Consider the following 72,089-nt stretch of genomic DNA (forward strand, 5'->3'; position numbering starts at 1 on the left):
CCTCCCAGTTACCAAGCACACGTTTGAGAGAAGACAACTTATCCTTAATCCACGCTTGTCAGATACTTTCTATCATAATCAAAATCGACTTTTCTCCAATTTAGAAACTCCAACCGAGGACCAGCCCTATCCTTCTCCTTAATTATCTTGAGACTAGTAGAATTAAGGTCATTAGATTGAAATTTTATCCCGACACAAACCTCTGACATCTGTCCTATGCTATTCCCGAATACGACATGATGTATCATACACTCTCGAGTTGGGATCTATCTGTATTAATTACGAAACCATTCCTGAATACAATTGAGAAACTCTATTCCATCCAGATTTCTACAGTATTGGACTCCCAGTCAATGTGGAGAGTTATTACAGCATTATGTTTCATGCAAGAGTGTGCGAACTCTTTCCATTTTTTCCCAATTTTTTTCCTTCAAATCCTGTTGAGTATTGGATGATCCCTTTCGTATTTTTCAGTTTCACACATATGGCCTCAGTAGAGGAGCTCTGCAGTCTATGCTGTATGGCATGTTCCAAGAATAGTAATGCCACCCCTTCTCCTTTAATCTCTCCCGCTCCATCACGTCTGTCATTCCATTCCTCACTTTGTATGTGGGCTTACAAAGAGCTTTCCCCTACTATTTGCTCCGGTACTTTGGTTCCTATAACCGTTTTCTTCTGTAAACGCCCCTGTACAGGATTAGCAATCCCTCCTTCTCCGATATTAGTCTCCCTTCAGTTCTGGTAATACCGCTCCATCTGTACAAGACCCACCTTCTCTGGAAGACAGCCCAATGTCCATAAATTTGAAGCCCTCCCCCTGCACTATTTCTTTGTTCAAGTGTTAAACTGTACTATCTGAACTCTGTTTGCAGGACCTTGTCACCTTTCCTACCCATGTCATTGGGACCGACATGGATCAAGATACCTGGCTGCTCACCATCCCACTTAAGAATACTATGGCTCCGACCCGAGCCGTTCCTTACCTTGGCATCCGGAAAGCAACGGACAATCTGGGCATCTTGATTCCGTCTACAGCACCTCCTTTCTGTTTTACTAACTGTTAAAACCCCTGTTAATGGAGCTTGTCTCTTCTTTACCTTCCGAGTTATAGAGGGAGACTCAATGCCAGAGACTCGAACACGGTGGCAAGGCCAATCCTCCCAAATGTATACAATTCGCATATACCGAATTGAAAACATTTATAGAGCAGAACAGTTATAGGGTTATGCACCAGTAACTCAATATCCCCTCTCTCCTTTTTGATGGCCAGCCACTTTCTTGCGCGCAAGTTGGGTCTAAACTACTCCCGGTATCGCCTGTTAATCAATCCTTCAGTTTACCGAATAAAGCTGCAGGTAGATGCACCTCTTGCTGGTGTAGTCGTCCGGGAAGCTGGAGTTCACCATACCTTCCCATATTCCTCAAAATGCGCATTTAACTCTCTGCTTGCGTTCCCATTTTTTTCTAATTGTCCTTTTCATAATTTTATATGTTTCTATAAGATATCCTCTGATTCTTCTGAAGTCCAGCCAGTACAGTCCCAGGCGACTCAATCTCACTTCATAATCTAACCCTGTCCTCTCTGGAATCTACCTGGAGAAAACCTTCTGCACCGCTTCTAAAGCCAGTATATCCTTTCGTAAGTAAGGAGACCAGTTCTGCATGCAGTACTCCGGGTGCGGCCTCACCAGTACCCTGTACAGTTGCAACATGACCTCCTTGCTCTTAAATTCAATCCCTCTAGCAATGAAAGCCAACATTCCATTCGCCTTCTTGATAGCCTCCTGCACCGCCAGACCAAACTTTTGTGATTCATGCACAAGCTCTCCCAGCTCCCTCTGCACAGCTCAAAAGCCTCATCAATCTGGTCCTCCGTATTCAGCAGCGTTTTATGGTATGATCTTCTAGATCGTTTGTCAGATTCTGAGTTGAGTTCCAGAACAATTTCAGGCAGCAGAACCCTACACAGCTACGCCTCCGGAGCCCAGGCGGCCAAGGAGAGGTTTTTCAACGCCCTAGAGCGCGATCCCCGGTAAAAATCAACTTTTGCACCTACTGTGGAGTTGCCGACCATCAACGTATCTAACCTCACTACGTCCAGGGAACGGTGCCACGAGGCAGAGCAGAGTGTCTTCTATCTGCTAACCTCTCCTGGCATCTCTTTTTATCATTATATCCCGCCTCTCTTTCTCTGCATCCTTAGCGCTCTCAGCAGTCAGTATGCATTTCTGAGCATATCTCTCACCCATTTCTACATCACTACCATTGCGGGACGTCCATCACTCATGATCTATGCACCGGAGCGACATAGAACACCGCGACTCCGCCTTTCTCCTCCAGAACGACTCACTGCTCTCAGCTTGAATTAGCTCTGGCTCTCCACTCGGGACTCTCACTTCAGCTGGTCATCCGAATTACTGCTGAGTTGGGGATCTACCTGCCACACCACCATCCTACAACTGGAGTTGAGCTTACGCAGTAAATCGGTGGAGACCTTCGATCTTACCAATCGCCCACAGCATTTTGCCGCCTCACAGACTACAAAGATTCGCGACCGACGTCTTTCCACGCACCATCACTCTCTGACAAAATGTCTGTTCTCCGTCTCCCCTCCCAAGACGCAAGCCATGAGTGTCTACATTGCTGAAAAGCTACAGCATGGTTTCATTCCACCACCACAGTACCCAACTGATGCAGGATTCTTCTTTGTTTAAAAAAAATGTGGGAGTTGTCGACACTGTAGTGATTACCATGGTCTCAACAATGCCCCCTTAAGAATCGCTACAGTCTCCCGCGATAGGTGGCGCATTGGAAGCATTCGGGTGGGCCTAGAACTTTACTAAAATAGATCTATGGTGTCCGGATAACATGATACGCTTCCGCCAGTGGGATCAGTGGAACACCCATCGGTCACTCCGAATACACATGCATGAAGGTTTGACCGTTTTCCAATGCTTCAGTAACGAGATTCTTTGAGACATACTTCACAGGTATGGTTCGTTCACCTCGATATTAGCATCTTCTTTAAGGTCCCCTAAGACCATGTCTGTCACGGTGGTTCAGTCTCCTCGAAAACCAACTCTGCTGCAAGTTTCAAAACTGCCCGTTCCACGCTCCAGTTATTTCCTTCCTGGATTACGCCATTTCACCCCAAGCAGAATCATGGACCCAGAGAAAGGGCGTGGCACCGCCGCGAAAATGCTTCCTCAAACAGCTACAGTGCCTTTTGGGTATCACCAAATTCTTCCGACGATTTATCCAAAACTACAGGCAAATCGCCGCTACTCACTTCTCTCCAACCGTCAACCTCCTACGGATAATTTAGTCTGCTGCCACGGACCACGTTTTCGATGAGTTCAACAAAAGGCTTTCGCCAACGTTTCTATTTTCCTTCATCGGAATCCCTCCCGATATTTTGTGGTAGGGTTGGTCCCATCTGACTCGAGCTCCGGGGCGATCTTTTCCCAGGATGGACCGGACGGGAAGACATACGCTTGGGTATTCCTCTCGGCAAGTTCAACTCTACACAACTAGAGCAGGAGCAGGAGACGTTATATAGGCCTTGGAGGCATGGAAATACTGGATGATGGGAAGTGTTGAGCCCTTCCTGATCTATACTGACCTCAAGCACATCACATCAATTCAACAGACCCGCCAACTCAACATACCTGAGGTTCGTTGGGATCTTCACTGCGACAAATCAACTTCAGGATCTCTTCCCGACCGGGCTCCAAGTACGAACTTCCAACAACAGCTGATTCGGCGGACCTGATGTTTTGAATTCTTTCCACTCCCCAAAAACGTACTTTAGGTTAATTTGTTATCGTATATTGCCCTGTGATTAGGCTAGTATTAAATAGGTGCGTTGCAGGACGGCACATTTCATAGGGCTGGAATGGCCTTCTCTGCGCTGTATCAATAAATAAATAATAAAACATAGAAATATAGAATCATAGAAAACCTACAGCACAATACAGGCCCTTCGGCCCACAAAGCTGTGCCGAACATGTCCCTAGCTTAGAACTACCTAGTCCTAGGCTTTACCCATAGCCCTCTATTTCTCTAAGCTCAATGTAGCCATCCAGGAGTCTATCATTTCCGCCTCCACCACCGCCGCCAGCAGCCCATTTCACGCACTCAGCACTCTCTGCGTAAAAAAAAACTTACCCCTGCTATCTCCTCTGTACCTATTTCCAGGCACCTTAAAAGTATACCCTCTCGTGCAAGCCATTTCAGCCCGGAGGAAAAGTCTCTGACTATCCACACGATCAATATCTCTCATTATCTTCAACACATCTATCAGGTCACCTCTTATCCTTTGTCGCTCCAAGGAGAAAAGGACGAGTTCACTCAACCTGTTCTCATAAGGCATGCTCCCCAATCCAGGCAACATCCCTGTTAATCTGCTCTGCACCCTTTCTATGGTTCCACGTCCTTCCTGCAGTGAGGCGATCAGAACTGAGTACAGTACTTCAATGGGGTCTGACCAGGGTCCTATATAGCTGCAACGTTACCTCTCGGCTCTTAAACTCAGTCCCACGATTGATGAAGGCCAATGCGCCGTATGCCTTCTTAACCACAAAGTCAACCTACGTAGCTGCTTTGAGTGTCCTATGGACTCGGACCCCATGATCCCTCTGATCCTCTACACTGCCAGGAGTCTTAATATTAACGCTATATTCTGCCATCATATTTGACCTACCAAAATGAACCACTTTATACTTATCCGGGTTGAACTCCATCTGCCACTTCTCAGCGCGGGTTTGCATCCTATCAATGTCCCTTTGTAACCTCTGACAGCCGTAAAAAAGGATCGATGTAGATTTCAAACTGGATCAAGAATCGGATCACAAAACAAATAATTGACGGAATCACGAGTAGTGTTGCAATTGAACACAAAACCTCAGTTCAGGTGCTTCTTAAATGTTTTGGGCTTGGCGCCGAAAACATGATGGCCAATTAGTAGGACTCTCCTGAATTTTTAAAGTGGCTAGCCAGTTATGCCTACTCCTGACAGTTAGTGCTTCTAAACGTCGTAACAGGACCCCGTCCCCTATGGCCAACTCCTTATGGCCCCGGTTGCTTGGAGAGTTGATTGTAGTCATGGATGCACCCGGATCCAACATAACTCTTTCAGGCAGCAATCACCTCTCCTCAGGTCCGACACCCTCCCAGGCCACGAGATATTGCCGAATATTTCAAATAATACTTGTCCAAAGTTCTTCTCATGGGGAAAGCCTGTTCTCCATCAACAAACCTGGATGGTGGCGGGGCTGATCGTTTTGGGGCTAACGGGCTGACGTTCACAGGCTTAAACTTGGAAGCGTGCAAAATGAGATTGATATTGTGGGTCTTGGGGAGCTGTAAGGTGTAGGTCACCCGGTTTATTTTACTGAGAATCCTGAAGCTTCCATTGAATTTGGGCGCCAATTTCCTGGAATGCATTCGGAGAAGCAGTTTACGAGCGGACAGCCAGATCTATTGCCCAGGCTATAAAGTAGGTCCCTGTCTTCTCTTCTGGTTCCCCTTAGTCACCGCTTTCCGGGTAGAGTCCAGCAAAATCTCTCTTTCCCTCATCCATTTTTGTTTGCACCGTTGGATGAGGGTGAGGGACCCCAACGTCGGCCTCTTATTCCAGAAAGAGTGGCGGAGAATACCCACATTGGCATTCGAAATGTGACATTCCGTGCGGCCAATGCCGGAAAGTGTCGTGGACGACCTCTGCCAGCATCAAGTGGTCCCTCCACTCGTCCTGTCTTTCAGAGGCCAGGCATTATAAGAGTTTGTTACAATCTTTGTTCGTGGTTTCTGATATAATAGTTCTGTTTAGTTCGTCTGGCGCATTTCATGTATCTATTTAGTCTTGATTTATATGGCCCGTCCTTCGTTTTAGTGTATCGATACATTCTACAGTACTTTCGTTCTGTTGACCATGTATGGACCTTATAATTCCTAAGCTTTTTATCTTAACTTTCTTGCTCGGTTTCTTGGTTTTTCATTTGATCCTCAATTAAACGGGCTTTTTCTGCTCTTAAATTTAAGGTTTACTTTTTATTCTCTTCTGCCCTTTGGTGTTGTCATGACATTACTCTGTTCGAAGTTTCTCTTAATGATTGCCTCTATATCGGAGCCATTACCCTGCACTGTTATTAATGCTGCTATTAAATCTTTCAAGTTTTCCTAAATATTGCGGTAAAATATTACTGTTGAGTATACTGACAATTTTAGCAAATTTTGCTGACGCGTTTTATTTTAGATTTTTTAGTTATGGTATTTTGCTGGGTCAGTGCTCTATATATTCTGTTAGTATGATGTTAGTTATAGGATAAATTTGTCTGTAAGTTCAGCCTCGTCATCAGGATTCCGTAGATTTCTCCATCTACGTTTTTGTTATTACCTTCAAATTGTGGAGCAGTTTTTGAAGAAATTCTATTTTCATCGGCGCTTCGCGGAGTAGCATCTTCATTACTTTCTTGTATAGCATTATTATGGAACGAAGTTACTTTTTCAGATATCAATCTGCGTTGATCTGCTATTCGTCGTGCATTTACTTATGCCTGAAGGGATATTGTGGAATCAACTGTTGATAAAGTTTTTTCTCTCTATGCTGTCATGTCAGTCTCATCTTCGTTACTGGAAGGAATTGGGAACGTGTTTATTTCCAATGACAATTTCATGGCAGTCATTCTTCTCTTAACTACTTGAAAGATCTGATTTGTGAGTGGACAGGTCTGAGACATACCTGCAGCAGTGGCACCCTGTTGTGTTGGTGGCATATTTTGAATGTTAGCTGTTATCTTTTTCGGTCTCCTGGTGCCTGCTTGCCTATTCAGCAGAGCACCATTATCGGATAGGAAACTGTTATGTCCAGCGCTAGCTCCATGCATGCTCTGGCAATCCTCAGGCAGTCCATAGACATATCTCCATTAGTAAAGTGAAAGGGGTATTGCTTTTTATGCCTACAGACAGGTGTTGGTTTTAGCCGTCTCTATCACGGAGAATAGACGCTGGCCAGAGGACTGTCTAATCTGGGTACAGAATTCGTCCGCGGGTGGGATTTTTTCCCACCTGCCCTGCATATCTGCAGTGCTTTCCCCAATCCACCACCTGAGAAAGAGACCGATGGGGGGCAGAAAGCCGTCCACCCGTAATTGTTACTGTCGTATTTTTATTTTCCTGGGGAAGATCACCATGAGAGTGCAAGTGATAAAGGAGGCAACCACAAAGGTCGTGGCGGCCTTTGTTGAAGCTGCTGAAATGCGCATTCTACTTAACGAGACTCTGCGGCAAAACCGCTGTGGCATGCAGTAACCAAGCTGTGAGGCGTGGATTGCCGAGGAAATTGTTGGTGTAGATAGCGGTCTGCGCTCCTTACAAGGAAAAAATTCTGAACTCCAGTGCATGCGGTGGAAATTCTCGGCGTGAGGGCCTGCCTGATCACAGTCCACCATTTCAATTTTCCCGGAGATTCATTAGGGATGGAGTTCTGTAAAACCACTTGGCTGGCTCCCGCAGTGCAGTGGAAATGAAAGTTTGCATTAAATCAGCGACGCCTACAAAGACTTGATCATGAACAGGAACTCTTAGAATGTATATAAAGTGGTGTGCGCTTCAAGACATGATATAAGCAAATGGATATTTGCGAACAACCCAGATGTAGGTCTTCCAACCTTTTAACCACGGAAGATCTGAAATGGTTTTTACTTGATCCATTTTAAGACATCTTTTACAGCAGTTGATGGATTTTGGATATTCAAACCAGGGAATTAATTGTACAGTTAAGGGCAGGGGACGACGAAAGTTGTGGGACAGAGTGACATTGAAGTAGAAGTACAGTTTTGCTGATAGTGCTCGCGGATATGTAGAATGGGGTGAAGGAGTCGTTTAGCAATCTAGCCTTCATCTGTCAGGAGGTGGAGTTTAGGAATACTGTCAATATTTTTACACATGGAAGTCGTTGGTGAGGCCGTACTTTGCTTTTTGTGTACAGTTTGGTTATCCCGTTACCAGAAAGACATAATATTAATATCAGAACTTATTTTAGAAATTACCTAGAGTTACCCATAGCCCTCTATTTTTCTAAGCTCCATGTGCCTATCCAGGCGTCCCTTAAAACATCCTATCGTATCCGCCTCCACCACCGTCGCCGGCAGTCCATTCCACGCACTCACCACGCTCTGCGTAAAAAACTTACATCTGACATCTCCTCTGTACGTAGGTCTAAGCACCTTAAAACTGTGTCCTCTCGTGTTAGCCATTTCAGCTCGGGGTAAAAGCTTCTGACTATCCACACAATGAATGCGTCTCATCATCTTATACACCTCTATCAGATCACCTCTCATTCTCCATTGCTCCAAGGAGAAAAGGCTACGTTCACTCAACCTATTCTCACAGGGCATTCTCTGCAATCCAGGCGGCATCCTTGTAAATATTTTTGCACCTTTTCTATAGTTTTCACTTCCTCCCTGTAGTGAGGCGACCAGCACTGAGCACAGTACTCCAAGTGGGGTCTATAAAGCTGTAACATTACCACTCGGCTCTTATTCTCAATCCCACGGTTGATGAAGGTCAATGCACCGTATGCCATTATTAACCTCACAGCCAACCTGTACAGCAGCTTTGAGTGTCCTATGGACTCTGATCCCAAGATCCCTCTGATCCTCGACACCGCTAAGAGTCTTACCATTAATACTATATTCTGCCATCATATTTGACCTACCAAAATGAATCACCTCACACTGATCTGGGTTGAACTCCATCTGCCACTTCTCGGCCCAGTTTTGCATCCTATCAATGTCCCGCTGTAACCTCTCACAGCCCTTCACGCTATCCACAATGCCCCCTTATTGACACCCCCATGCAATTTTAATCAATGCAGAAACAATATTTCCTCAATTTGGAATGCAGGGCATCGAAGGCAGAAATGCACAGCTCTGTAGGGACGATTTGTGTCACAATGTTGTGCCGAAACCTTTACTACTTTTTCACCAACTCCAAGATCAACCTAGCCCTTCTTTCCTACATAGCCCACAACTCTCCATTTTTCTTTATCCGTATGTCTATCTTAAGAGTCTTCTAATGAATCTAAAATATCACCCTCTACCACTAACCCCGTTAGCTTTTTTCCAGAAACTTACCACGATGCAAAAAATCTACATCACTGAGTATTCCGCTGAGTATTTTCTCCACAGAGCTGCAGCGAGTGTTTTCTGGTATTCTGGTTGCTACTCTGGAAACAGGAGCTAGCTGCCCACTTTGTGCATACCGCAGCCTTCTCTCCAAAGTGATACGACCTACCTTGCCCAACCTTTAACATGTTCTTTATCTCTATCAAGGACTGAAACTGGAAAAGCTCCTTTGCACCTCTCCAAAGCTTCCAAAATCTTCTTAAAATGAGAAGACAGAAAATGAACACAATGTTGCACGTACGATCTAACCGTATTTTTATCAGCTGCAACATTATTCCGAGGCTCTTGCACGAAACCACCACCAACAAAAAAGAGAGTATAGGTAAAAAACTGAAGGTAAACGATGTTTGTTATGATCTAGTTGTAACTGCAATTTCGAACATTATTTTTAGTTCATTACTAAGTGCCTGAAATGTTGTGTCTGGCCATCATTTCATGGCAAGTTGTGTTGGTATCTATGGAGTCACAAACAGATCTTCACAACCAAGTGAAAAGCAGAGTTGACATTATTTTTTGTTGTGATTGTTTGAAGTACACGGAGAAACTCTACACAGTGGCATAGAAACCCTACCGCCAACGAGCGTTTTGGCGGTGAATTGCAGAGCGACGCAGACACACCAACGCATAGGTATAAATGCTCACAACGGCGCAGGCCACTTACGAAGGCTTCAGTGTAGGCTACTAAGCCTTAAGTTTTAATCCCCTTATGTCTGTCAATGTAACAGGGTCAGAGAATACTAGTGCACAGTTGGAAGGCAGTCGGTCCCAATCGAAATAAAATTATCTCGTATGGAATGTATTTCTTCCCTTAAGGTTCATTGAGCAGCCTGCTCTGATGGATGTTCCCATAGAACAACATATAAGAATGGACAGGGAAGACAATCAGTCTGTTTTTTTTTTTCCGATTGCACGTCCTGTGCGGATGGGGACATCAGTAACACCAGACATGTCTGGCATTTAATCTAAGATATTCCTGAAACGACTTCTACAACCATGTAATGATCGATTTTTTCCCCTCATCCTCCAGAGTCAGCAATGTTTCTTTCCCTGTTTTGGTCTATCTGAGAGATCAAAGCATTCATAAGTAAACAAAATATCTATCTTTTACCCAAAACTTGGACATGGTTTTGGTGGTTCTCGTTCTGGGTGGTGTATGCATGTGTGGACTGACAGCCGGTCACTTCTTTTGACATCACGACACACGCCTAGTTAAAGTTAAAACTTCCAAGATGAGTTTCCTCCTCTCTGCGTAAAGCTCTGTCACGTTCACTGGCGAACCATCAGACTGGTTTAGTCTGTTACGCCGCACGCATTTGGTGTTTTGTTGTCCAGTGTATTTTCTGTGTTCTGGAAAAAACCTTTCTGCTGTTGACAGCATTTAAATCAACGCATCCCAGTAATTACTAGTTGAAACGGTTTCGCAAAGAATGTTAAGTATCTTCCTCTTGGCGTCTATGCAGTGTTTAGTATGTGTAATTTGGCTGCGCATTGTGCCTCCTTTTCCCGAATCAACTGCAAATTTTACCAGGAGACGATAATTTTAGAATGCGATACAGGATCTTCAGCAGCCTTCTACTTGGCGTCGGGTTATATCGCCCTGGTATCGTATATTTGTTTTATCTTGGCCTTTCTAGCACGGAAGCTGCCAGCTAACTTTAACGAGGCAAAGCGCATAGCGTTCAGGATGCTGAACACTTGTGCGGTTTGGTTCACTTTTATTGCGGCGTCTGTAAGTTAATAGACAATAGACAATAGGTGCAGAAGTAGACCATTCGGCCCTTCGAGCCTGCACCGCCATTCTGAGATCATGGCTGATGACCTGCTATCAATACCCGGTTAGTGCCTTGTCCCCATATCCCTTGATTCCCCTATCCATAAGATACCTATCTAGCTCCTTCTTGAAAGCATCCAGAGAATTGGCTTCCACTGCCTTCCGAGGCAGTGCATTCCAGACCCCCACAACTCTCTGGGAGAAGAAGTTTTTCCTTAACTCTGTCCTAAATGACCTACCCCTTATTCTCAAACCATGCTCTCTGGTACTGGACTCTCCCAGCATCTGGAACAATTTCCTGCCTTCTATCTTGTCCAATCCCTTAATAATCTTATATGTTGCAATCAGATCCCCTCTCAATCACCTTAATTCCAGCGTGTACAAGCCCAGTCTCTCTCTGCGTAAGACAGTCCGGACATCCCAGGAATTAACCTCGTGAATCTACGCTGCACTTCCTTTATAGCCAGGATGTCCTTCCTTAACCCTGGAGACCAAAACTATACACAATACTCCAGGTGTGGTCTCACCAGGGCCCTGTACAAATGCAAAAGAATTTCCTTGCTCTTGTACTCAATTCCCTTTGTAATAAAGGCCAACATTTCATTAGCCTTCTTCACTGCCTGCTGCACTTGCTCATTCACCTTCAGTGACTGATGAACAAGGACTCCTAGATCTCTTTGTATTTCTCCCTTACCTAACTCTACACCGTTCAGAGAATAATCTGCCTTCCTGTTCTTACTCCCAAAGTGGATAACCTCACACTTATTCACATTAAACGTCATCTGCCAAGTATCTGCCCACTCACTCAGACTATCCAAGTCACCCCGAATTCTCCTAACATCCTCATCACATGTCACACTGCCACCCAGCTTAGTATCATCAGCAAACTTGCTGATGTTATTCTCAATGCCTTCATCAAAATCGTTTATGTAAATCGTAAACAGCTGTGGTCCCAATACCGAGCCCTGTGGCACCCCACTAGTCACCACTTGCCATTCCGAGAAACACCAATTCACCGTTACCCTTTGCTTTCTAACTGCCAACCAGTTTTCTATCCATGTCAACATCTTCCCACCCAATGCCATGAGCTCCAAGTTCCCCTTGGAGTACATGGTGGCGTTTGATGTTTCTGCTATCCTGGCGTCCAGTTTGTATTGCTGCTTTGCATTTTTGACCAGAGTTTTCTATTGCAATCGCTTGGGAGAAAACACAATGATGCACAACAAGGATGAAGTGTAATCAGAGGAAACGTTAAAAGGTGAGCATCAATATGTCCTGGTGCACATCGCGTGTATATATTTCTCTGAGAAACTGACTCAGATTATACAAAATCCGTTCACTTGTCAGGCTGAATTAAATGATTTAATGTTAGTCTATTGTTTAAGACTGGAATCATTTCTTTCATTTCTGATAGTTAGTCAACAATATGAAATTAATAAACAAAGTCTATATTTTGATTTGTGTGTTATGTATTTCATGGCAGAACAGTAACAATAATGTATCATTATTGACAGCAACCATTCATTGTTTACTCCCCGTTTTAAGCCATTAGCTACACTTGAACGATTTGTTAATTGGAATAGCCTCTCGCTAGTTCATTTGTCTGAGCCAGAGGTGCTATACACTATCGTCGGAACACATTATGCACTATTACTCAATTGCACATACTGTACATACACTATTACACGACATCCTCCTTTTTTGGTCTGGGGAAGAGTTCAGTCTTATCTTGTCTGAAATCTCACATCACCTCACGTACTCCAATGCATATCTATGAAACCACATATAAAGCCTTGACTGTCAGATAAAATGCCAGACGCACCCAGTGAAAGAGGCAAATAGACGGTCGAATAAGTTATTAGTCATAGAACTGCACAGAACCTCAACATGATAACACATCACTTGTATTTTGAATTATGAAAGCCAATGTGCCAAGAGATTTCTCTGAGACTCACGTACCTGTAACGCTATTCTCAATGATTTATGGACTTGTAATTTAGATCTCTTGGTTCCAGGGCATTCCTCAGTGCCCTACGGTTTACTCTGTAACGCTTATTCTAGTTGGTCCTACCGACGTGCAAAACCTCGCATTTGTCTGTATTAAATTAAATCTGCCATTTTTTAAACCCGTTTTCCAGCCGATGCAGATTCCTTTGCAAGCCACGGCAACCTTCTTTGCTATCTTCTGCACCCCAATCTTGGTGTCTTCCCCAAATTAGCTGACCTGTTAACCACATTACCATCCATGTTATTCATATACATGACAACCAACAACGGGCCCAGCAGCGATAATTCCATTAGTCAAAGCTCACTTGCCATTGGTGCACACCTGGACCACGATTTCTGGATGTTCACCCTCCCACTTAAGAATGCTAAGTACTCGATTCGGGATTTCCCGAAACCTGGCACCCGGGAGGCAACATACCACCCGAGAATATCGTTCTTGCCCACGAAACCGACTTTCCGATCCCTAACCATATTATCCCCGATCACCACTGCTCTCTCCTTCACCCCTTCTCTTCCGAGTTATAGTGACAGCCCCTTTGCCAGAGACCTGACTGCTGTGACTTTCCTCTGTTACGTCATCTGCGGCAACAGTATCCAAAGTTGAAGGGGACAGCCACAATAATATGCTGCACTCGCTGATTAACTCGTTTACACTTCTTGACTGCCACCATGTTTCCTGTGTCTTCCACCTTGGATATAACTACCTCTCCAAATGTCATGTCCATTATCCCCCTAGGACATAATAATAACATAAGAAATAGTTGCAAGAGTAGGCCATCAGGCCCGTCGAGCCTGCTCCGCCATTCATTAAGACCATGGTTGATCTGGCTATGGACTCATCTCACCCTCGCTGCGTTTTCCCAATAACCCTTAATTTCCTTACTATAAAAAAAATTCAACGTTATCTTAAATATATTTACTGAGGTAGCGTCCAGTACTTCATTGGGCAGAGAATTCCACAGATTCATCACTCTCTGGAAAAGCAGTTCCTCCCCATCTGCGTTCTTAGTCTGCTCACCCGAATCTTGAGGCTATGTCCACGAGTTCTTGTCTCACCTAGCACTGGCAACAACTCTCCTGCCTCTAAGTTATTTATCCTTTTCATAATTTTATATCTTTAAGACATTCCCTAATTTTTCTGAATTTCAGCGAGTACGGTCCCAGGCGACTCAAGTTCTTCTCATAGTCTAGCTCCCTCATCTCTGAAATCAACCTGGTGAACCTCCTCTGCTATCCTACAAAGCTAGTATATCCTTCCTCAAGTAAGGAGACCAGAATTGCACGCAGTACTTCAGGTGTGGCCTCACCATCACCTACTCTTCAATTGAATCCCTCAAGCAATGAAGGCCAACATTCCATTTGCCTTCTTGATAGCCTGCCGTACCTGCAAAGCAACGTCTCGAATTAAGTGGAGTTCATTCCGTTTCAAGTCCAACTCCAAAACGCAGAGAATTAGAAAATGCAGCTGGATGACTCGCCTGCGGGGAGACTACGACTGCAGTAATCGTGGCCGTGTGAAACATTGCCGCTCAGACAATAATTTGTCCATGGAGATGTTAAACAAAAATGGAACGAACGTTGCTCGTCATTCTTCTAAACACCAGCGAGTTCAGGCCCAGAGCCATCAAACGTTCTTCATAGATTAACCTTTTCATTCCTGGGATTATTCGTGTGACCTCTTCTGGACTCTCTTTAATGCCAGCACACCCTTCCCTAGATATCATCCCAGGTAAAAAGAAAGTAAAATGAAATTGATTATTTTTAAAGGAGACACGCGAGCCAACTTACTTTACACCATGACCTGGTAAATGTCTGGAAAAGGCTGCCAGTGCAATAGCGTTGAAGGGATTTCTAAATATAAAAATGAATATGCAGAGAATGGAAGAATATGAACCATATGTAGGCAGAATAGACAGTTTAAATGACATTGCGTTCAGTCAGTCTGTTTCTATTCTGCACTGTGTTCCATGTTCTATGATGTAGATTCAATAAACAAACGCTATAAATATAGGTAATTCCGCAGATGCAGGAATCCAGATCAACACACACAAGATGCTGAGGAGCTCAACAGGTTAGGCAGTGCATATGGAAATGAATGATATTAATTAAGACTGAAAAGGAAGGGGCAAGAAGCCAGAATAAGAAGGTGGTAGTGGGAAAGGGAGCAATTACAGATTAGTAGATGATAGGTGAAACCGGATGGGTGGGAGAGAGGGTTGAAGCGAGAATCTGGGAGTTGAGAGGTGGAAGAAGTATAGAAGTGTGGACCATTCGAGAAAGAAGGAGGTGATAGGCAGGAGAGAAGAGAAGAAGCAAGAGGGCAACCAGAGTGGGGAATATGGGAGAAGAGTGAAGGGAGAAATTGCTGGAAGCTCTTTTCTCCTGCCAGGTTAAACTAGATGCTGGCTGACCAAAGAAATGCTATATTTCACCTTTGATAAATAAATGTATTTCATCTTGAATTCTGTAGCTACTTCACTCCTTGAAATATGTATACTTCTCAACAAAAACAGGGGAGATGGTCTACATTGACGTCAATGGTGGTCCAGTGGCCAGTTATGACTTTGTAAACTGATAACTGAAGTTAGATGGCGGTCTTTACAATTGGATATTACAGCGGGGCAGCACATCCAGGCCAACAGGTGATGCTGAATTCGAAGAACATTGTTTGGAACGGTGGCAAGTAGGAGGTTTGGCAATATGTTGAATCTTTCTAATTTTATTGGATGCTTTCGTTACTGCAGTCTAATCATTTCCATCAGTATCACATGAAATCCAAATGTATCTCAGAAAGAGGGACAGGAAAATAATATTACTTTAAATAACTAGTTCAGCCATATATAGTTATTCTTAAAATTATATTATAGTTAGGATGTGGAAGGGTAATTTCTTATATAGTTAGATGCAGCACCGAAATAGACCCTTCGGCCCATTCAGTTCATGCTAGCCATCAAGCACCCATTATGAATAATTGGAAACAGGAGAGAATAGCTTCCAATCAAAATTACTGGGGTTGCGTGATTATTCTATGAGCCAGTAAAGACTCAGTAGGCCATATGGTGACTTCGATGTCATAAGACAATGTAGAAATGCATCGAAACTTTGATAACCAGGCCAGTGAAGGACGTTGGTGGCTGTCTGATTTTCTGGTCTATTGGACATGTTTCTACTAATAACCTAATAGACATTATTTTGATGTCACATGGTGATATTTTTCTATGAATATTATTTTTCTATGAATAATATATGTTTAAGTGCTGTCTGAGAACCAACGCATTGCTGAAATAGTCCAGCAAACAGAGAGTTCCCGTGAGTGAAATGGAAGTTTGGAATAGTTGCTTCAGCGAGGGAGAAGGAAGTACAAGGATTATGGATCCAGTAAATGAAACGGTGTCCTACATACATCACCAGGTGAATGAGATATCAAACTATTGGGAGTTTTGAATACATGAATTATTAGAGGTTTACTGACGGAATGTATGCCATTTTAAATGAAGCAGTTACATAGATCAGGTATATACCCGCCACATAATGAAATTGGCACGAGGGAAAATCAAATTTAATAAGAGGATATGACAATTTTTCAAAGGAAGATATAATACATTTCCATTTGCTCATACTTTCGTGAACTTTGACATGAGTCATGAACCAGCTTTAAAGATCAAGGATAAATTTTACTATTAATAGTTACTTGCACTGTATTAGGAATTTGCCGTGGTGTGTTGCTCAGGGTGGGACATGCAAGAAAAAAATTGCAACAATATTCAACAAATACAAAGAATAAAAGATATAAAAGTAAAGTTAACCGTTAAGGTATGAAATTGAATAAAATGTGCATAAATATATAAATACCAGCAAGTATTTGTAATGTAAGCAGCATTATAAAAATGGTTCAAGTGTTTACAGTGCAATGCAGTGACAGAGGTAATAGGCAGAAGGGGATTGGGCTGGTAAACTAAAATGGCTGATCAGATCAACAGTCTGAGGAAAGAAAAATTTCAGCTGACGTGTTGTTTTAGTCGTCCTATCGTGCTTTTTGGAAGGGAGCTTTTGGGAAAAGCACCTACTGAAAAGTGATATAACTCACCGTGTAAGGCAGTGAGCCGAGAACTGAGTACAATAATATACGTGCTGAGATTTTGTTTCAAAGTTATGTGATTCGCATTTCTATTACTGCCTCCATTTAGTCATCTATTTCTACTTTCACCATTAAGACTGTTGTCAGCTGTGAGAACAAATGAGGGAAGCCTTGGAAACCGAGAGTCTTCGATGAGGAGGCTGAGCGAGGAGACTACGCTACAGTTGGAGAGGGAGAGAGGTAGTGAAGAGATGACAGGTAAACTGATTCAGTGTGATGCTTGCCTGATGTGGGAGGTCAGGGACACTGATGGTGCCTCCGGCTGGTACAGCTGTGAAACGTGTGTCCAGGTCCAGCTCCTGAAGGACCGTTTTGGGGCACTGGAGAGGCAACTGGATGACCTCAGGTTCATCCGTGAAAACTTGAGTTTTCTGGACAGGACCTACAGCGAGATCATTACACCGAAGATACCGGAAGAGAGAAGGGGGGCGACGATGAGGAAGGAATGGAAGCTTGAGGTACAGGAGACCCCGGGGGATGTGCCTCTTGAAAACAGGTTCACCCTCTTGGAAGACACTGCCAGTCTGGGAGGTGGACAGGTCTGCGAGTTGGCACTGAAGCAAAGCCGAAGAGACAGACGTCAGGCAGAGCCGTGGTAGTAGGGGATTCCATAGTGAGAGGTACAGAAAGGGGTTTCTGCGGCAACAGGTGGGATTTAAGGATGGTGTGTTGCATCCCTGGTGCCAGGATCCAGGACGTCTTGGCCGATTGCAGGGCATCCTCAACGGTGAAGATAAACAGCTGGAGGTGGTAGTGCATGTCGGCACAAATGACGTCGGGAAGAAGAGGAAAAAAATTCTGCAGCGTGACTTCAGATAACTCGGAAGAAGGCTGAAAAGCAGGACCTCCAGGGTGGGTATCTCCAGTTTGCTTCCAGTTCCTCGTGCTGCTGAGAGCAGGAGCAGGGAGATATGGGATCTCAATGTGTGGCTAAGGAGCTGGTGCAGCAAGCAGGGTTTTATATTCTTAGACCACTGGGATCTGTTTTGGGGTAAGGGTGAATTGTACAAAGGAGACGTGTTGCATCTAACAGGCGGGGGACCAACATTCTGGCAGGCAGGTTTGCAACTGCTACACGAATGTGTTTAAAGTAATAAGTGGGGAGGGGGGAGGAGACAAACTGGAAATATAAGGATGGAGTTAAAGGGAAAGAGAGAAAAGGAAAAGTTAAGAAAGACAATAGAATTGATGGGGCGGAAAGCTCAGGAAGGGATCGGAGAGTATGGCCAAGTGCAATAGGGATCGATGTGTACAGCGAGGGGAGTAATGGATTAAAAGCATTATACATGAATGCACGAAGTATAAGAAATAAAGTGGATGAGCTTGAGGCTCAGTTGGAAATTGGCAAGTATGATGTTGTAGGAATAACAAAGACATGGCTGCAAGAGGACCAGGGCTGGTAAATGAATATTCAAGGGTATACGTCCTATCGAAAGGACAGACAGGTGGGCAGAGGGGGAGTGGTGGCTCTGCTGGTGTGGAATGAAATTCAGTCCCTTGCGAGGGGTGACATAGAATCAGGAGCTGTAGAGTCAGTATGGATAGAACTGAGAAATTGTAAGGGCAAAAAGAACCTAATGTGAGTTATCTACAGGCCCCCAAATAGTAGCCTTGATATAGGGTGCAAGTTGAATCAAGAGCTAAAATTAGAATGTCGCAAAGTTAATGCTACGGTTGTAATGGGGGATTTCAACATGCAGGTAGACTGGAAAAAATCAGGTTGGTACTGGACCTCAAGAAAGGGAGTTTGTGGAGTGTCTCCGAGATGGATTCTTAGAGCAGCTTGTACTGGATCCTACCAGGGGGAAGGCAATTCTGGATCTAGTGTTGTGTAATGAAGCGGATTTGATAAGGGAACTCGAGGTAAAGGAGCCATTAGGAAGTAGTGACCATAATGTGATAAGTTTAATCTGCAATTTTAGAGGGAGAAGGGAAAATCGGAAGTGTCGTATTACAGTTGAATAAAGGGGACTATGGAGCCATGAGGGAGGAACTAGCCAAAGTTGACTGGAAGGATACCCTGGCAGGAATGACAGTGGAATAAGAATGGCAGTTATTTCTGGGAATAATACAGAAGGTGCAGGATCAGTTCATTCCAAAGAAGAAGAAAAATTCTAAGGGGAGTAAGGGGCGACGGTGGCTAACATGGGAAGTCAAGGACAGTATAGTAATAAAAGAGAACAAGTATAACATAGCAAAGATGAGCGGGAAGCCAGAGGATTGGGAAACTTTTAAAGAGCAACAGAACATAGAAAATAGAAGATAGAATAGTAGAGCACATTACAGGCCCTTCGGCCCACAATGTTGTGCCGACCCTCAAACCCTGCCTCCCAAATAACCCCCCATCTTAAATTCCTCTATATACCTGTCTAGTGGTCTCTTAAACTTCACTAGTGTATCTGCCTCCACCACTGAATCTGGCAGCGCATTCCACGCACCAACCACTCTCTGAGTGAAAAACCTTCCTCTAATATCCCCCTTGAACTTCCCTCCCCTTACCTTAAAGCCATGTCCTCTTGTACTGATCAGTGGTGCACTGGGGAAGAGGCGCTGGCTGTCCACTCTGTCTATTCCTCTTAATATCTTGTACACCTCTATCATGTCTCCTCTCATCCTCCTTCTCTCCAAAGAGTAAAGCCCTAGCTCCTTAATCTCTAATCATAATCCATACTCTCTAAACCAGGCAGCATCCTGGTAAATCTCCTCTGTACCCTTTCCAATGCTTCCACATCCTTCCTATAGTGAGGCGACTAGAACTGGACACATTACTCCAAGTGTGGCCTAACTAGAGTTTTATAGAGCTGCATCATTACATCGCGTCTCTTAAACTCTATCCCTCGACTTATGAAAGCTAACACCCCATGTCTACCTGTGAGGCATTGTTATGTGTTATTTTTACTGAATTTAATTCGCAACACGGAATTTGCCTTCCAGCTTAAATGATCACTTGGTGACGCGCACATGAGACTTATCTCAGTGTTATATTCACTCGGGACGTTGGTGATTTTCTAGCAGACGCAGTTTCCTATTGAGAATATCTTCTTCCGTATTTAAAGTCGGACTCGTGTTTAGAGTCAGTAATAGTACACAAGAAGACTATTCGATAGTCGCTATCTTTATTCCTGCAATGTTTCAGTTTGTCTTGGGAGTCCTGGTAGGATCGGCTTTTCCTCTGGGTTTAGATGCGCCAGGTTGTCGGCTTCGGGAAAGAATCCAACTGTCTAACATATCTAAGGATGGGGACGTTGTACTTGGTGGGTTATTCACTGTGCACTTAAACAGTTTCCAGCAGATAAATTCATTCACCGAACGGACAGAAGAAAAGAAATGTAAAAGGTTTGTTAACTACCTGATCGGCTGTGGCTTTGATTAATCGCTCTGTTTTACTCTTTCAAGAAAAAAATTTACGATGAAATTTTATAGAGTAGTTTTCTACTTTTTTTCACTGATCTCCGAGATAAATCCAGATGGGAAAATCTGCACCAAGCATCTTACGTTGCGAGATACCGACATTTTCTGCCCATTAATGTTAATGTTGTCGCCAATACATTCAGTGGCCACATTATTACGTCAGACCTGTACCGAATAAGGTGGGCACTGAGTTCTTGGCTGAGATCTGCTGCTGCCGTAGCCTATCCACTTCCAGGTTTGACGTATTGCTAATGTATAGATACTCCTCTGCACTGCACTTCGTAACGATTGGTTATCGGAGTTACTCTCGCCTTCCTGTCAGCTTGTACCAATCTGGTCATTCTCCTCTATGGTCTCTCATCAACAAGGTGTTTTCACCCATCGGACTTCCACGCACTAGATTTTTATGTTCATCGCACCAATCGCTGTATACTATGTGGAACTTTGTGCGTGAAGTAGGAGATCAGCAGTTTCTGGGATACTCAAACCACCCTATATGGCATCAACAATCATTTCACTGTCATAGTCACTGAGATCACATTTTCCTCCATTCTGATATTTTGCTTGAACAACTAAACCGCATGACAATGTTTGCATGCTTTTATGCGTTGAAGTGCTGCCAAGTGATAGGTATTAAGTAGTAGTTGTGCAGGTGTATCTAATGAGTTAGCCAGTGACTATAGGTTCAGATGGTTTGGTGAATGTGTTATGGGACCAGGCGTTCACATCAGGAAACCTGAATATTGTCAATTAAGTCAAAAAATAAAGGGCACTATTATCTGTAGTTGTAACAGTAATAATTTCGCAATACAAAGTATCTGAATGACTGTAGTCATCAAGGGATAGACTTACTATTTTGACATTTACCTAACATGAAACCACTGAAGTACTGTATTGACAGCGGGTGGTGCTAGGTCTAACAACCCAAAAGAGAACAAAACAAAACCTATTGTTTGCCATCCCGATCCATTATGACTGGTTCGTCTGGCATTATTAAAACATGGCATGGAATTGTACCAGAAATAATCTACAACACGCATAGTGGATTTTAATTAATCAGTTTTATCTATTGATGCAGGAGAGTTTGAAGCGTTTATTAAAAGGAATATATCTAGGAAAACAAAAGAATACTCTCTGAATCCATGACATTATACATAACTATAATAAGCCAATTCCAATACCAAATCCAACCTGTGGTGATTTTCAGTTTTGATTTAAAGGGATTCCGCATGTTACAGACCATGATTTTCACAGTTGAGGAAATAAACAGGGATGAGAGACTTCTTCCGAACATCACACTGGGTTACAGGATTCACGACGATTGCAACACACCCGAGATTGCGACAAAGGTTGCTCTGGCTCTGGTGAATGGGGAAGAGGAAACATTCGTGGATAAAGTATGTGACGGGCCTGTCAAAATTTCTGGAATCGTTGGTGGCGCTGGGTCCTCGGCGTCCATCGCCGTTGCAAGGACAACTGGACCTTTTCGAATACCACTGGTAAGATTTGGTTAAAAATTATAGTGGCTACAGTGACGCAAACGGAACCAACTTTATTTTAATCGACAGAACCAGTGAATTAGATTTATCACTGATATCTTATAGTGTTTGAACATTCTTCATTCTATTTAATGTATAATATTTCGCTCTGTCACGCACGCACATTAACCAACACGCTAACTATCTGTTTGAATGCAGGTCAGCTATTTTTCCACGTGTGTATGTCTCAGCGATAAGAACGAATATCCAACTTTTCATCGAACTATCCCAAGTGACGATCATCAGTCAAAGGCGCTGGTGCATCTTGTTCAGAAGTTTGGGTGGACTTGGATTGGAACCGTTAACAGCAACGATAACTATGGCAACTCGGGGATGAGAGCCTTTGTCGAAGCTGCTGAGGATTTCGGGCTTTGCATTGCCTTCTCCGAATCATTTCACAGAACAGTCTCTCCGGAGAAGATAACCAGGGTAGTGCAAGTGATGAAAGAGGCGACCACAAAGGTCGTGGTGGCTTTTGCCGGACCTGGCGAAATGCGTATTTTATTTGCAGAGGTTCTACGGCAAAACCTCAGCGATGTGCAGTGGGTGGGCAGTGAGGCGTGGATTACAGCAGACTTCGTCGTTGTAGATAGTGGCCGGCGCTTCCTTACCGGGGCAATCGGAACTGCTGTGCGTGTGCAGGAAATTCCAGGGGTGCAGGACTTCCTGCTCACAATCCATCCTTCCAGATTTCCCGGTAATCCATTAGTGCGGGGGTTCTGGGAAACCACTTTCGGCTGTACTCCCAGTTTCGGAAAGGCGACCAACGAAGTTGGTTCACTTGGCCGGCTCCCACAGTGTAGCGGAAATGAGAGTCTGCTTCAGATCAACAATGCCTATACCGACCTGACCATGGACGGGAACTCTTACATTGTATATAAAGCGGTGTACGCTTTTGCTCATGCGCTTCACGATATGCTTTCGTGTGAAAGTGGCAAAGGGCCATTCCCGAACAAAACTTGTGCACGTCTTTCAACCTTTAAACCTTGGCAGGTAGGGATTTGAACTTCATCCTTTATAATGTAGACAGCTTTCAATATAGCTATTGAAATTTTGATACTCAGACCAGGGTATTACTTATACAGTAAATGGTAGGGCACTGACGTATCAAAAATATATACCTTGATTTACAAACGCACATTTCGTTCATAGTGGCCGCACAAGCAGACAATGAGGCTGAGTTACAGGGATAGTTTGGATCTGCATACCTTGCAGTATTGGAGAATGAGCAGTGAATTCAGTGAACTCTAGAAATCATGAGGAGTATAGATGAGGTGGACTGTATTAGTCTTTTCCCAAAGTTTTGGGAGCCCAAAATTAGAGGGCAGATACACGCTAAGAGAACAGACATTTTTAAAGAGACGAGAGAGGCTTCACAAAGAGGGTAGTGATATCTGGAATGTGCTGCCGGGGGAGCGGTCCATGCAGGTGTATTTAAGAGACATTTTGATAGTTCAATGGAGTGAAATGTCTTGGAGAAGTAAGACAACAAAATCCTGAAGACAAAATCTCTTCCTATGTGCGGGAAACTTAACTCAATCTGTTTAATTCCATTTTTAGCTCCTCCATTATATGAAGTCAATTTACTTCACAACAAAAGTTGGAGAGAAGGTGCATTTTGATGAGAAAGGCAATCCAACAGCCGCTTATGACATTGTAAACTGGAAAGTTAATGCAAACGGTAGCCTTGAAGTTCGGACAGTTGGATATTACAACGGATCAGGTCCTCCGGGTAAAGAACTTGTGTTGAACCTACATCAGATTGTCTGGAGCGGTGGTAAGCGTCAGGTATGGTTGTCCATTCAAACTGCCCAATTTTGCCAACAGTTAGATCGTAATTATCCATGTTATAATACCAGGATATTGTATTCAACAGCACAAGTAAAGCATACTTACATACATTGAATTATGGTGTTGAAATACTTAGTGAAGGATTTTATTTCAACCCAGTCATCACGTTGATTCTGTGCATTAATTCTAGAGACTAAATTCTGGAGTACAGTAAAAGGTACATTAATTCCATTCAGTAATATTTTAAAGCAAACTTAAGCTATATAACAAACTTGCAGAAAATATTAAGTCACAAGGTAGACGTCATAATTTAAAAACGAAGCATTGCTAAAGAATTCAAGACTCTCCTGTCCAGTTGTTACTCTTTCCATCACTTCTGTGTTCCCCATGCAGCTGGCTACCCGAGAACCTCTGGTTATGGGCAGTAGTGGCAATTCCACGCTTTAGGATGACAAAGAATGAATTAATCATTCAAAAACAGGGAGATAGAAACAGCCCTGACAGGGCAGAATAGGGACTCTGGTACACGTATAAACTGCTCTCCAAATCTACTAAATTTCTCTTAATTTCAAAGTTCTCAGTTCAAATTTACACTGGTTAATATCTGAATAGTTCTTTTATGAGTATTGAAGTCAGCCTGAACAGTTAAAATGCTCACATAAAAACTAATTAACATGGAAAAAGTTGGGAAGTTTCCATGGAGTTTTTATCTAATGAGGAAAATGAAAGGTTATTTACAGCAAAACGCTGCTTGTAGCATCGGCTTTCCTGCATTGGGTTAAAACGGATGCACCACCATCCCAACACCCACAACACCAGTCAACACTCCGTGACTCCGTGAACACTACCCATTACATATTCAGGAGATTTAACGTGGAGATTTGAGGTGATAGAGTTCTTAACAATGGACTGATGGCGTTTCTTCTATTTAGAACACAGATCATAGAATAATACAACACCGTACGGGTCTTTCTTCTCAGGACGTTAAGCGAACATTTTAACGTAAACCACGATCAATCTACCCTTTAACTTTAGCATAGCCGATAACCTTCCATTCTTATGTTTTGCATTGTGTCTATCTGAGTCTTTTAACTTTCCCTAATATATTAGCAGTTATCACCAATCATGCAGTGCTTTCCATTCGCTTCCCATTCTCTGTGTGAAAATACTACCTATGACTAGCTCTCCACGAAAATGCCCTCCATTTATCTGAAACGGATGATCTGGGGCAAAGGATATAACTTCCCTGAATATTGGGTCTTGATGTCCATTCTATGTATGCCTCTTATAATCTTATACAACTTTATGAAGCCGCCTCTCATCCTTTGTTCCAAAGAGAAAAGCTCTAGTCTGGTCAACCGTTCCTTGAACGGCATGTTTTCTGATCTAGATAGCGTCAAGTTAAGCACGTTTTGCAACAGCTTTGAAGTTTCCGCTTGAAATCTATAATGAGGAGACTGGACATAAACGGAATGTTCCAAATATGATCTCATCAGAATTTTATAGAAATGCAACATGATCTCGCTGCATTTGAAACCAAAACGATAAACAAATGAATAAAAGTGAAAGTTTCAATAAGGCATATTTTGATCTGGATGTCTGTGAAAGTTCCAGCATTTATAGTTCATCCCGAATTGCCCGACAATGGGATTGTGTTTGTAACCATTCCATGGTAAGCCATGTTGATAGCAAAGTACTTGCGTATCAATCTGTCGAAATGGGTGAAAACATCGAATGGGCAGCTTTTTGGTAACAATCGTTAATGTCGGTTTTACTTTTCTAACCTAAATTTGAATACAACATGTATTATGATGGTTATGTTTAAACCCCATCATTGGCTTGTTATCCCAACATTGTAACCGCTTCAGCATTGTCCTACACTATATAACAAAGCTGTATAGAATTACGAAGTGTGTAAGTAGAGGGAATATGCGCTAATCTTTCTAATGGCTGAATGATAAACCACAGAATGACACAGATAAGGTGATGTGGAAATTAGCTAATTATGCTCCTCCTGTGTATTGAACGTGGACGAGCACAATACAATCAATTCATCGTCTTTGAAATGATCTTCGATACGTATCCGACAGCAACTCTGAGAGTTGGAAAGTATAGAAAAGTGAAAACATTCAAGGAATATTAGATGCAGTGTTTGTCGGAACTGGTAAAAAGGTTAAGTTCCAAATGCTGTGTATCTGTAAAAGTAACAGGGTCACAGACTAATTCCACACATTTGGAAGGCAGACGGTACATTCCATTTGCAAATATCAAAATATTGTTTGTGTTTTGCCTTCAAGATTCCCCGGGCAGTCTGTTCTGAAAGTTGTTCCCCTGGCACAAGAAAGATAACCAGGAAAGGACAACCGATTTGCTGTTTTGACTGCAAGTCCTGTGCGGATGGAGAAATAACTAACACTACAGGTGAACGGAAATACATGTTGGAATCTAACATTTACCCTAAGAGATTCCTGAAGCGTCCCCTCAACAATGAAATGGTCACATTTTTTTTTTCACAGACTCCGCAGACTGCATCAGGTGTCCTCCCCTGTACTGGTCCAACGATCGGAAAGATCAATGCATCCAGAAGAAAATAGAGTATCTGGGTTTCACCGAAATCCTGGGCATAGTGTTGGTGTTATTCGCTCTGGTTGGAGTGTGCATGTCTGGACTGACAGCGGGTCTCTTCTTTAAACATCGAGACACACCTCTGGTTAAAGCTAACAACTCTGAGCTGAGCTTCCTCCTTCTATTTGCGCTAGGTTGCTGTTTTTTATGCTCGGTCACATTCATTGGCGAACCGTCACACTGGTCCTGTATGTTACGCCGCACGGCGTTTGGTGTCTCGTTTGTCATGTGTATCGCTTGTGTTCTGGTCAAAACCATTCTGGTGCTGACGGCATTTAAGGCAACACATCCCAGCAGTAACAGGATGAAATGGTTTGGTCAAAGACAGCAGAGGATAAGTGTCTTCCTCCTGGCGTCCGTGCAGGGTTTAATATGTGTGTTTTGGCTGCTCATTGCGCCGCCTTTCCCCGTGATCAACACTAAATATTACCGGGAGAGGATAATTTTAGAATGTGATACAGGATCCTCTGCAGCTTTCTACTTGGCGTCGGGTTATATCGCTCTATTATCGTGCATTTGTTTTGTCCTGGCCTTTCAGGCGCGAAAGCTGCCAGATAACTTCAACGAGGCAAAATGTATAACGTTCAGCATGCTCATCTTTTGTGCGGTTTGGGTCACTTTTATTCCGGCCTCTGTGAGCTCTCCTGGGAAATACACGGTGGCGGTTGAAGTGTTTGCAATCCTGGCCTCCAGTTTTGGATTGCTGCTCTGCATTTTTGCACCGAAATGTTTTATTATTGTAATCACTCCGGAGAGAAACACCAAGAAGCACATTATGGGTAAAGTGGATGAGCGGAAACTTTAAAGGATGCGCATCCATATGTCCAGGCCTTTAACTCTATAGAGTTGCAAAATCATAGAGCAATACGGCACGGATACTGACACTTCGGCCATGGCAGTCCATACACATTTTATTGCCAAACCAGCAAATCGCAAATATCCCCAGATACTGGGCCACTCCATGTACCTGTCCAAGTGTTTTTAAATTATACAATTGTACCTTCTTGTTCTCGTCTTCTGGCATCTAGTTCGATAAACTCACAACTCTCTTTGAAGAAGCTACCACTCAGGTTCCTTTCAATCATTCCCCTCTCACCCAAAATCTATATTCACTAGTTTCGGGCTCTCCTAACATGGGAAGGATTGTTGTCCTTGCCTTTCCTAATTTTAAGCAATTCTATAGGCTCGAGCTGTATTCGCTTACGTGAAAATGAGTAAAGATCTAACTTGGCCAAACTGTCCGTAAGCTCGAGTCCTGGCAACATGCTCGTATTCCTTTTCAGTTTAGCCACAGTTTTGCTATAACAGAGTGACCAATACTGGAGACATTGCTCCAAGTATATCCTCACTAATGAGTTATACAAATGAAACTTAATGTCCCTACTCCGATACGCGGCGCCCTATCTGATGAAGCACAGCGTAATAAATGCCTTTTAACACCATCTGACTGTTATACTTGCGCTGTCAACCTACGAGATACTTGTACCTTTAGTTTCTTCTGTTCCATGTCGCGCTCCATTGCTCTGCCATTCATAGTTTAAGTCCTAGCAGCGGACATAGAACCTACAATTCATCCACTCATTGGACTGAAATTAGTGTTTCAAAATGATAATTTAGGATAAGAAACATGAGTTTATAGTATGGATTTTGTGAACAGTCTGCAATAAATAAACGTAATAACTACAAATGTAATATTTCAATATAATTTGTAATATTTGTGCACTTAGAAAAAACGTAACCATCATCGGCTCAATAATGTATCCACTTGATGTAGTCAGAGTCAGAGTCATTGAGCAACGAGATCTATAACACAGGATTAGGCAATAGTTCCATAGGACGTAGGGACAGAATTATTCCATTCGATCTTCAAGTCGTCTTAAGTCCATTTCCGTGTCTTCTACTCAGAACCATAGGACCACAAGATCATAACGTACAGGAACAGAATACGGCCATTTGTCTGTGTCCTCTGGTCCGTGACTCTCCCACTATAGGAAACATCTGAATCCAGAGATTACAGGCCCAGTGTCATCAAACGCTTTTCATATGACAAGTCGTTCAATCCCGGAATCTTGGTGACTTAACCACCTAAAGACCTTTGAGTTTGCCTCGCAACTTTTTCCTCTGTAACAGCAATGTCACTCATTCCTATTTCCTGACTCCCATGGACGGATTGGTTTAAACCACTGCCAACAATTCCAGCAAACCTGCCCTCAAGGATATTGGTCCCACCTGCACCAGAAGAGGTCCCAGAAGTCCTTGCGCCATTCCAATTCTTCAGACATGCATTTATCCATCACCTCATTCTATTCCTGTCCTCACTGTCATGTTGCGCAGGCAGAAATCCCGATTTGCAGTCCTGCTTCTCAGTTTTCTTCCTGACTCACTGTATTCTGTTTTCAGGATTTCTTCAATTTTTGTACCTATTTTGTTGGTACAAGTATGTATCATCTTCCCTTCTGAGGATTTTGTGGACGCATGCATAAACATCACTGACCCTGGCACCTGTGAGGCAAAGTACCATCCGTGTTTCCTTTACGCGTCCATAACATTGGCTATCTGTGCCCGTGACTATAGAACCACCTCTTACTGCTGCCATCCTCTTTAGTTTTCTGCACTTGTGAACCACGGGGCAAGACTGAGTGCCAGAGGCACGGCCACTGTTGCTTCCCCCAAGTAGGCCCCAAAACAGTGGTGAGATTAGAATACTTATTGCACCTTCACAGCCTCAATCTCTTGCATAAGCTCATCTATCCCGCCCCCACCACCACGCCATGCCTTACGTATTCCTTCATGCCCTAACCAACCAATTTTATTTTTACTTTGATTATCTTGCTATTTACGTTGTGTGAGCTTGCCTTTAGACTACTTCAACCCCTTTGGAACGTATATATCCCCTGCGTTCCGAATTGCCTTAAGAATTTTCAACCATTGCTGCTCAGCAATTATCCCTGTCAGTGTTCGTTTCCAATAATGTTCGGCTAGATACTCTCTCATACCTCCATAATTCCCTTTACTCCACTGTGATAGTGATGCATCCGAGTTTAGGTTCTCCTTCTGAATTTTCAGGGAGTATTCGATCATGTAATGATCACTTTCCCATAATGATCATTTTACCTTAAGCTGTATAATTAACTCACAACAGCAAATCCAGAATAGCTGATCCTTAAGTTGGCTGAACCACGAGCTTGTCTAAAAAGCCATCTCGTAGTCATTCCAGTAACTCCCATCCATGGGATACAGCCCCAACCTGATATTCCCAATCACCTGCATACTAAATCTCCCATAGTTATTAAAACATTGCCATTTTGGCGTGGTTTACATTCTCCACTGTAATTTGTAGACAACCTCCTTACTACTGTTCAGGAGTTGGTATATAACTCCCATCACGGTCGTTTTACCCATGTAGTTCTTTAGCTCTACCGAAAACCATTCAACACCTTCCGACTATTGTCATCTTTCTAATAATTTGATTTCATATTTTACCAACAGAGCCACGCTGCAGCCTCTGCCAACCTGCCTATCCTTTACGTATAATGTTTATCTTTGGACGTGACCAATTATAATCCTCTTTCATCCATGATTCAGAGATGCCTACAATAATATACACGACAATCTAAAACTACGCTACAAATACACCCGCTTTATTCCATAATTTGCGCACGTTGAAATATAACACCGTCAGTCTGTATTCACCCTTTCCTATTTTGTCCGCCTTTTACGTTGCAATTCGTGCTGTGGACTGCACTTAGGACCTATCATCAGCGTCGTTTTGCGCAGAGTCTCAGTGCACATTGTCTTTAATAGTAAACCAACCACCTCATCATCAGCACCTTCACTCCGGTTTCCATCTCTACCAAATTATTTTCATCCCACCCGAATAACTCTCTCTTCCAAACCTGTCCGCAAGGATTTTGGACGCCGTCTAGTTCAGGTGCAACCTCTCCATTTTGTACAGTTCGTACTTTCCTCATGTTCCACTCTAGTCTGTAAATAACGCTGAAGGTCATGTAAAGAGAGACTCCATTCTATAATTAATCACAGATTAGATTGCTCCAAGATAGCTGGAGGCAACTGCAACTTTGTTCTGCATCATTTCACCCTGCACGGCCTTCTTTGTGGCGTTAATCCTTAGATCGAGGCACCAAGTCCAAGACCTGAGATTCTGCTGACAGATGATGCAGAAGATCAGTGCTTTTCCATCCTGTCGTAATAATCCCACAATCTAGTGATTCTTAAAGAATCATTGCTACTGCCTCTACAATCTCTTCAGCCACTTCATTCAGAACCCTGGTTCAGTTGGCCTAACTACCTTCAGATATTTCAGTTTCCCAAGAACCTTCTCCCTCGTAATATCAACATCACACACTGCATGATCATTGACACTATTGAATTTCCACTACGTTGCTCGTGTCTTTTACAGAGAGAATAATGTAATATATTTACTTACTTCGTCTGCTATTTCCCTGTCATTCATTACTACCTCTCAGTATCGTTTTCCTGCTGTCTGATATCCTTTCTTGCCTATCGTTTACACTTTATGCATCTGAAGAAACGCTTGGTATCCTATTTCATGTTATTGTCTTGCATAATTTCGTATTCCATCCCTTTCTTCGTAGTGACATTTTTAGTTGTCTTCTATTAGTTTTAAAAGCTTCCCAGTCCTCCCACTTCTCACCGATTGTTGCTCTATTAAATGCCCTCCCTTTGACTTCAATGTTGCATCTGATTTCTCTTGTTAGCCGGAGTTGTATCATTTTTGCATCATAATACTTCTTTCTATTTGCGATGTATATCCATACCTTACGAATTCCAGCCTTTTCTGCTGTGCCGTCATCACTGACAGTGTTGTTTTCTTGCTAGCTCTGGCCAACCCCTCTTTCATAACTCTCTAATTTCCCTCAACTCTCTGTAATACTGATATATAGGACTTTAGCTTCTCCTTCTCAAATTTTAGGGTGCATTCAATTATACTATGATCTCTTTCCCATAAAGATTCTTTGACCTTAAGGTCTCCAATCAATTCCGGTATTTGCACAACACCCAGCCCAGAAAAACTGATCCTCTAGTGCGCTCAAGCACAAGCTGCTCCAAATAACCATCTCGTACCCATTCTCGAAAATTTCCCCTCTTAAGATCAAGTAGCGACTTAATTTTCCCAATATACCTGCCCTTTTGGTATGCATTTCCTATCTCCCGTAGTATTTTGTGGACAGCATTTTTTTGCTCGGGATTAAACTGCTCACAATACTCCAGGTGCTGTCTGACTAATATCTTGTTAACCTCAGCACCTCATTTTTTGCATATACATATATTCTAGATTCGCGAAATAAATAGTAAGATAGCATTTACTGCTCTGCTCTCCTTCCGGCTCGTGTCCCTTTCCAGGCAACTTTGGCCAGTTCCCTGGTCCTGCCACTGTAATTTCCTTTATTCCTCTGAAATATCGACACATTGGAATTTATATACTCCTCTCAAATTTCAAAGTGAAATCAGATTCAAATCAGATTCCGATTCAGATTCAGTTTATTGTCATTTAGAAACCACAAATGCAATGCAGTTAAAAAATGAGACAACGTTCCCCCAGAATGATATCACAAAAGCACATGACAAAACAGACTACACCAGAAAGTCCACGTAACGTTTGACAATCCCCAATCCAGAGTCCAGAGAGGCTGCTGCGTATTAATACCGCGCTACCATCTGGCGCGTTCCCCAGAAAGGAGCTCCAAATCCACCAGACAAAAACAAGACCAAAAACTAAAGCTACAAGACTTGCACAAAATCACATAATTACAACATATAGTTACAACAGTGCAAACAATAGCATAATTGATAAAAAACAGACTATGGGCACAGTAAAAATAGTCCAAGATGTTAAAGGACTCTAAGTTCAAAATAAATCACCACAGTTTCCACAAGTCCCCAGGGTCCCGACAGGCTCGCCATCCCACGCCGGCGGCAGAAGGGAATACCCCCGCTATGGACTTCCAATGTGCCGCCCGACTCAGCCTTGCAGACGCAGCACACACGGAAAGCGACCTGAGTCCGTCGAAAGGGCCGACGATGAGCAAGGGATGGATACTTGGAGTACAGGAGATCCCGATGGATGTGCCCCTTGAAAACAGGTTCACCCTCTTGGAAGCTGTCGGGACAGAAGACACTGCCAGTCTGAGAGGCGGACAGATCTGCGAATCACAGACTGGCGCTGAAGCAAAGCCGAGGAGACAGACGTCAGGCAGAGCCGTGGTAGTAGGGGACTCCATAGTGAGAGGTACAGAAAGCGGTTTCTGCGGCAACAGGCGGGATTTAAGGATGGTGTGTTGCCTCCCTGGTGCCGGGATCCAGGACGTCACGGACCGATTGCAGGGCATCCTCAAGGGTGAAGATGAAAGCCGGATGTGGTAGCGCATGTCGGCACAAATGACGTCGGGAAGAAGAAGAAAGAAATTCTGCAGCGTGACGTCAGAGAACTCGGAAGAAGGCCGAAAAGCAGGACCTCCAGGGTGGTTATCTCTGGTTTGCTTCCAGTTCCTCGTGCTGCTGAGGGCAGGAACAGGGAAATAGGGAATCTGAATGTGTGGCCGAGGAGCTGGTGCGGGAAGCAGGGATTTAGATTCTTAGACCACTGGGATCTGTTTTGGGGTAAGGATGAATTGTACAAAAGGGACGGGTTGAACCTTATTAGGTGGGGAACCAGCATTCTGGCAGGCAGGTCTGCCACTGTTACACGGGTGTGTTTGTACTAAGTGGGGGGTGGGGGAAGGGGACGAACTGGAAATATAAGGATGCGGTTAAAGGGAAAAAGAGAATAAGAAAAGTTAATAAAGACAGCAGAATTAACAGGGCAGAAAGCTCAGGAAAGTATGGCCAAGTGCAATAGGAATCGATGTGATAGGTGAGGGGAGTAATGGATTAGAAGTATTATGTACGAATGCACGAAGTATAACAAATATAGCGGATGAGCTTGAGGCTGAGTTGGAAATTGGCAAGTATGATGTTGTAGGAATAACAGAGACATGGCTACAAGCGGACCAGGGCTGGGGAATGAATTTTCAAGGGAATATCGAAAGGACAGACAGGTGGGCAGCGGTGGTGGTATGGCTCTGTTGGTGAGGAATGAAATTCAGCCTCTTGCGAGGGGTGAGATAGAATCAGGAGTTGCAGAGTCAGTATGGATAGAACTGAGAAATTGTAAGGGCAAAAAGACCCTAATGGGAGTTATCTACAGGCCCCCCAAACAGTACCCTGGTTATAGGATGCAATCTGATTCAAGAGTTAAAATTGGCATGTTGCAAAGGTAATACTATGTTTGTCATGGGGGATTTCAACATGCAGGTAGACTGGGAAAAGCAGGTTGGTACTGGAACCCAAGAAAGGGAGTTTTTGGAGTGCCTCCGAGATGGATTCTTAGAACAGCTTGTACGGGAGCCTAACAGGGGGAAGGCAATTCTGGATTTAGTGTTGTGTAAGTGTAACATAGCAAAGATGTGCGGGAAGCCAGAGGATTGGAAAACTTTTAAAGAGCAACAGAAGATAACTCAAAAGGCAATACTGGGAGAAAAGGTGAGGTACGAAGGTAAGCTAGCCACTAATATATAGGTGGATATTAAAGGCTTCTGTAAGTATGTGAAAAGGGAAAAATTCGTTTATGCCAAAGCTGGGCCCTGGAAGATAGAATCGGGTGAATTTATTATGGGGAACAAGGTAATGGCAGACGAGTTGAACAGGTACTTTGGATCTGTCTTCACTTCGAAAGACACAAACAATATCCTAGATGTAATAGTGGCCAGTAGACCTAGCGTACCGGAGTAACTGAAGGAAATTCAAATTAGGCAGAAATGGTGTTGGGTAGACTGATGGGACTGAAGGCTGATAAATCCCCAAGGCCTGATGGTCTGCATCCCAGGGTACTTAAGGAGGTGGCTCTAGAGATCGTGAACGTATTGGTAATCATTTGCTAATGTTCTATCGATTCAGACTCAGTTCCTGAGGATTGGAGGTTAGCTAATGTCATCTCAATTTTTAAAAAAGAAGGGAGAGAGAAAAGAGGGAATTATAGACCAATTAGCCTGACTTCAGTGGTAGGGAAGACGCTGGAGTCAAATACAAAAGATTAAATAGCGGCACATTTGGATAGCAATAATAGGATCGGTCCGAGTCAGCATGGATTTACGAAGGGGAAATCATGCCTAACTAATCTTATAGAATTTTTCGAGGATGTAACTATGAAAATGGACAAGGGAGAGCCAGTGGATGTAGTGTACCTGGACTTCCATAAAACCTTTGAAAAGGTCCCACATAGGAAATTAGTGGGCAAATTAGAGCACATGGTATTGGGGGTGGTATACTGACATGGATGGAAAATTGTTTGGCAGCCAGGAAACAAAGAGTAGGGATAACGGGTCCCTTTCGGAATGGCATGCAGTGACTAGTGGGGTACAACAAGGCTCGGTGCTGGGATAGCAGCTATTTACAATATACATTAATGATTTAGATGAAGGGATTAAAAGTAATATTAGCAAATTTGCAGATGACACAAAGCTGGGTGGCAGTGTGAAATGTGAGGAGGAAGTTATGAGAATGCAGGGAGACTTGGACAGGTTGGGTGAGTGGGAAGATGCATGGCAGATACAGTTTAATGTGAATAAATGTCAGGTTATCCACTTTGGTGGAAAGAACAGGAAGGCAGATTACTATCTGAATGGTGACAAGTTAGGAAAAGGGGAAGTACAACGAGATATAGGTGACCTTGTTCAACAGTCACTGAAAGTAAGCATGCAGGTACAGCAGGCAGTGAAGAAAGCTAATGGCCTGTTGGCCTTCATAATAAGAAGGGCTGAGTATAGGAGCAAAGAGGTCCTTCTGCAGTTGTACAGGGCCCCAGTGAGACCACACCTGAAGTATTGTGTGCAGTTTTGGTCTCGAAATTTGAGGAAGCACATTCTTGCTATTGAGGGAGTGCAGCGTAGGTTCACGAGGTTAATTCCCGGGATGGCGGGTCTGTCATATATTGAAAGATTGAAGGGACTGGTCTTGTATACACTGGAATTTAGAGGGATGAGAGGGGATCTGATTGAAACATATAAGATTATTAAGGGATTGGACACGCTAGAGGCAGGAAACATTTTCCCGATGTTGGGGGAGTCCAGAAACAAAGGCCACAGTGTAAGAATAAGGGGTGGGCCATTTAGAACGGAGTTCAGGAAAAACCTTTTCACTTAGAGACCTGTGGATCTGTGGAATGCTCTGCCGCAGAAGGCAGTGGAGACCAATTCTCTGGATGCTTTCAAGAAAGAGCTAGATAGAGCTTTTGAAGATAGCGGAGTCAAGGGATATGGGGAGAAGGCAGGAACGGGGTACTGATTGTGGATGATCAGCCATGATCACATTGAATGGCAGCGCTGGATCGAAGGGCCGAATTGCCTACTCCTGCACCCATTGTCTATTGTCTATTATCTAAGCCTGGCACTCGAAATAATCATTCCTGCCCCTGAGCCACCCAAGTCTCTGTAATGGCCACAACATCATGGCTCTCAGCTCTAAACTCATCCGCTTTGTTCATAATGCAGTCCTCTTTGTATTAAAATAGACCCTTCTCAAACCATCGGTCTGCGCACGCCCCTTCTCTTTCACCTGCCTATCCTCCCTCTCGCATTTCTTCAAGCTTTCTCTGCTTGAGAGCTAACCGCCTCTTCCGCTGTCTCCTCAGTTCGGTTCCAATGCCCCACCAATTCTAGTTTAAACTCTCCGCAATAGCCTTAGCAAACCTATAACTTATATGGCTTAGCGAAATTATAAACAACGACTTGCCCTACACAGCCATCTGTAGCAACGAATTCCAGAATCTCACCATCCTTTGTCTTAAGAAATTCCTCTTTAAAACTTTTCGATAGGGACTTCCTTATATTCTGACGCCGTGCTCTCAGGCCCTAGCCTGCCCACTGTTGGAAATGTCCTCTCAGCTTCCATTCTATCTAGGCATTTACATATTCTGTATTATATTTAGGTTCAATGAACCCCTCCGCATCACGGTTTCCTCTAAGCTGTGTGGGTGCGTTGTCCCGCAGTAACTGAAATATTCCCACATAAATAACCTTTGTTACAGCACGTTCGGGTAAACAGGCGATGCTGAATTCGAAGAACATTGTTTGGAGCGGCATTAGGCAAGAGCTGTTGTAAGATGTCGAAACTTTCTAATTTTATTTGATGCCTCAGTTACTGCAGTATAATCATATCCATCAGTATTATGTGAATTGCAAAGGTATCTCAGAAAGAAATGATTAAAGTAATTAATATTACTTAAAATAACTGATTCACCCATACATTGTTAATTTTACATCTATATTATAGTTAGGATGTGGAAGGGTAGTTTCTTATATAGTAAGATACAGTATCGAAATAGAGCCTTCGACCCATCCAGTACATGCTAGCCATCAAGCACCCATTATGAATTATTGGAAACAGGAGAGAATTGCTTCCAATAAAAAATACAGGGGTTGTATGATGATTTATATGTCATAAAACAATCTTGAAATGCATTGAAAATTTTGATAACTTGGCACATGAGGGACTTTGCTGGCTGTCCGATTTTCCGGACTGTTGTACGTGTTTCTGCTAATAAACTGAAAGACGTTATTTAGACGACACATTGTGTTTTCATTCATTTTTCCCATGAATGATAAATGTTTAAGTGATCTCTAGGAAGCAGCACATTGCTGAATTAATCTAGCAAACAGAGGGTTCCCAATAGTGGAATGTAGTTTGGAATCGGTGCCTCAGCGAGGGAGAAGGAAGTATAAGGTTTAGCGATCCAGTAAATGGAACGGTGAATGACAGACGTCAACAGGTGAGTGAGATATCAGACTATCAGATTTTCAAAGGGAGATAGAATGAATTTCCTTTTGCTTATAGTTCCATGAACCTTGACATGAGACATGAATCAGCTTTAAGGATCATGGGTGAATTTTACTATTAATATTTACATGCACTGTATTGGAAATTTGCTGTAGTGTGTTGGTCTGGGTGGGACATGCATAAAATACCTCTAACATTGAACAAATACATATAATAAAATATGAAAAATAAAGTTAACCGTTAAATAAGCATATATAATAAAATGTGCATAAACTATAAATACCAGCAAGTATTTGTAATGTAAACAGCATTATAAAAAGTGGTTAAAGTGTTTACAGTGCAATGCAATGACAGAGTGGTTAGGGTAAGGGTTAGGGTTTGCCATCCTGAAGGTGTGGCAACCTAAAATGGCTGATCAGATTAACTGTCTGCCGAAAGAAAACTTTCAGATGACATGTTTTAATGTCCCTATAGTACTTTTTAGGAGGGAGCTTTGGGGAAAACGCACTTCCTGAACAGTGATATAATTCATCGTGTAATGCAGACAGTGGAGAGCTGAGTACAATAATAAATGTGGTGAGATATTGTTTCAAAGATATGTGCATCACATTTCAGTTGCTGCCTCCATTTAGTCATCTATCTCTACTTCCACCATTAAGATTGTGATCAGCTGAGAAGCGCAGATGAGAGAAGTCTAGGGATTATTGTAACATGGGAGAACACGGGATCAATGGCCAATGCAGACTCCTGGAGAACCAGAATTCCGTAAATGGGTTGTTTAGGGGCTTGAATTTATGTCCGGCGCTGAAATGCGACAAATATCCATACATTGATGTGTTTCTTATCTGCACTGCAAAATGTTACGTTTCAAACATCTTTGCACGAACCCGAACTCTGGAGCCATTGAGTTCAAAAGCCAGGAGGTTACGTTGAAGCTTTATAAATCTCTATTTACATTTCATCAAGAATATTGCATGCAGATCTGGTCGCCCGATTATCAAAAAAGTGTTGACGCTCAGTGAAAAAAAAAGCCTGATTGTAATTGCATTGTATATACCCTCAAAATTCAAATCTACCCCCCACCCCACTTCTCCTACGCTTCACGGAATATAGTCTGCACTTATTCAACCTTATGTAAGACCGGGCAACATCCTTTTTAACTTTCTTAGTACTCTTTTCAATTTTGTCAATATATTTCCTGTAAGTAGGTGACCAGAACTACACGAGGTGCTTGAAATTCAGCCCTACCAAAAACTAAAACAACTTCAACATAACTTGTACTCAAAACATTATTGATGAAGGCTGATGTACCAACAGCTCTATTCACTACACTATTGTCTATTGTCTATTGACTGTACTTTTTTGACCAAACCGCTATGTAGAGCTTTATGAGAGACCTTTCCAATATTCACGTAAACAATTTTACTGCCTTCCGAACATCAATCTCTAGGTAACCTCGTTAAAAACACTATAAACATACAATACTGTGCAAAATTTTCAAGAGCGCGCGCGCACGCACGCACACGCACACACACACACACACACACACACACACACACACACACACACACACACACACACACACACACACACACACACACACACACACACACACACACACATATAAAATGATGCCTACGATATTTGCACAGTACTACAGTAATTTTTTGTATTACAGTGCACTGCTTACGCAACCACAGCTAAGATATAATTTTATGACACATGTAAGTGATAATAAACCAGATTCTGATATGGACTTAGTTTTTGGTTTTTCTTTACATTTTTTGAGTATTAGAGAGCATACCGGTAGGTTAGTATTTTGCACTGGGTGTCGGATGTAAGAAACCTGGGAATCTTCCAGTCTCCCAGATGGCCACATCTGCACCGGGTGCACCGAGCTGCAGCTCCTGAGAGACGTATTAGGGATCTGGAGCTGTGGTTCGATGACCTACAGTTTATTGAGGAATGTGAATAGGAGATTGAGTGGAGCTATAGGGAGTTAATCACCCCGAGGCTTCAGGAGTTAGATAAGTGGGTGACGGTCAGGGAAGCGAGAGGAAGAGCTCAGATAGTAGAGAGCACCCCTGAAGCCATCCCTCTCAGTAATCGTTATCTCGTTTTGTATGCGGTTGAGGGGGATGACCTGTCAGAGGATGACCAGCGCGATCGGGTCTCTGGCACTAAGCCTAGTTTCGTGATGCAGTAAGAGAAAGAGAAAGATAAGAAATGCGGTAGTCATAGTGGATTCCATGGCGAAGGGAACAGACAGGAGGTTCTGACGGCTTGATAGCGATACCCGCATGGTGTGTTGCCTCCCAGGTGCCAGGGTACGGGATGTCTCGGATTGGGTGCAGAGTATTCTGGAGGGAGAGGGTGGCCTGCCAGCAGTCTTGGTATACGTTGCTACCAAAGAGGTCGGTGGTAAAAGGGGGGAGTTCGTGAAGAGAGTATTAAGGGAGTTCGGTAGGAAACAGAAAGACAGGATCTCTAGGGTAGTAATATCCGGATTACTGCCTGTGCCAGGTGCTAGCGTATGCAAGAATAGCATGATCAGGCGTATTAATGTGTGGCTGAGAGTCTGATGCAGGGGCTGGGCTTCAGATTCCTAGACTATTGGGGCCTCTTCTGGGAGCTGAATGACCTGAACAAAAAGGACGGGTTACACCTGCACTCAAGGAGATACAATATCCTAGGGGGCACTACCCCGCTAGGTAAATGACAAAGAGGTAAATAGCAATAAGTCATAGATAGTGTGCAACAGAGATTATAGAAATAACAGGCAGGAGATGAGACTTAATCAAATCCAGTGGCAGGAGTTACAAGGAAATAGCGGCGTGGTGCAGTTAAACAGAAAGCAACAAATACTGCATGAGAGTGTTATATTTGAATGCACGCAGCATAAGGAATAACATGGACGATCCAGAAATTCAGCTGCAGATTGGTAAATGTGGCGTTGTAGCCATCTCTGAAACTTGACTAAAGGATAGCTGCCACTGGGACCTGAACATCCAAGTATGGTACGGTATATGACAATGATTGGCTAGCTGGCAGAAGGGGTGGTGTGGCTCTCTGTATAAGAAATTATTTTAAATCATTGGAAAGAGATGACACAGGATTGGAAGGTGTAGATTCTCTATAGGTGGAGTTTGGAAATGTCAAGGACACTAATGGCAGTTGTATATAGAGCTCCAAACAACAGCCGGGATGTGGAATACAAATTACAGCAGGAGGGAGAAAAGGCGTGCCAGAAGGGCAATGTCATGGTAATCACTGGGGATTTTAACATGAAAGTGGATTCGGAAAACCAGGTCAGTTCTGGACCTCAAGAGAGAATTAGTAGAATATCTAAGGGATGGCTTTTTAGAACGGCTTGTTGAGCCCACTGGGTGATCGGCTGAGCTGGATTGGGTGTTGTGCAATGATCCGGAGTTGATATTGAAGTTTAAGAGGGAACAAAATCAAATCCAATGTGTCGGTATTTCAGTGGCATTAAGGAAATTACAATGGCATGAGAGGGGAACTGGCCGAAGTTGACTGGAAAGGGCCATTTGCAGTAAGCACAGGCGAGATGCCATGGCTGGAGCTTCTGCGAAAAATGAGGGAAGTGCATGACAGATATATTCCAAATAGGAAGAATATTTCAAAAGGGAAGGACACTACCATGGCTGACAAGTGAAATCAGAGCCAAAGTAAAAGCAAAAAAGAGGGCATACATGGAAGCCAGAGATAGTGGAAAGATGGAGGATCTGGGAGCTTTTAAAAACTTGCAGAAGGAAACTGAAATGGTTATTAGGTGATGAATTATGCGAAGAAGCTGGCAATTAGTATCAAAGAAGAATCTAAAAGCTTGTATAAAGGGTAAACGCTTATATAAAGTGTAAAAAAGTGTCGAGGGTAGACATCCGACCAATACAAAATGACGCTGGAGATATTGTACGAGCCTACAAAGTACTCAACACATCTTCAAGGAGCGGTGTCTCTGAAAGGCAGCGTCCATTATTAAGAAGCCCTAGGAGCCAGGTCATGCCCTTTTCTCACTGTTGTCGTCAGGACGTACAGAAGTCTGAAGGCCCACACTCAGTGATTCGGGAAAAGCTTCTTCCCCTCTGCTATCAGATTCCTAAATGGACATGGAACCCGTGAATACAACCTCCCTTTTTAACATATATTATTTCTATTTGGCACGACGTAATAAAACTAATAATAAATTAATCAGTCAATTACGGTGTATTCAATATACATACACCGTAATTGACTGATTAATTTATTATTAGTTTTATTTTCTTCTTGTATTACATTGAACTGCTGCTGCTAATGTAAAAAATCTGACGACACATGCCGCTGATAATAAACCTGATTCTGATTCTGAAAGGCACCATAAAGCCAATCTGAGCGCATCAGCTCGGTTGAGGACCCAACGGACGCCAAGTGACTGCCGGGAAACGTAAGTGTGCTCAACACAATTTCACCTTACAGTTATGTAGAAATAAAGACTGAAATCAAACCAAACTGACTCTGATCAAATGAAACAAAGCGGAGGGAAGCCACAGGTTAACTATTGGGAAGACAAGCAAGTGCGTATACTCGACAGCAGAATGCCAACGCAATGTTTGTGTAGGAGTGAATGCGCATGTGTAATGAGTGCATTTACCTTGAGATTTGGGCTCAGGTAAAGATTAGGTTGCTTTGTTCCAGGTCTCCTTGTGCTAACAGTGTCCCGGAGCCTACGTCTGCGGCACCCACCTAGAAAAGAAACCGTCTGTCCAAATCTGGGCTCCGAAGGACAGCTGAAGAACACGTGTGGACTGAAGGGCTTGGAAACCGTTTCCATGCCCAATTTTCCACGTCACAGGGTTGCTAATCATATGTGTGGCCAGAGTGGCGAATTCGGGAGGTTACCGGCGACACTACCCTACCAGACCCAGGGAGGACTTCACTTCCTTTTGGTGTGAGGTTCAGGGCTGTTAGGGTTCGCTTCCATTAAGTCCACGTGTGCTCGAACCTTTCTATGTCCCAGCTGGTAGCCAAGTTATTTAATTTCCATTTTTGCCCACTTACGATTTTGTCGATTGAGGGTGAGGGAACATGAATTCCCTCAGGAGTGTACGCGGATGGTCCAGGTGCTTCGACCACACCTGACTGCAGTACACCACGCCATCTAGGTAGGCCACCATGTAGTCCTCACAGCCATGGAGCACCCGATATATGAACCATTGGAAGGAGGCTGAGGCACCATCAAGACCAAAGGCAAACTAGTGAACTGAAGCAGGCCCAGAGGTGTGCAAATGGCAGTGGGCGGTTTTATTAGCCATCCAGGGGAAACTGCTGGTAGCCTTTGCAACGATCCAGTGTAGTGGTGGGGTCTGCCGGTCCAATTCTTTCCAGCAGGTCATCAATGCGGGGCATAGGATAAACATAAAGAAAATAAATGACATTCAACTTCTGGACATTCAGCGCATCTCAAGGTGGCTTCTTCGGGATGGTAACGTTAGGATTACTACAGTCACTATTTGAAGGCTGGATGACAGTCAGCTTCTGCGTGGTCCGAATCTTTACACCTACTCATAATCTTAGACTTGCTGATGTTTTCACTTACACGATTTTTCTCCTCTTGCAAACTGACTGTTTGTCTGTCTTTGTTTATGTATAATTTTTCATAAGTTCTATGGTACTGATTTATTTTCCAGTGCGGGCAGAATAGCAATCTGGAAGTGGTATATTGCAATATAGAATAAGGTTGATAATAAAGTTTACTTTGACATGGGCTTTTGACTGTGAAACTACACTGTGAACCTCTGAGTTGTTTGAATCAATGGTGTTAAAGTCATTGTTATGTGTTATTGTTGCTGTATTTAATTAGCAACATGAATTTGCCTTGCAGCTCAAATGATCACTTAGCAACTCGCACATGCGATTTATCACAGTGTCACAAAATAGTTGTATTCATTCGGGACGTTCGTTATTTTCTAGAGGCACAGATTTCTATTGAGAATATCTTCTTCCCTATTTAAAATCGGACTCGTGTTTAGCATCAGTATTAGTTCAGAAGAAGACGTATTCGATAGTCGCCATCTTTCTTCCTGCAATGTTTCAGTTCGTTTTCGTAGTCCTGGTAGGATCGGCTTTTCCACTGGGTTTGGATGCGCTAAACTGTAGGCTTTGGGAAAGAATCCAACTGCCCAACATATCTAAGGGTGGTGACATTGTACTTGGGGGTATATTTTCTGTGCACTTAAACAGTTTCCAGCAGATAAATTCATTCACCAAACGGACAGAAGAAAAGAGATGTAAAAGGTTAGTTAATTATCTGATTGGTTGTGGCCTTGATAAATCGCTCTGTTTTATTCTTTCAAGAAGTAAATTTACGATGAAATTTTACAGAGTATTTTTCTTATTTGTTTTGTGACCTTTGAACTAATCTTACGTTGCGGGATATCGGCGATGATAAGAATTTTTCTACCCATTAATGTTAATGCTGTCACCAATACATTCAGTGACCACATTATTACGTAACTCCTGTACGGAACAAGGTGGACACTGAGTGCTTGGCTGAGGTCTTCTGCTGCCGTAGCCTATCCACTTCCAGGTTTGACGTGTTGTGAGTTCACAGATATCCATCTGCACGGCATCTCTTAACTGCTGGGCATCTGAGTTACTCTCGCCTTCTGGTCAGTTTGTACCAGTCTGGTAATTCTCCTCTATGTTGTCTTATCAACAAGGTGTTTTCACTCATAGGACTGCCTCACTCCAGGTTTTATTTTGTTCATCGCACCATTCACTGTAACTGTACAGAGTTTTGTGCGTGAAATAGGAATTCCGCTGATTGTGGGATACTCACACTACCCTATGTGGCATCAACAATCATTTCACTGTCAAAGTCACCTAGTTCATATTTTCCTCCATTCTGATGTGTGGCTTGAAGAACAACTTTAAACGCTTGACAATATCTGCATGCTTTTATGCATTGAATTGCTGCCAAGTGATCAGCATTAACAAGCAGGTGTGCAGTTGTTCCTAAGGAGTTAATCAATGACGACGGATTCAGATGGTTTAGTGAATGTGTTGTGGGACAAGGAAACCTGAATATTGTCGATTAAATCAAATATAAAGGAACCATTATATGTAGTTGTAACAGTAATCAGTAATAATTTAGCAATACAAAGCATCTGAATGACTGGAATTTTCAAGGGATAGACGTACTATTCTGACATTTATCTGACCTGAAACCAACGCCGACATGTTCAATAATCAAATGTTAAGTCCTGTTGCATCAAACGTTGGAGACTCAGATTCTCAGATTCATATGAAACAAAGGATGAGGTGAAAACTCGGACCATCGAGATTTAAGGATAACATCTGTAGAAGTGACGGAAGTTGGAGAATTCTTGTTGACTTCTGCCGAGGTGGCGGCAGAGACGTGTGTGAGCGGGAGGGACAAAGGGACAATTACCCACTGAAGTACGGTATTAACACCGGGTGGTGCTAGGTCGAACAATCCTAATGAAACGAGCAAAGCAAAACAAAACCCATTGTTTGCCATCCGAATCCATTATGACTGGTTCGATTTGGCATTATTAAAACATAGCATGGATATAGTACCAGAAATGATCCACAACATACATAGATAATTTTAAATAATCGTTTTTTTATTGATACAGGAGCGTTTTTAAGCGTTTATTGAAAGGAATATATCTAGCAAAACAAAAGAATACTCTCTGTCTCCATGTCGGTATATATAACTATAATAACCCAATTCCAATTTCAAATCCAACCTGTGGTGATTTTCAGTTTTGATTTAAGGGGATTCCGCCTGTTACAGACCATGATTTTTACAATTGAGGAAATAAACAGAGACGAGAGTCTTCTTCCGAACATCACACTGGGTTACAGGATACACGATGACTGCAACACCCCCGAGATTGCGGCAGAGGTTGCTCTGGCACTGGTGAATGGGCAGGAGGAAACATACGTGGATCAAGCGTGTGACGGGCCGCTCAACATCTCCGGGATCGTTGGTAGCGATGGGTCCTCGGCGTCCATCGCCATTGCAAGGACAACCGGACCGTTTCGAATACCACTGGTAAGATTTGGTTAAAAATTATAGTGGCCACAATTACACAAAAGGAACCAACTTTATTTTAATATCTACAGCACCAGTGAATAGGTTTATCACTGAATTCGTCTAATGTTTGAACGTATCTTCATTCTAGCTCATGTACAATATTTCACCCTGTCACACCCGCACATTAACCCACACACTAACTATCTGATTGAATGCAGGTCAGCTACTTTTCCACGTGTGTATGTCTCAGCGATAAGAACGAATATCCAACATTTCATCGAACTATCCCAAGTGACGAGCATCAGTCCAAGGCACTGGTGCATCTTGTTCAGAAGTTTGGATGGACCTGGATTGGAACCGTTAACAGCAACAATGACTATGGTAACTCGGGGATGAGAGCCTTCGTCGAAGTTGCTGAGGAATTTGGGCTTTGCATTGCCTTCTCTGAATCATTTCACAGAACAGACTCTCCAGAGAAGATCACCAGGATTGTACAAGTGATAAAGGAAGCGACCACAAAAGTCGTGGTGGCCTTTGCCGGACTTGGCGAAATGCGCCTTTTATTTGCGGAGGTTCTACGGCAAAACCTCAGCGATGTGCAGTGGGTGGGCAGTGAGGGGTGGATTACAGCAGACTTGGTGGTTGTAGATAGTGGCCGGCGCTTCCTTACCGGGGCAATCGGAACTGCTGTGCGTGCGCAGGAAATTCCAGGGTTGCAGGATTTCCTTCTCACGATCCATCCTTCCCGATTTCCCGGTAATCCATTAGTGATGACGTTTTGGGAAACCACATTCGGGTGTACTTCTAGCTTCCATAACGGGACCAATGAGGTTGGTTCAATTGGCCGGCTCCCACGGTGTAGCGGAAATGAGAGTCTGCTTCAAGTCGACAACGCCTACACCGACCTGACCATGGACGGGAACTCTTACATTGTATATAAAGCAGTCTACGCGTTTGCTCATGCGTTTCACGATATGCTTTCATGTGAAAGCGGCAAAGGGCCATTCCCGAACAAAACTTGTGCACGTCTTTCAACCTTTAAACCGTGGCAGGTAGGGAACGTATTACCTTGCACTTCAAACTTTTTATTGTAGACATCTTTCAATATAGCTATTGCAGTTTTGATATTCAGACCAGGGTATTACTTATTCCGTAACTAGCAGGGCACTGAAGGTCAGAAAGATATACCTTGATGTACAAATGCACATTTCGCCAATAGTGGCCGCGCAAGTCGGCAGTGAGCATGAGTTACAGGAAAAATTTGGATTTGCATACCTTATAGTGTTGGAGAATTAGGAGGGAATTCATCGAACTCTACGAAATCATGAGGGACATAGATAAAGTGGACTGCATTAGTTTGTTCCCAAGGTTTAGTGAGCCCAAAATTAGACGGCAAATACAGACCAGGAGAGAAGAGATTTGAAAGTGACGGGAAAGACATGTTTACAAAGAGGGTACCGATATCTGGAATGTGTTGCCAGCGGAAGTGGTCCAGGCAGGTGTAATTAAGACAGATTTGGATAGTTCTATAGAGTGAAATATGTTGGAGAAGCATAGCAACAAAATCTTGAAGACAAAATCTCTTAAGTGCAGGAACCTTAATGCAATTTTTGAAGTCTATTTTTTAGCTCCTCCATTACATGAAGTCAATTTACTTCACCACAAAAGTTGGAGAGAATGTGCATTTTGATGAGAAAGGCAATCCAACAGCCGCTTATGACATTGTAAACTGGAAAATTACTGCAAACGGCAGCCTTGAAGTTCAGACAGTTGGATATTACAACGGATCACGTCCTCCGGGTAAAGAACTTGTGCTGAACCTACATGAGATTGTTTGGAGCGGTGGTAAACGTCAGGTATGGCTGTCCTTTGAAAGTGACCAATTTTGTTAGCAGTTCAATCGTAATAATCCATTTTATAATACTAAGTTATTGTAATCAACATTGTAACGTATACTTGCATACATTGAATTATGGCACTAAAATACTTAGTCAAGGGACAGGGAGTCCATTTCAACCCAGGCATCACATTGACGGTGTGGATTAATACAAGAGTCTAAATTCTGGAGTACAGCAACCGTAATGACATTAATACCATTAAGTAATATTTTATAGACAACTTAAGCTATATAACAAGCTTGCAGTAAATATTAAGTCACAATGTAGACGTCATAATATTAAAACGAAGCATTGCTGAAGAATTCAAGACGTTCCAGTCCAGTTGTTACTCTTGGCATCACTTCCGAGTTCCCTATGCAGCTGGCTATCCGAGAACCTCTGGTTGTGGGCAGTAGCGGTAATTCCATACTTTTGGAAGACATGAAATGAATTAATCATTCGAACTCAGAGAGATAGAAACAGCTCTGATGCGGCAGAATGGGGACCCCGGTGCACGTACAAACTGCCCTCCAAATCTGCTAAACTTAGCTCCTCTTATCTTCACAGTCCTCAGTTCAAATTAACACTGGTTAATATTTGAATAGTACTTTTATAAATATTGAAGTCACCATGAGCAGTTAAAATGTTCACATAAAAACTAATTAACATGGAAAAAGTTTGGACGTTTCGGTGGGGTTTTCATCTGGTGAGGAAAATGAATGGTAATTTCCAGCAACAGACTGCCTGTAGCATCGGCTAACCTAAAATGGATTAAAACGGATGCACCACGACCACACCGCCCACCACACCAGTTAATATTGCGTGAACAATTCTCATTACATATAGAGGTGAATTTACATGGATATTTGTGGTAATGGAGTTCTTAACAATGGTCAGATGGCATTTCTGCTACTTAGAACATAGAACGTAGAGCAATAGAACACCGTAAAGGTCTCTCTTCTCACGACGTTGTGCAAACAGTTTAACGTAAACCACGATCAATCTGCCCTTGACTTTATAATAGCTAATAACCGTCAAATCTTATTTCGCTAATGTGTCTGTCTGAGTCTTTTAACTTTCTCTAATATATCAGTAGTTATCACCAATCATGCAATGTTTTCCATTCATTTACCAGTCTCTGTGTGAAAAAAAAACACATGAATATCTCTCCACGAAACTGTCCTCCATTTATCAAAAACGGATGATCTCTGCTAAAGGACATTGCTTCCCAGGATATAGGGGCTTGATGTCCATTCTATCTATGGCTCTTATAATCTTATATAGCTCTATTAAGTCGGCTCTCATCCTTCGCTCCAAAGAGAAAAGCTCTAGCATGGTCAATCGGTCCGCGTAAGGCATGTTTTCTGATTTGGATAGTGTCAAGTAAAGCTCGTTTTACACCTGCTTGAAAACTTCCGCTGGAAATCCATAATGAGGAGACCGAACATGAACGCAATGTCCAGATGTGATCTCATCAGAATTTTATATGTAACACTCAGGTTCGGTTAGTTGCTTCATCTCGGGGAAGGCAGCATCCTGTCCAGCCAAACTTGAGAAATCTCGTTTGAGTAGATTCTGCGTGATGTGTTCCCCTGTTACAATGCAGTACCACGAAATAACGAACAGTACACAATATGCAATTAAACGATTGAACTTTATTATTCTTAATTTGATTATAGGTTAGTAAAGAAACAAAAAAGATATAGGCCAATTCTCATGAAACAGTCGTAAGGTGGAACGGTGGAGCTTACCGTTTCCCCATCTGTTCGTTCTCCATCGATTTTCCTCCTGGGAGTGGATTTCCGACCCCATTCCATGTCCACTCCTTCCTGCTGACTACAACTTCCCCGTTCTGGCATCTTCTCTCATCCGAACAAAAGGCCGCAAAGCCCTCGCAAGGGCACACACGATAGAAAAACATCTCTCCAGCGCACATTCCAAAGTCCCCCGTTATCTCTACTCATAAGCCATACACTGCTGCTACAGAGAAAACATTACATGGCATGAAACATTACAACAAGATAGATAAAGAAATGCAACATTACCTCGCTGCTCTTGAAATCTTGAAAAAAATAGTAAAAGTGAAAGTTAAATAAGGCATATTTTGATCTGTATATGTGTGAAAGTTCCAGCATTTATAGTTCATCCTTATATACCCGAGAACGGGATCGGGTGTTTAACCATTTTATGGTAAGCCATGTCGGTAGCTACGGACTCGGCTTATCAATATATCGAAATAGATGAAAATACAGAATGGCCGCTATACGTTTTGGTGACAATTGTTCATTGCTGTTTTAAAATTTCACCCTAACTTTAAATTCATCCTGTATTACGATGGTTATGTTTAATCCCCATCACTGTTTTGTTTTCCCAACATTGTAGAAGCAGCAACATGTCCTACACTATATCACAAAGCATTTGTTACAGCTGTGTACAATTCTGAAGTGTGTAAGTACAGGGAATATGCACTAATCTTTCCAAAGACTGAATGATCAACAACAAAACGGCACAGATAAGGTGATGAGGAAATTAGCAAATTATGCTCTTCCTCTGTATTGATCGTGGAAGAGCACAATGCAAACAGTTCATCGTCTTTGAAGCGATCTGCGATTCGTATCCAATAGCAACTCTAAAATTTGTAAAGAAGAGAAAAGCGAAAACATTCAAGGAACATTAGATGTAGTGTTTGTTGGAACTGTTAATCAGGTTAAATATCCAATACTTTGTATCTGTAAAAGTAATAGGGTCACAGACTAATTCCACACTTTTGAACGGCAGTCAGTACATTCCACATGCAAATAACCAAATATTATCTGCGTTTTTCGTTCAAGATTCCCCGGGCAGTCTGTTCTGAAAGTTGTTCCCCTGGTACAAGAAAGATAGCCAGGAAAGGACAACCAATTTGCTGTTTTGACTGCAAGTCCTGTGCGGATGGAGAAATTACTAACACTACAGGTGAGCGGATATACATGTTGGAATCTAACATTTACCCAAAGTGATTCCTCAAGCGTCCCCTCAATAATGGAATGGTCGCTTTTGTTTTTCATAGACTCCGCAGACTGCATGAAGTGTCCTCCCCTGTACTGGTCCAACGATCAGAAAGATCAATGCATCCCGAAGAAAATAGAGTATCTGGGTTTTACCGAAATCCTAGGCATGGTTTTGGTGTTACTCGCTCTGGTTGGAGTGTGCATGTCAGGACTGACAGCGGGTTTCTTCTTTAGACATCGAGAGACACCTCTGGTTAAAGCTAACAACTCTGAGCTGAGCTTCCTCCTTCTATTTGCGTTAAGCTGCTGTTTTTTATGCTCGGTCTCATTCATTGGCGAACCGTCACATTGGTCCTGTATGTTACGCCGCACGGCGTTTGGTGTCTCGTTTGTCATGTGTATCTCTTGTGTTTTAGTCAAAACCATTCTGGTGCTGACGGCATTTAAGGCAACACATCCCAGCAGTAAAAGGATGAAATGGTTTGGTCAAAAACAGCAGAGGATAAGTGTCTTCCTCCTGGCGTCCGTGCAGGGTTTAATATGTGTGCTTTGGCTGCTCATTGCGCCGCCTTTCCCCGTGATCAGCACTAAATATTACCGGGAGAGGATAATTTTAGAATGTGATACAGGGTCCTCTGCAGCCTTCTACTTGGCGTCGGGTTATATCGCCCTGTTATCGTGCATTTGTTTTGTCTTGGCCTTTCTCGCACGGAAGCTGCCAGATAACTTTAACGAGGCAAAATGTATAACGTTCAGTATGCTCATCTTTTGTGCGGTTTGGGTCACTTTTATTCCGGCCTCTGTGAGTTCTCCTGGGAAATACACGGTGGCGGTTGAAGTGTTTGCCATCCTGGCGTCCAGTTTTGGATTGCTGCTCTGCATTTTTGCACCGAAGTGTTTTATTATTGTAATCACTCCGGAGAGAAACACCAAGAAGCACATTATGGGTAAAGTAGATGAGAGGAATCTTTAAAGGTGCGTATCGATATGTCCTGGCCTTTAACACCATAGAGTCGCTGATTCACAGAGCAATACGGCACCCATGCAGACCCTTCGGCCATGGCCGTCCATACACGTCTTATTGTCAACCCAGCTGATCTCAAATGCCTGCGTTCGACCTGATCCCCAGATACTGCACCACTCCATGTAGCTCTCCAAATGTTGTTAAATTATACCATTGTATCTTCTTATTCTCGTCTTCTGGCATCCAGTTCGATAAACTCACAACAGTCTCTGTGAAGAAGTTTTCCCCTCAGGTTTCTTTCAATTATTCCCTTCTCAACCGAAATCTATGTCCACTAAGTTTGGGCTGTCCTAACATTAGGAAGGATTGCTGTTCATGCCTTTCATAATTTTAAGCAATTCTATAAGGTTGAGCTCCCTTCGCTTCCGTAACGGAAAGTAAAGACCTAACCTGGGCAAACTATCCCTAAACTAGGATATCTATGTCCTGGCAATATTCTTTCTTTTCAGTTTAACACTGTTTTGCTATAACAGAGTGACCAATACTCGAGAAATAGCTCCAAGTATGGCCTCACGAATGACTTATACCAATGAAACGTAATGTCTCTACTCGGGCGCCCTATCTGATGAAGGACATCGTAACAAATACCTTTTATTACCATCCGACTGTATATCCCTCTACAATCAACCAACTACACACTAGTACCTTTAGGTTCCTGTGCTCCATGTCCCGCGCCAATGCTCTACCTTTTCGTTGTTTAAGTCCTACATTGATGTTACTTTCTCAGATTTATTTGTATTGAAATAATGCATTAATGTTCCGCTGCAGCAATGAACACAGAACTTACAATCCATGTATTTATTGGACTGAATTAAATGTTTTAATATGAATTTTATGGTACTTTAGGATTATAAACCTTGAGTTAATGTACAGATTTATTGAACGGTCTGCAACCAATAAACGTAATGGGTAAAAATGTAATATTTCAATACTCTAATTTGTGCACTTCATGTATTTCATAGAAAAAACGTAACCATCATCGGCTCAGTATTGTATGCAGCTGGTGCTGTCAGAGTCAGAGTCATTGAGTCTGCGAGTTCTATAGCACAGAAAAAGGCCACAGGTCCTTGAGACGTAAGGACAGAATTAAGCCATTCGACCTGTCGAATATGTTTCGCCATTCCTTCAAGCTGTCTTAGACCCTTTCTGGTGCCTTCTGCCCAGAACCATAAGATCACAAGGCTATAACATACGGGAACAGAATATGACCACTTCTCCGTGTCCGCTGGTCCGAGATTTTTCCACCATAGGAAACATCTAAATCCAGAGATTACAGGTCCAGAGCTATTAAATGCTTTTCATATGACAATCCCTTCAATTCTGGAATCACTTAGTAAACCTTTGAAATCTCTCCAGTGCCAGCACACACCTTTGATGCCCTGGCTAATCCAGAGCACATCTATCTCTGCCTTAAAATCCCCGATGTCTAGGCCTCCACAGCCGCTCGCGACAACAAATTACACATTAGACTAAATCAATTTCTGCGAATCTCTTTTCTAAATGGAAGTCCTTCAATCCAGAAGTCGTTCACTGTTGTCCTAGACTCTCTACCACTGGAAATAACTTTGCTATATCTAATCTGTTCAGGCCTTTTGACATTCGGAGCGCTTCAATTAGATACCCCCTCATTCTCCTGAACTCCGGGGAATACAGCCCCAGAGTTGCCAGACAGTAACCCTTTCAGTGCTGCAATCTTTCTCGTAAATCTTCTCTGAATCCTTTCCAATGTCAGTATATCATTTATAAAATAAGGAGCCCAAGACTGCACACAATACTCCAAGCGTGGTCTCACGAGTGCATCATAGAGCCTCAACACCACATCCTTGCTCTTATATTCTACTCCACTTGAAATAAATGCCAACATTGTTTTCGCTTTCTGCATAAACGACTCAACCTGGAGGTTAAAGTTTAGGGTAGCCGGAACAAGGACTCCCAAGTCCCTTGCATCTCTGCAATTTGAATTCTCTCCCCATCTAAGTCTACTCGCTTATTTCTTCCACCAGCGCGCAAGAGCATACATGTTCCAACATTGTATTATATTTGCCATTTCTTTGCCCATTCCCTTAAACTGTCTAAGTCTCTCCGCAGGCTCTCAGTTTCCTCAACACTACCCGCTCCTCCACCTATCTTTGTAACATCAGCATATTTAGCTGAAAATCGATTAATCCCATAATCCAAATCGTGGCAATAAATCGTAAAGTGCAGGGTTCCCAATACTCTACCTTCCTACTAGCTTTATCTTCCTTGTATGCGTTCTCTTTTGCTTTTACTTTGGTTCCGACTTCACTCGTCAGCCACGGCAGCGCCCTTCATTTGAAAATGTTTTCTTCTTTGTTATGTATCTGTTCAGCACTTCCCTCATTTTTCGCAGGAACTCCAGTCATTTCTGCTCTGCTGTCATTCCGCCTCGTGTCCCTTCCCTTTCAACTTTGGCCAGTTCCCCGGTCCTGCTACTGTAATTTGCATTATTCGTCTGAAATATCGACACATTGGAATTTAGATTCTCCTCTCAAATTTCAAAGTGAAATCGATAAATCTGTGATCTCTTTTCCCTAATTGTTCCTTAACCTTAAGCTCCCTTATCACCTCCGTATCATTGCACAACTCCCCATCCAGCACAGCCGATCCCCTAGTTGGCTCAACAACAAGCTGTTCCAATAAAGCTATCACTTAGGCATTCTACAAGTTCTCTCTCTTGAGGTCCGGTACTAGCCTGGTTTTCCGAATCCACTTTCATGCTAAAATCCCCAATGATTATCATGACATTACCCTTCTGGCACGCCTTTTCTATCTCCTGCTGTAATTTGTAATCCACATCCCGACTGCTGTTTGGAGGCCTGTATACAACTGCCCTTAGTGTCCTTTTACCCTTGCCGTTTGTTAACTCAATCCATAGAGACTCTACACATTCTGATCCTATGACATCCCTTTCTAATGATCTAATATTATTTCTTATACACATATTCTAGTCCTCTTTATACGAAATTTCCCTCCATACTGATGCTGGAGATTATTTTTTACTGAAGGCTGTACAAGGGTTCCCAAATCACTTTGCGCCTGGGATTATCTGTTCATAGTTCCTTCTGTCAGGTGCTGAAGAAAACATCTATCTCACTGGCTTTCACGAGCAGAGGAATGTGTACATGAGTTGTAGTATTACGTTACATTGTCTAGAACATGGGTGATGCTCTATTTGGATTATCGTATACAATTTTAGTTACCTTGATTCAGGAAAGACTGCAAAGAGGATTTATGAGAATGTTGCCGCGACCTGAGGAGATGAATTGTATGGAAAGTTTGGGAAAGCTAGTACTATATTTCTTGGAGTGCACGAGACAGCGGATGGACTAATGCATCTCTATGAATTCAAGAGGGGTGTTAACAGAGTGAATGTAGTCATTCGTTTTCCCGTGGAAGGAACTCGATAACGAGAGTGTACAGATTTTATGCGAAAGAAGATTTAAAAGTGATTTGTGAGTCAAATTCTTCAGACAGAGGTGGCCTGTATAATGACCCAATTGGCAAAGTTGTTGAGTCGGACGCAATAACAATATTTTTAAGACATTTGGATACTCATATGGATCGTAAATGTTTAGAGTCATATGGCTCTAATATGCGCCAATTAGACTGGATTAAAGGGGTGCCATGGTCGGTATGGATGGTTGGGCTGAAATACATGGATGTGTTTGTGCTGTGTTACTCTATTACTGCAAATTCTCGGTGACCAATGCATAATAAACAACAGCTGGGCATGTCAGGTAGAATGACGATATTTATATAAAAGGCCGAAGGCACTTTGGGAGCACACCGGAACACATTACTCCAACTAGTGCCATACATGGTGCTAAGGTCAAGGGGAAGATTCCAGAGAAAGTGCGATCCGAACGACACTTCTTCGCTGCAGCTGGTGGGAGATGTTGATACATCACAATGATAGTGAAAACGGAGGAAGCCTACAGCAATGAAGGGTCCCCATTGGACTTGCACGTCATACTACTGGACCCAGATCTCTGTCTGTTAGGAATATGTGGTGGATGCTCTTGCAGCATCGCAGGGACATGTGTTCTCCAATAAAAAATCCACCTCAGCAGAATATGTGGATCCAAGACTGGTCTCCGTCGCAACTCGAGGTCCTACCAAGACAGAACCAAGAATTCCACAGATTCACGATCCCCTGACACCTAGAAATTCATACTTACCTCTCCTCTGTTCTGAAACTATGTCATCAGCTCCTAGGCTCGTCCAGCATAGGAAACAACCTCTCCACACTCATTCTGGCTTTCAACATTCGGTAAGTTTCTAGTTGGTCTCTCCTAATTCTTCTGAATTCGACTGCACACAGGCTATCAAATGTTCTTCAATCCTGGAATAATTTTCGTGAGAAATATTTTGAACCCTCTCCAGTGTCAGTGGACCTGTTCTAAGATAAAAGGCCCAAACCTGCTCACAATACTGCGAGTAAGGCCTCAGCAGTGCTTTGTCTCGCCTCAACATTACATCCTCGCTTTTATATTCTTGTTTTTTGTCTTCAACTCATAGTGATGGTAAGGATAGTGTCGGTGTCCATATCGTATTCCTGGCTACATACGGAAGTAGATAGCCAGGCTTTATTCCGCTGCTTCCCTGTATGGTACCAGGTCGGATTCGTATCCAGGGCCATCCACTGATATCAGGACAACACCGGCCAGATCATATATCCCTGTCTTGTTGAAATGAATGCCAACGTTACATTTGCTTTGATCATCACTGAGCGAGCTTGCAAATTAACCTTTAGGAAATCCTGCACTAGTCACCGGCTTTCAAGAACAAATTGATCCCTTTTTTCCCATTCTTTTCCTCCTGCCAATCAGCCTGCTGTTTCTGCATGCCAGTATCTATCATGCAATACCATGGGCTCTTGACTTGCTAAGCAGTCATATGTTTGCACCTTGTCAAAGCCCTTCCAAAAACGCAAGTCCACAACATCCAACGATTCTCCTTTGTCTATCCTGACTGACATTTCTTCAGATAATTCCAACAGATTTGTCAGGGACCATTTTCCCTTGAGGAAACCTTGCAGACCACGGCCTATTTAATCATGTGGCTCCAAGTATCCTGAGACTTCATCATTAATAATCGACTCCAACATCTTCCCTGCTACTGACGTCTCAGCAACTGGCCTATAATTTTTTCCTGCCACCTCTCTCTCATCTTGAAGAGTGGAATGACATCAGTGTTCCGGAAAGACTCCGGAATCTGATGACTCTTGCAATCTCATTAGTTATGTCCGCACAATTACGACAGCCACCTCTTTCGGAACTTGGGATACACACCCTCTGGACCAGCTGTCCCATCTACCTTCAGAGTTTTCAGTTTCCCAAGATTTTTCTCAGTCGCAATGGAAACATCACACAACACTGACCCCTGACGCACTCGATCTTTCACCATGCTGCTCGTGTTTCCGCAGTGAAAGCTGAGGCGAAAGAATTTTTCAATTCGTCTGGCACTTCCTTGTCCCCTATTACTACCTCTCCAGCATCGTTTTCCAGCGGTCAGATATCCACACTCACCTCTTTTACACTTTATGAATCTGAGGAAACTTTTGGTATCGTCTTTAACATTAGAGACTAGATTACCTTTGTATTCCATCCTTTCTTGTTAACGACTTTTTAGTTGCTTTCTGCTGGATATTATAAGCTTCCCTGTCCGCTATCTTCCCAGTAATTTTTGTTCTATCTTATGCCCTCCCTGGCTTTAAGTCATAAGACCATAAAGCAGTGGAGCAGAATTAGGCCATTTGGCCAGTCGGGTATCTCCGTCATTTCATCATGACTGATCCAATATCCATAAGTCCGTTTGCACTTCCGATGTTTGAAATTTCTCCCCCATTTAGATAATAGCCTGCGCTATCGTTTTTTTTTTACCAAAATGCATCAACATACATTGTCCTACACTATATTCCATCTGCCAGATTATTGTCCATTCTTCCAAATTATTTCAGCGCTACCTTCTCCTCCAGCTATATTCATATCATCCATAAACTTTACAACAAAGCCGGCCGTTAATTTCACTATCAAGATCAATGACAATGTGAAAAGCAGCGGTCCCAACACTGACCCCTGAGGAACACCACTGGTCTCTGGCAGCGAACCAGAAAAGGTTCTCTTTATTATCACTCGCTGCTTTCTGTCTGCAGACAATCCTCTATCCTGGCCAGTATCTTTCCTGTAACGCCATAATATTTAACCCTGTTAAGCAGTCTCATGTGTGTCACTTTATCAAATGCCGTCTGAAAATCCAAATAATTGACATTCATTGCCTGCCTCCTGCCTGCCTATCTTCCTACTTCCTCCAATAACTCTTATCAGATTTGACAGGCAAGTTTACCCTTTACAGAAACCATGCTGATTTTGACCTATTTTATCTTTAGTCCTCAAGTACCTCGAAACATCATCTTTCATTATGGACTCGGACATTTTTCTAACCACTGAGGTAAGGCTAACTGGCTTACAATTTGCTCTCCTTTGTCCCCCTCTAATCTTAAGGAGTGGAGTGATATTTGCAATATTCTGGTACTCTGGGCCATTCCAGATTCAACTTATTCTTGAATGATCATGACCAATGCATCCGTTATCTCTTCAGCAACATCTTTCAGGACTCTGGAATGTAGTCCACCTGGTCCCGGTGACTTATCCACCTAAAGACCTTTGAGCTCGACTCGCAGAGTTTTTCGTCTCGAACCACAATTTCACTCATTCCTGCTTCCTGACTCTTATGAACGTGCTGACTAATCCTCAGCTCTATCATACTGGATTGCATCGTCCTGCCACATTTGTTTAAACCATTCCCAACAGCTCTAGCAAACGTGCCTTCAAGGATATTGGTCCCCTTCGTATTCAACTGCACTTGTCTCTTTTGTAAAGGTCACACCTGCCCCAGAAGTGATCCCAATTATCCAGAAAACTGAATCTCTATTCCGGTTCCAATTCTTCAGACACGCGTTCATTCACCACCTCGTTCTATTCTTGTCCGCACTATCGTGTTGCTCAGACAGAATTCCCGAGTTGCGATCCTGCTTCTCAGCTTCCATCCTAGCTTACTGTATTCTGCTTGCAGGACTTCTTACATTTTCTACCTATGTTGTTGCTACCAGTACGTACCTCAACTGCCGGCAGCTCATCCTCCCTTTTCAAGATTTTGTAGACGCATTCAGAAACATCACTGCCATTGGAATTTGGGAGGCAAAATACCAATAACAACACACACAAAATGCTGGTGGAACACAGCAGGCTAGGCAGCATCTATAAGGAGAAGCACTGTCGACGTTTCGGGCCGAGTCCCTTCGTCAGGACTAACTGAAAGGAAAGATAGTAAGAGATTTGAAAGTAGTGAGGGGAGGGGGAAATGCGAAATGATAGGAGAAGACCTGAGGGGGTGGGATGAAGCTAAGAGCTGGAAAGGTGATTGGTGAAAGTGATACCGAGCTGGAGAATGATACCGAGAACGTTCATGGGACGGGAGGCCTCGGGAGAAAGAAAGGTGGGGGGGGGGAAGTACCAGAGGGAGATGGAGATCAGGTAAACAACTAAATATATCAGGGATGGGGTAAGAAGGGGAGAAGGGGCATAAACGGAAGTTAGAGAAGTCAATGTTCATGCCATCAGGTTGGAGACTACCCAGCCGGTATATAAGGTGTTGTTCCTTCAACCTCAGTTTGGATTAATATCATCCGTGTTTCCTTTTCGCGTCCGGAGCATTGGCTATCTGTCACCTTAACTACCGAGCCACCTCTTACTGCTGCCATCCTCTTCAGTTTTCTACAGGGCAAGACTCAGTGCCAGAGGCACGGCCACTGTTGCTTCCCCCAAGTAGCCCCCAAACAGTACCGAAATTAGCGTACTTAGTCTCAGTCTCCTGAGTACCCCCATCTAGCTCCCGCGCCATATATCCGTTCATGCCCTAACCAACCAATTTTATTTACAGTTTGATTCTCTTGTTAGCTACGGTGCGTCATAATGTTTTGGAATACTTTTTCCATTTTGGAAGGTATATATCCGGTGCCTTCCGAATTCTCTTAAGAAATTTCAACCATTGCTGCTCTGCTGTTATCCTTCTCAGTGTTCGTTTTCAATAAATTTTGGCCAAATACTCTCTCATGGCTCTCTGATGCTCTTTACTCCATTGTGATACAGCTGGATCTGAGTTAAGGTTCTCCTGAAATTTCATTCATTCAAATTTCAATCACATTATGATCACTGCCCCATAAGGATCATTTTACCTTAAGCTGTATAATTAAATCATAGCGCCCAAACCAGAATAGCTGAACCACGAGCTTGTCACTCCCGCTCTTGGGATGCAACCCGAGTTCCCCAATCCACATGCATATTAAATCCAACATGGCTATTGAAACGCAACCATTTTGGGATTTTTTCCATCTCCCACCATAATTCGTTGACCATATCCTTACTACTATTTTTGGGTTTTAGGGTGAACTCTTGCTCATAAGGGTTCTTTTACCCTCTCTCTGGAATCAATTCCCGTACTTGAACAACGCTCAGCTCGGAATATTTGAACCTCTGGTGGGCTCAACCACGAGCTGATCCAAAGAGCCATATCTGACCCATTTCCGAAATGTCCCCTGTTAAGGTCCAGCAGCGACATAATTTTCCCAATCTACCTGCGCATTGAAATCCCCCAAGACTGTTGGAGCATCGCTCTTTTTGCATGCAATTTCTATCTAAGTAGCAGCTTGTGGACATTTCTGCTCTGGATTAAACTGCTCCCGCTACTCCAGGTGCTGTCTGACTAATATATTGTTTGTTTATATTGTTTGCTCAGCATCTTGTTCTAGCATTTACGTTTATTAAAGACCTGTCGGGAAAAAAAAACCTTCGTACAATCGTCCATAAGTACTCGACGTCCTCTTTACACATTTAAGTTCCGAATTTTCTACCCGTTTAGACTATTATCTACATCTTTGTTCCTTCTACCAAACTGCACGATCTGTACATTATATACCATCTATCTCTTCGTTGCCCATTCTCCTGATTTTAAGGAGCCCATTCTAAGATCTCCTGCCGACTCCGTGTTTCGTCAACACTGCCAGTTTCTCCACCTATCTCTATATCGGCTACAAACGTGGACACAAAACCATAGATTCAGACATCACAATCACTGGCATTACACGACAAAAAAAGGTCTGAACACCGACACCTGTGAAACAGGCCAAGCAGAATTTGTTCCATTTATTCCCACACTCTGCAATTAGATAAGTGTACGAGCGTCAGAAAATTATGTCAAAACATTGTGTTTTGTATTTCAGATAGAAACATTAACAGCAGTGGCCTAGTATTGACTGCATCAAGTATAGTCAGAGTAATTGAGTCGAGGAATTTTATAGCACAGAAACTGACCCTACCGACCATTCTAACTTTTCACTTGTTAACACTAGCTCTATTTGCCGGCTTTCGGTTGCTATCTTACCATGGCTTCTCTTTTTAAGAAACTGTCTAAATAACTCTGGAATGTAGTGTTTAAATCTGACTCCAGCATCACCCTTATATTTCAGCTATTAACTATTCATGTTGTACAAACTCACCCATAAGATCACCTTTGAATTTGTCCCCTCTCAGCTGAAACTCAAAGTCAGTTTTTCTCCCTAGGGAAAAGTGATTCTGACTTCGTACTCTGTCACTGCAATTATATTATAAGACCATAAGACCATAAGTGTCATGGTCCGGTCCGTAAAATGCACATTCCGTTTAACGGTCCGGTCCATGCTCCTTTTTCCAGGTTTTCCGGGTTTCCCCAGTTTCTACTGAGGCTGGTGATTCTTATTTGGGGTGGCTTCATAAATAGATTCAGCCTCTGGCTGCTGGATTGTTCCTGTCCTAACCCCCTGTTTGTATCCCATCCCTTCACCTTCCTGCCTGGAGCCTTGCCTCGACTCGCCTCGCCTTGCCTCTGTGTGGAGCCTTGACTCGCCTCGCTTTGCCTAGTCTGGAGCCTTGCCTAACCTCGCCTCGCCTCTGCCTGTAGTATTGCCTCCCCTCGCCTCGCCTCTGCCTGGAGCCTTGCCTGGCATCGCCTTGCCTGTGTCTGGAGCCTCGCCCTGTTGGAACTGTCTGTCTGTGTCCACGCCTTCGCTAGGAAGGTCCGGCCGTCATGCCGCCACCTAGCGTTGGGAACTGTCTTGTCGTGTTCGGTGTTTTGTGTAATGAGTCCCGGCCCTACGTCCTGTATCCAAGGAGAGGTCCTGGCTCGGTGTTCCATGTCCTTGTCTCTCCGTAGACCCTGTGTCCTCGTCATGTCCATGGGCCTCGCCCAGCACAGGAGTACCTTGCCCAGTCCGGTGCTGGGATTCCCTCGTACTGTGCTGGGGTTCCCTTGTCCGGGAGTGTCTCGTCCTCGTCCTGTAACCTTGTCATGTCCTCGCCTGGTTCTGGACTTTGAGCCCGATGCAAGACCCAGATTCTGGGTCCCAGTCCAGTCTCCTGCTCGGAGTCCAAGCCCAGGCTCCTAGTTCCCATTTCCATGTCCTGGTTCCCTATCTTAGTCAGGTCCTAGCCCAGGTCTTGAGTCCTTGTCTCGTCCGGGGCCGGTGTCATGTCCAGTGCCCTTTATTCCCCAATTTCCTTGCTTCCTTCTCACTCCCAGTCCTGTTCCTGGAAGTTCAGCGTCTGTGTCTTGCACTTGGGTCCACTCCCAACGCCCCCATTATAATAATAAGGTATGGGAGCGGAATAATGCCATTTGTACCATTGAGCTTGCTCCGCCATTCCATTTTGGCTGATGTATTTCCCACTCAACCCAATTCTCCTGCTTTCCCCCCGTAACCTTTAACACCATGTCTAATCAAGAAACTCTTAATCTCCACCTTAAATCCACCCGGTGACTTCGCCTCCATAACTTCTTGTGGCAACGACTTCCAGGATTCACCACTCGCTGGCTAAAGAAATTTATCCTCATCTCTGTTCCAAAGAGATGTTAGTATCGCATTCGGCTTCCTTACCACCGATTCAATCTGCAAACGAGTCGTTTAAGAATCTATCATTAGCACTCCCAAATCAATTTGAATCTCCGTGTTCTAAATTTTCAACCCGATTCGAAATTAGTATATGCTTTTATTCTTTCCATCAAAGTACCTGACCAGATACTTCCAACACAGGTTTCCCATTCTCCTAATCTGTATAAGTCCTTCTGCAGCCTCTCCGTTTCCTCAACACAACCTGCTTTTCCATATCATCCTCAGACTTGGCCAAACTCAATTTCGTCATCCAAATCGTTGACATACAACTTAAAAAGAAGCGGCCTCTACACTGATTCCCGTGGTATATCATTGGTCACTGGCAATCAATTCGGAAAGGATCCCTTTATTCCCGATATTTGCCTCCAGCCGATCAGCCAATGCTTTAATCATGCTTGTATCTTTCCTGTAATACCCTTGATTCTTATTTTGCCTCATGTGTGGGACTTTTCCCAAGCCCTTCTGAAAATATAAGTACACCACCTCCACCGGTATTCCTTTGTCTACCCTGCTTGTTATTTATTCAAAGAATTCCCACTGATGTGTCAGTCAAGATATTTTCTTCAGGAATCCATGCTGACTTTGGCTTATTTTATCATGTGCCTCCATGTGCCCTGAAACCACACTCTTAACAGTGGACCCCAGCACTGTCCCCACCACTGGGACGAAGCTGAATTATTTCTTCAGCCTCTGAGAGTGGAGTGATATTTACAATGTTCCGGTCCTCTGGAACCATTCCCGATTCGATGATCCTTTAAAAAGCATTATTAATCTTCTTCAATCTCAGCTACTACCTTGTTTATAACCATGAGTTGTTCATAACCATCAGGTCAGGTGACTTACCTATCTTCAGACTCTTCAACTTACCAAGTACCATCTTGCTAGTAATAGCAAGTACATTCACTTCAGCGCCTTCACGTTGTCGAACTTCCAGAATACTACTAGTGTATTCCACAGTGAAGACTGATGCAAAATACTTATTCAGTTTGTCCGCCATTTCCTTCTTTCTTGTTACAATCTCTCTAGTGTCATTTTCCAGCAGTTGAATAAAGCTTTTTGCATCTCTTTTATTCTTTATGCAACTGAAAATCTTTTCGTACCATTTTTTGGTATTATTGTCTAGCTGACTTTCATATTTCATCTTCTCCCCCATAGTTTTATTCTGTTGGTTTAAAAAAAGGTTTCCAACCCTCCAACTTCCCATTAATTTTTGGTCTATTTTCTGCCGTCTGTTTGGCTTTTCTATTGGCTATGACTTCCCTTGACGACACGGCTGTGTCACCCTGCATTTAGAAGATTTCCTCTTGGGATTTACCAATCCTGTGCCTTCTATATTGCTCCCAGACTCCAGCCATTGTTGATCTGCCGTCATCCCTGCTAGTGCCCCTTCCAATCAACCCTGGACAGTTCCACTCTCAGGCGTCTGTAATATTCTTTATTCCACTGTATTACAGATATATCTAAATTTAGCTCCTTCCTCTCTAATTACAGAGTGAATCCTATCATAATATATACACTGCATCTGAAGGGTTCCATTACCAGCAGGTCCCTAATCATATCCGGTTCATTACACAACACCCGATAGTGAATTGCTCATCCCACCCGTGAGCTCAACCACAAGCTGCTCCAGAAAAGCCATCTAGGAGGCATTCCAAAATTCTCTCGGGTACAAGCATTTCCAAATCGATATGCATATTGAAATCCTCATGGCTAACGGAACATTGCCTTTTTGACATTTCCTTCTATCTCCAGCTTGATCTCTGTTAACCTCTTGCCTAGTGTTTGGAGAGCTGGAAATAATTTCCTTCAGGGCCTTCATACCTTTGCACATTCTCATCCCTATCCCACGAGGATTCAACGTCTTCCAATCGCATGTCACCCAACTAAAGAATTGATTTAATTGCAGGTCTCTCTTCAGTTATCTTCGCTCCAGGAAAAATAAGATCAGTCTCTCAAATCTCTCTCCTTAATTAAAGGCCTTCAGTCCATGGCCACATCCGCGTTAAAATGTTCTGCAGACTCTCCAGCACAAGATCCACCTTCTTTTGGCAAGCAGAAATGCGCAGATTACTGTAGGTGTGGACTAGTTAATGATTTGCAACATTACACCAGAACTTTCCAAAGTTTAGATTTTATGAGCTACCAATGAAGGCAATCCTACCATAGATATCCTTCGTCATTCCATAACGACATCCAGAGAGCTGTGGACTTTAGCACCAATACCTCTCTGTTCGTAAGAATTAGGTTGTGCTCTGCCATTTAATGAATACGTCCTACCATTAAATCTGGCCGCAGGGGGTCGGCTTTCAATTAAATCTCCAATTGCTCTCTACAATTTTATATTGAACCTACATACTTCTGTAGCCTTAGAGAAAACTAGCTTGTTATGTTTTGGTTCTACGTCATACACCAGCAGGATTGCAGGTCTTGGAATTGATTCTTTGAAGCTGGAGCTGAAACGCGAAGGGAGGACATCAAGGATGTAACATTCTTTCTGCGTCTATTCTGTCTAGGCCATTTAAAAGTCGAAAGGTTTCAATGAGATTCCCCTCTCATCCTTCTGAATTCCAGCGAGTACAGACGGCAAACGTTCCTCGTATGATAACCCTTTCATTCTTGGAATCATAATTGTGAACCTCCTCTGGACTCTCTCCAATGTCAGCACATGTTTTCTAAGATGGGGCGCATAGAACCTTTCTCTATCTTCACGTTGAGACCTCACCAGTGCCTTATAAAGCCTCAGCGTCACATAATTGCTCTTGTATTCTTGACTTCTAGAAACTAATGCTAACATGGCATTTGCCTTCCTCAACGCTGACTCAACCTGCAAGTTAACCCTTAGGGTGTTCTGCACCAGGTCTCCCAGGTGCCTTTGCATCTCAGATTTTTGGATTTTCTCCCCATTTGGAAAATGCTATGCTCATTTATTTCTACTACCAAAGTGTATGACCAAGCATTTTCCAACACTGTATTTCATTTTGCCACTTTCTTTCCCATTGTCATAATCTGTCTGCGTCCTTTTGCATTCTATGCGTTTCTTCAACAAGACTTGTCCCTCCACCAATTTTCGTATCATCTGAAAACTTGGCAATAAAGCCATGTAGGTCATTATCTATATCATTTATATCCAGTATAAGAAGAAGAGGTCGTAATACCGACCGCTACGGAACACAAATGGTCACTGGCAGCCAAACAGAAAACGATCCTTTTCTTCAACTCGCTGCCTCCTACCAATCAGCCAACGCTCTAACTTTCCTGTAATACCATGGGCGCTTAACTTCGTCAGCAGCCAGTTCTGTGGTTCTATGGTTCTATGGTAACCCTTTCATTCCTGGAATCATTCTCGTGAATCTTCACTGAAACCCCTCCAATGTCCGTATATCCTTTCTAAAACTGCAGACAATACTCCAAATGTGGCCTCACGAGTGCCTTATAGAGCCTCAACATCATATCCTGCTCTTATATTCTATACCTCTAGGGATGGACCTCTATACCTGTAGTTGGCGCGTGGCCTAGTGGGCAAGGCATCAGACTAGTAACCTGAAGGTCACTGGTTCGAGCCTCAGCTGAGGCAGCATGTTTGTGTCCTTGAGCAAGGCACTTAACAACACATTGCTCTGCGACGACACCGGTGCCAAGCTCTTCCCTTGGACAACATCGGTGGCGTGGAGAGGGGAAGGCCTGCAGCTTGGGCAACTGCCGGTCTCCCATACAACCCTGCCCAGGAAACTCCAGGTCCATGGTGTCTCGAGACCGACGGATGCCAACTACAACAACAACAACAAGGGATGGATGCCAACATTGCATTTGCCGTCTTCACAACTGACACAACCTGTAGGTTAACCTTTAGTTTACCTTGCACAAGGACTCACAAGTCCTTTTGCATTTCTGCATTTTGAATACTCCCCCTACCTAAATCATAGTTTGCCCAAGCCTGAGTTTTCGAGAAAGCTTAGATCTGCATACGTTGGGTTGTTGGAGAATACGGAGTGAATTCATAGAGTTCTACGAAATTATGACGGGTGTAGATAGGAGTTTTGGGACGAAGGGTTTGTTTTTTTTTTGCTTTGGGTTTTCTCTGTTTCTATGTTTCATAAGGTGGAAATTTCCCAAGGTCTGGGGAACCAGCGAGTCAGTCTGGAGGTTAATCTTTAGGATATCCGGCATAAGGATTCCCAAGTCCCTTTCCAACTTCGCATTTTGAATTTTCTCCCCATCTAATTACTAGTCTGCCCGTTTATTTCTTTCATCAAAAGGGCATGACCAATTTCGAGCGATGTATTTCATTTGCCACTTCTTTGCCCATTTCCCTAAACTATCTAAGTCTCTCTGCAGGCTCTCTGGTCCTCAAAACTACCCGCTGCTCCATCTAGCTTTGTATCATCTTCCATTAATCCCATTGTCCAAATCATTGACATACATCACAAAAAGCTCGGTCCCAAGACTGACCACAGTGGAACTCCACTGATAACCAGCAGCCAGCGAGATTAGCATTGCTTATTTCCCACTCTTTGTTTTCTGCCGATCTGTCAATGCTTCACACATTCTAGTAACTTTACTGTTATTACATGGGCTCTTATCTTGCTAAGCAGCCTCATGTGCGGTACCTTGACAAAGACCTTCTGGAAATCCAAGTAAACCACATCTACTACATCTCCTTTGTCTACCATGCTTGTAATTTCCTCAAAACTTGCACTAGATTTGTCAGGCAGGATTTGCTTTTCAGGAAACCATGCTGCCTTTGGCCTATCTTGTAATGTGCCTCCAGGAACTGTGTAATCTCATCCCTGACAATCGATTCCAACAACTTCCCAACTACTGATGTCAGCCTAACTGGTCTATAATTTCCTTTCTGCTGCCTCTCACCTTTCTTAAGTAGCGGAAAAAGCATTTACAAACATCTAGTCATCCGGTGCAATGCTAAAATCTATCGATTCTTGAAAGATAATTGCTAATGCTTCCGCAATCTCTCCAGCTACTTCTTTCAGAACCCGTGGGTGCATTCCATCAGGTCCAGGAGATGTATTCACCCTTAGACCATTAAGCTTCCTGAGCAACATTTTCGTTATAATTTTCACTGCACATAATTCACTTCCCTGACACTCTAGAACAGGGGTGGGCAAACTTTTTGACTTGTGGGCCACAAAGGGTTCTAAAATTTGACAGGGGGGGCCGGACCAGGAGCAGATGGACGGAGTGTTTTGGTAATACACCTCATAAGAGAAAATAAAATATCATGGGATATGTAGAAAACATGTGCTTTAATTTCAATTGAAAATGAACAAATGCATTACAACAAAATATGTCTTTGAATCCCATGGTATTTAGCTATTTATTGAAATGACTTTTAAAACACTGAAAATTAAATGAATAAAATACAGCTTTTTTAATAGTAACAGTTATTATTTTAAAGCACTGAAAATTCTGTTATCCTTCAAGATATTATCATCATCACTCTCCTCCTGACTGTCTTTATTTCAAAAACGGTAGGAGATGCAGGTCTACTTGTCCTGCTCCTTCTTATTCAATTGTCCCCTGTGCCAAAACTCAACAACGACCAGCACAAAGACAGAACAGTGACAGCGCGCCAGTATGCGGAGCGCGTTATTTGATCTGGAGCGCATTTTTTATTTTGAGAACGTACGTGCACCTGCGGACTACTCATGTCCATCACTTAACAGAAATGACATGTAACATGTAAGGCTTATTGAAAAAAATATTTTCAAATGCATTTTTTACATAACACAACGAAGAAACTTATTTTTAATTTCAGTGGGAACAGTGTTGTTGGTCTCCCTTTTTAGCCAGCGCATCAAAGTCTGGATTTAGTTTTGTTGTGGCGATTCTCAGGATGGATCTGAGGTGTTGGTCAGTTAACTTGGATTTGTGGCTGGCGTTGTTGATGTTCATGACGCTGAACGCCTGTTCACACAAATAGGTCGAGCCGAACAACGCCAGCATCTTCTGTGCCGTCCTCCGGAGGTTTGGAAACACCTCTTTACCAAGTGAAGCATAAAAGTCATTCAGTTTAAGAGAGTTGAACTTCTCTTTTAAGACGGGGTCAGACTGAAGGTCGATCAGTTCCAGCTGTAGCTCCTCTGGTGCTGTTTCAGGATCTTGTGACAGGGGACAGAACACCAACTGAAGTGACTTGTCAATTTTTTCAAAATCAGAAAAGCGACGGCAGAATTCTCTGTGCAGCGCATTCAGTGACTCGCTGTATTTTTTCACATTTGCGCCGGCCTCTTCCAGCGTGGCTAGTGTGGGAAAATGAGTGAATAACGTATTCAAAATTTGCCTGGAGAAAAAAGCCAGCTTGGATTTAAAGGCTTTCACGTTTGTGTACAAGTCAATTTATATAATTTAATATCCTTCTCCTTAGTGAATACCGAAGAAAAGAAATTGTTCAAAATTTCCCCCATCTCTTTTGGCTCCACAAGCAGCCGTCCATTCTGATTCTCTACGGGACCAATTTTGCCGCTCACTATCCTTTTGCTATTAATATAACTGTAGAATACCTTTAGATTTATTTTCAACTTATTTGCCAAAGGAACCTCATATCTTCTTTTAGTTTTTCTAATTTCTTTCTTAAGATTCTTTTTACATTCTTAAGATTCCTCGAGCACCCCATTTACTCCATGCTACCTATACTTATTGTAGATCTCTCTCTTTTTCCGAACCATGTTTCCAATATCCGTTGAAAACCATGGCTCTCTCAAACTTTTAACCTTTCCTTTCAACCGAATTTGGAACACAAAGATTCTGTACCCTCAAAATTTCACCTTTAAATGACCTCCATTTCTCTATTATATCCTTCCCATAAAACATATTGTCCCAATCCACTCCTTCTAAATCATTTCGCATCTCCTGAAAGTTAGCCTTTCTCCAGTCAAAAAGGCTAGGAGACACCAGGACCTCCCACATCCGACACCGAGAGCAACAAGCTGCCCTCACACTTATAATTCCCCCTTTCCTCAAATAACAGGAAAAACTGAAACCTAAACCCACTGTGCCTCGCCGTGTATACGTTGTATAAGTCTTGGTATACGTTGCTACCAACGGCTTATGTAGTAAAAAGGGAGAGCTGGTGAAGAGAGAATTAAGGGAGTTTGGTAGGAAACAGAAAGACAGGACCTGTGGGGTAGTAGTCTCAGGATTACTGCCTGTTCCACGTGGTAGCGTGTGCAAGAATAGCATGATCAGGCGGATGAATGTGTGGCTGAGAGACTGGTGCAGGGGCAGGGCTTCAGATTCCTGGACTATTGGGGCCTCTTCTGCGGGAGGAATGACATGTACAAAAAGGACGGGTTACACTTGCACCCAAGGGGATCCAATATCTTAGCGGGCACTACCCCGGTGGGTAAATAAGGAAGAGGTAAAAAGCAATAAATCAAAGATAGTGTGCCACAGAGATTATAGAAAGAAGAGGCAGGAGATGAGGCTTAATAAAAGCGAATGGCAGGAGTTACAGGCTAATAGTGACGCGGTGCAGTTAAACAGAAAGCAACAAGTACTGCATGAGAGTGTTGTATTTGAATGCACGCAACATAAGGAATAAAATGGACGATATAGAAATTCAGCTACAGATTGGTGAATATGACGTTGTAGTCATCTCTGAAACTTGGTTGCCACTTTGATCTTCCAAATATATACGGTATATCACAATCATAGGTAAGTTGGCAGAGGGGGTGGTGTGGCTCTCTTTATCAGAAATTATTTTAAATCATTGGGAAGAGATGACATTGGATTGGGAGTTGTTGATTCTCTATGGGTTGAGTTCGAAAATGTCAAAGGTAAAAGGACACTAAAGACAGTTATATATAAGCCTTCAAACAGCAGCCAGGATGTACATTACAAATTACAGCAGGAGGGAGAAAAGGCGTGCCAGAAGGGTAATGTCATGATAATCATTGGGGATTTTAACATGACAGTGGTTTCGGAAAACCAAGCTAGTTTTGGGCCTCAAGAGAGAGAATTTGTAAAATATCTGAGGGACGGCTTTATGAACGGCTTGTTGCTGAGCCCACTAAGTGATCGGCTGTGCTGAATTTGATGTTGTGCAATGATCCAGAGCTGATATTGAAATTTAAGAGGGGACAAAATAAAATCCATTGTGTCGGTATTTCAGAGGAATTAAGGAAATTATAATGGCATGAGAGGGGAACTGGCCGAAATTGACTCGAAAGGGACATTTGCAGTAAGGACAGGAGAGAAGCCATGGCTGGAGCTTCTGCAGAAAATGGGGGAAGTGCAAAACAGATATATTACAATAGGAAGAAATTTTCAAAAGGGAAGGACACTACCATGGCTGACAAGTGAAATCAGAGCCAAAGTAGAAGCAAAAAATACCCCAAAAAAACCAAAACAAAACAAGGCAGCCAGAGCTAGTGGAAAGATAGAGTATTAGGGAGCTTTTAAAAACTTGCTGAAGGAAACTAAGAAGGTCATTAGGAGATGAATTATGAGAGGAAGCTGATGATTAATATCAAAGCAGGGTCTAAAAGCTTATATAAAGGGTAAAATCTTACATAAAGTGTAAAAGAGAGTCGAGGGTAGATATAGGACCAATAAAATGACGCTGGAGATATTGTACGAGCCTACAAAGTACTCAGGACATCTTCAAGGAGCGGTGTCTCTGAAAGGCAGCGTCCATTATTAAGGAGTCCTAGGCGCCTGTTCATGCCCTTTTCTCATGGAACCCGTGAATACTGCCTCCCATTTAAACATATATTATTTGTATTTTGCACGACTTTTAACGTATTCAATATACAAATAATTGACCGATTAATTTATTATTAGTTTTATTTTATATTCTTCTTGTATTACATTGAACTTCTGCTGCTAATGTAACAAATCTTCCGACACATGTCGGTGATAATAAACCTGATTCTGATTCTGATAGGCACCATAAAGCCAATCAGCGTATCAGCTCTGTTGAGGATTCAACGGACGCCAAGTGACTGCTGGGAAACGAAAGCGTGCTCAACACAATTTCACCATGTGTAAGGAGTGCATTTACCTTGGAAAGAGATTTGGGCTCAGGTAAAGGACAGGTTGATTTTTCCATGTCTCCTTGTGCTAGCAGTGCCCCAGAGCCTACTCCTGAGGCACCCTCTTAGACAAGGAACCGTCTGTCAAAATCAGGGCTCCGAAGGATAGCTGAAAAACAAATGTGGACTGAAAGGCTTGGAAACCGTTTCCACACCCAATTGTCCACGTCACAGGGTTGCTTACAAGCTTCCCAGTAAGATTAATCAGATGTGTGGCCAGCGTGGCGAATTCGGGAGGGTACTGGGAACGCTACCCTACCAGGAAGGACTTCACTTCCTTTTGGTGTGAGGTTCAGGGCTGTTGCGGTTCGCTGCCATTAAGTCCACGTCTGCTCGAACCTTTCTATGTCCCAGCTGGTAGCCAAGTTATTTTAATTTCCTTTTTTGTCCCACTCACGATTTTGTAGATTGATTGGAAGCATTATGAATATTCCCTCAGGACCATACGCGGATGGTCCAGGTGCTTCGATCGCATCTGACTGCAGAACACGACGCCATGTAGGTAGGCCACCCTGTAGTCCTCACAGCCTTTGAGTATCCGGTATATGAGCCGTTGGAAAGTGGCTGATCATCAAGACCAAAGGGAAACTGGTGAACTGAAGCAGGCTCAGAGCTGTGCAAATGACAGTGGGGGGTTTTATTAGTCATCCAGGGGAACCTGCCGGTAGCCTTTGCAACGATTCAGTGTAGTGGTGGGGTCTGCCCGTCCAATCCTTTCCAGCAGGTCATCAATGCGGGGCATAGGATAAACATAAAGA

The 72,089-nt window shown here is 43.1% G+C and overlaps 2 protein-coding genes across 2 annotated transcripts; both read left to right on the forward strand.

Annotated features, from left to right (window-relative positions):
- Positions 1–21,657: 21,657 nt before the first annotated feature.
- LOC140724623 (extracellular calcium-sensing receptor-like) lies at positions 21,658–34,586 on the forward strand. The gene is made up of 6 exons (XM_073039046.1): positions 21,658–22,014; positions 22,213–23,046; positions 23,614–23,841; positions 26,142–26,265; positions 26,361–27,248; positions 34,555–34,586. Exons 1-6 carry the CDS (start codon positions 21,658–21,660, stop codon positions 34,584–34,586), a joined length of 2,463 nt encoding a protein of 820 aa, XP_072895147.1.
- Positions 34,587–37,298: 2,712 nt separating this feature from the next.
- LOC140724624 (extracellular calcium-sensing receptor-like) lies at positions 37,299–51,225 on the forward strand. Its single transcript, XM_073039048.1, has 7 exons — positions 37,299–37,315; positions 41,696–41,767; positions 45,112–45,403; positions 45,604–46,437; positions 47,014–47,241; positions 50,094–50,217; positions 50,312–51,225. Exons 1-7 carry the CDS (start codon positions 37,299–37,301, stop codon positions 51,223–51,225), a joined length of 2,481 nt encoding a protein of 826 aa, XP_072895149.1.
- Positions 51,226–72,089: the final 20,864 nt, after the last annotated feature.

Source organism: Hemitrygon akajei, chromosome 3 (assembly GCF_048418815.1).
Source record: "Hemitrygon akajei chromosome 3, sHemAka1.3, whole genome shotgun sequence".
NCBI classification, from domain to species: Eukaryota; Metazoa; Chordata; class Chondrichthyes; order Myliobatiformes; family Dasyatidae; genus Hemitrygon; species Hemitrygon akajei.

Bases quoted from the DNA above. Each gene is read 5' to 3' on its own strand.
- LOC140724623 (XM_073039046.1), top strand. From the start codon at position 21,658: ATGACATTATACATAACTATAATAAGCCAATTCCAATACCAAATCCAA. The intron at 22,015-22,212 runs GTAAGATTTGGT...GTTTGAATGCAG, and splicing joins GACCTTTTCGAATACCACTG to GTCAGCTATTTTTCCACGTG. The intron at 27,249-34,554 runs GTAAAGTGGATG...CTTCAGTGGTAG, and splicing joins CACCAAGAAGCACATTATGG to GGAAGACGCTGGAGTCAAAT.
- LOC140724624 (XM_073039048.1), top strand. The intron at 41,768-45,111 runs GTAAGTGTGCTC...GGTGATTTTCAG, and splicing joins CCAAGTGACTGCCGGGAAAC to TTTTGATTTAAGGGGATTCC. The intron at 46,438-47,013 runs GTAGGGAACGTA...TCTATTTTTTAG, and splicing joins CAACCTTTAAACCGTGGCAG to CTCCTCCATTACATGAAGTC.